This window comes from Pleurodeles waltl, chromosome 4_2, assembly GCF_031143425.1.
Source record: "Pleurodeles waltl isolate 20211129_DDA chromosome 4_2, aPleWal1.hap1.20221129, whole genome shotgun sequence".
In the NCBI taxonomy this organism is placed as follows: domain Eukaryota; kingdom Metazoa; phylum Chordata; class Amphibia; order Caudata; family Salamandridae; genus Pleurodeles; species Pleurodeles waltl.
The window spans coordinates 217,846,696-217,918,784 of record NC_090443.1 but is presented as its reverse complement, the minus strand read 5'-3'; positions in this window follow the sequence as shown (position 1 = coordinate 217,918,784).

Genomic DNA, 72,089 nt, shown 5'->3' with positions numbered 1-72,089 from the left:
CGTTGCAGGACAGATTGCTGGGGGCTGGAGCTGCACAGTACACAAATAACTTTGTGGAAGGATGCCAACAAGCCTTGGCAACTGCAAAACACATGGTACACAGGGTACTGTCTTGCATGGGGATGCAAGCTCTCACCTCCACCAAAGTTGGACAGTAGGACACCAGGACCATCAGGACCACTTCAGTCCACCACCCGTGATGCAGGATCCACACAACTCATCAAGAGAAGGTACCCACACAGCCATTTGTCATTGCAGAGAGGTGCCTGCTGGAGCAGGGGAGTGGCTCCTTCCCTCCAAGGGAGATTGTTTTGTTCTTCTGGTGCAGTCTGAAGACATGCTGCCCTCTGAGGATGCACAAGTGGGAAATGGTTGCAGTTGCTGGCAGGAGCTGAAGATACAATGTTGCAGAAGTCATCTTTGCTTCTTTGTTGCAGTTTGTAGAGTTCCTGGAGGGTCCAGAAGCAGTTTCTTCAGTGATAAGGTGAAGTAAAGGATGCAGAGAATTCCTGCTGGAGTCTTGCAATCCGAATCTGAAGAACCACCCAAAAGAGAAACCCCAAATAGCCCTAAAAGCAGGTTTGGTCAGCTAAACAGGTAGGTACCTATCAGGGGAGGGCTCTGACATCACCTGCTGGTTCTGGCCACTCAGATGCTCCCAGAGTTCCCTGCCAACTTGGAATCCAAGATGGCAAAACCCATGGACCCTCTGGAGGAGCTCTGAGTGGTCATGAGGTACTGGGTTTTTCAGAACCGGTACTGATCCGGTAACCCAGTGGTGCCAGGGTACACCCAAAGACCTCGGGTACTTTCCTGATTCAGACCACAGAAACTCAGAGTCTTCTAGGTGAAGTCAAAGATCGAATTTATTGGCTGCAACCAAGTAACAAGCGTCCTAGAAGTACAACAGCACGGTTTGTATGTTCTCAGGAGACTGTGTTTCAATACAAAGTCAGGTTTCCTTATATACAGTTTTTTAAGCTTCAGGCAAACATTCTTGACATTTTGGTTGGTCATTCACATGTTTTCACTACAAAGGAAAAAACAGTGTCATGATGAAACCTCATATTTCATGTCATCCAACCCATAATAAATTACCCGGCAAGGCCTAGTATTTTACATCAGATAAGTGTGGACCCCCAATAAAAACGGGCACCTCCCCCTCGTAAAGTAAGAAGAAGAAAAGAGCAGGTGCAGGTGTGAGCAAGATTAGGCAGGGTGTGTGAGCGATAATAAGGGTTTTATGGCATGGTGTGCCTTGATGCTATCTGATTCGGCCACTGGGAGAGGGACTGACCAAACAGGTTTGGCCTGAGGCAATGGTTCCAGCTTGCCCAGGTCAGAGAAAAGTCAATCAAGGTGTACGTGTCCTTGGAATCAAATCTGACTGTATTATAAGCCTATGTGAGGGCAACTTTTAAAAATGGCTGCCGTGTATAAAATGGGAGCCACGAGTGCAGGACGAAAATGGCGATTTCGAGGTGAAAACGCTGCTGGAATTGAGCGAAAATGCTCATGCTTAGTGTACTAGTCATTATCGGTCTTTTGATTCTAAAATCGTACTGCTGTGGCAAAGTAAATTACATGGGTCCAGAATTTTTAGAACCACAAACCCTCCTTTTGCCCTTACATAGGCAATAAACCTATTCTCATGCTAATCTGAGTCCAGGTCTATGTTTCTAAAGTCGTTGAGATGTTGCTGTAACATCATCCTAGTATTTAGCTCGTCTCTTGGTGCAGGTTTCCTTATGCATGATGTAACACAGAGGCCACATATGGCAGGACAAAATAAGGAATACCTCTATCTGCAGTAGGTGGCATAAGATCACACACCCAACAATTAGTGATGTTCACTACTAACTAGTGTTGATGCAGAAGCTGTACAAAAGAATTGCTTACGAATCGTACTGCTGTGGCAAAGTACATTACATGGGTCCAGAATTTTTAGAACCACAGTCACTCCCCTTTCCTTTGTCCAGTTTCACACCAGAGCAGGGACTGGGGGTCCCCGAACCGGTGTAGACTGGATTATGCAAGGAGGGCATCGAATGTGCCCTTTAAAGTATTTCCAGTGGCCTGGGGAGGTTACCTCTCACAGGCCTGTAGCACCCATTTCCAAAGTGAGAGGGTGTAACAACCCTTTCCCAATGGAAATCCTTTGTTCTGCCTTCCAGGGCTTGAGCTGCTCAAGCGACAGGAGGGCAGAAACGTGTCTGAGAGGTGGCAGCAGCTGGGGCTGCCAGGAAAACCTCAGAAGGCTGGAGTGGCAATACTGGGGGTCCTCTAAGGAACACCCAGAGTGCATGGAATCATACAACCAATGCTATGATTCCATCATGTTTGATGCCAAACATGCCTATGTTCGTAGTTACCATTATGTATCTGGACATTGGAAGTGACCTATGTCCAGTACAAGCGTAAAATTGCCTTCCCGCACTCCTGAAGACTGGGAAAATGGTCCTGAAGGTCATGGGGGCACCTCTGCTAGCGCAGGGTTGCACTCACATACAGGTGCTCTGCACCCTGCCCTCAGGGCTGGAGGTCCTGCTACAAGGGTGACTTATAAGTGACCTGGTGCAGTGCAAATGGCAGTGAAAGAGTGCATGCACCTTTTCACGCAGGCTGCAAAGGCAGTCCTGCAGATGCCTTTGAATGGACTCCCTATGGGTGGCAAAAGAAATGCTGCTGCCCATAGGGATCCCCTGATACCCCAATGCCCTGGGTACCTAGGTACCATATACTAGAGACTTATAAGGGGGCACCAGTATGCCAATCAGTGAACACAGTCAAGTACATTGACATCAGGCAGAAAATGGGGTAACCATGGCAAAAATAGGGTACTTTCCAACACTTGCACAGAACAGAAAGCCAAGCCACAACATTAAAGTTCCCTTGGGGTGAAGTCATCATGGATCACAAGTCTATAACTGATTCAGATCATTTAACCTCTACCGAGCATTTGTAGGAGGCTGGCCTGGTTTGTAGTGGGTACCTTGGGTACTGACACCTTATACCATGTCCAGTTATCCCTTATTAGTTAAATGTAGTAGTGTTCTAGCAGCTTAGGCTGATAGAGGTAGCTATAGCACAGCAGCTTAGGCTGAACTAGGAGACATGCAAAGCTCATGCAATACCACTTATAGTTACACAGTACTTATACACAATTAAAGACAACACTCAGTGTTACCAAAAATAAAGGTATTTATTTGGGTGACACAGTACCAAAAATATCTTAGAGACAATACTCCTTCTCGAGGTGAGTATTATACACAATATATACACTAGACACCAAAATTAGACAAGTAAATAGTCATAGAACAATGCAAACAATAGTAAATCCAATAGAATGCAATGGGAGAAAATAGGTCGAGGGGCAACACAAACAATACTCTAAGAAAGTGGAATGTGAATCACGAATTTCCCCCTAGGCAAGTGAAGTGTGTGCAAAATCACTGGGAGAGTAAGAATACAGTAAAGGTAAGTAACTCTGAACTTGGCGAGGCAGGGGCAGGAGACGAGCCCCCTAGCCCATTGATCCTCGGTGTTTTGGGGGCAGGAACAGCCCCTTTAAGACCAATTGTGTGCCCACTGCCACGGACGTGCGCTGAAGAAACTCTGAACTTGGCGAGGCAGGGGTAGGAGACGAGCCTCCTCGCCCATTGATCCTCGGTGTTTTTGGGGGCGGGAACAGCCCCTTTAAGACCAATTGCTCGCCCGCTGCTGCAGGACGCGCGCTGAAGAAACTCAGAATTGGCGAGGCAGGGGCAGGAGACGAGCCCAATCGCCCATTGATCCTCTGTGTCTTGGGGGCGGGAACATCCCGTTTAAGACCAATTGCACGCCCGCTGTCGCGGGACGGGCGCTGAAGAAACTCTGAACTTGGCGAGGCAGGGGCAGGAGACGAGCCCCTTCGCCCATTGATCCTCTGTGTTTTGGGGGCGGGAACAGCCCATTTAAGACCAATTGCGCGCCCGCTACCGCGGGACGCACGCTGAAGAAACTCTGAACTTGGTGAGGCAGGAGCAGGAGACGAGCCCCCTCGCCCATTGATCCTCGGTGTCTTGGGGGCGGGAACAGCCCCTTTAAGACCAATTGCGCGCCCGCTGCCGCAGGACGCGCGCTGAAGAAACTCAGAATTGGCGAGGCAGGGGCAGGAGACGAGCCCCCTCGCCCATTGATCCTCTGTGTCTTGGGGGCGGGAACAGCCCCTTTAAGACCAATTGCGCGCCCGCTGTCGCGGGACGCGCGCTGAAGAAACTCTGAACTTGGCGAGGCAGGGGCAGGAGACGAGCCCCCTCACCCATTGATCCTCTATGTCTTGGGGGCGGGAACAGCCCCTTCAAGACCAATTGCACGCCCGCTGTCGTGGGACACGCGCTGAAGAAACTCTGAACTTGGCGAGGCCGGGGCAGGAGACGAGCCCCCTCGTCCATTGATCCTCGGTGTTTTGGGGGCGGAAACAGCCCCTTTAAGACCATTTGCGCCCCCGCTGCCGCGGGACGCGCGCTGAAGAAACTCTGAACTTGGCGAGGCAGGAGCAGGAGACGAGACCCCTCGCCCATTGATCCTCGGTGTCTTGGGGGCGGGAACAGCCCCCATAAGACCAATTGCGCGCCCGCTGCCGTGGGACGTGCCCGGGCAAAGCCTGGGCCAATGGCAGGCCCCTCCTGCGCCCGTCAGTGACCGAAAGAGGCCGGGCTGCGCCATATCCCTTTACTTTTGCTCCTGGGTGTGCCTTTGTTTGCTGGCCGTTGGCAGCAGGGGCCGTGGAGTGTATACGTTTTCTTCCTCACGGTGCGGGGTTTAGAGCAGTTGCAGGAATGGCTTGTCAGCACGCCACCATCCTAGGGCCTACTTAAGGCCCCCAGATCTTAGTAAGAAAGATGGGTAGACGACGTGGGGCGGGGGGTTTGAAGAAAAGCCTGGATCTAACAAAACCCTAGATGGTTTCTTACAAAAGGCCGTCGGGGCCTTGGAAAAAGAAATAGAGCTGGTGCAGCGCCGCTTAGCTGTTCCACCCTCTCCAGTCAGTACCGCAGTCCATAATGACTTTGTTATACAGCCCCCCTTGCGAACAGGATCTCAGCCTATACTGACCGCCCTTTCTTCTTCCCCCACCAGAAACCCTTAGGAGCTTCAAGGTGAACTGTTAAAGGAACCCAACACAATTTCCCTGCCCATCCCGCCGATTTGGAGTCCTTCCAAGGGAGGGCACCCAACTACCGTTGTTCCCAATCCCAAAGGAAAAAAGAAGCGTAGGGAGCCTGCCATTATAAATAAACGTACTAGGATTATGAGCCCCCCATCCGGCCCAGCTCCCTAACAAGGATGTGTTTCTATCTCCCTCGCTTATTACCAACGACCGACAGGCAAATGAGCATATCAGGGCTATTATAAGAGGAGAGATTTCTAAGTTACTTCTTCCTATTGTAACCCGTCTCCAAACAATAGAGGAGAAACTAGAAGATTTCATCAAGACCCAGCAGCCAGTACCTCCCCCAATTATAGATACCCAATCCCACTTGTACCATTCTCATCTTACCCAAGAGCAGGTTAATGTTCGCAGACCATCCGCTCAAATGAGCAAGAGTCATCCTAAACCTATAAATCAAGATTTGACCAGTACTGCTAGAGCAGCAAATATTCAAATGAATATGCCTCCCAAGGCTTCAGTCCCTCTTCCAGAAAGGATTGCCCACCTGCCCAATTTAGTAACTAATACTGGTGACTCCAACTCCACCTGTGAACACTTTCCATTAGGCTCCCTGAAGAGGACCCAGGCCACTGGATTAAGAGTATTGCAACTTCCACCGGAGTCATGTCCATATGTTCTGGTTATTACCAGTGTTCCTGAACTTAAAACCAAATCGCCGGAATCTTTTACCGAGCTTAAAAACAAAGTCATACATGTGGTTTGCTTTTTCCATGACATCTTCGATACTGATGGTGAGAAGGGTAGGATGGGTGGGTTCTCTAGAAAAGATTGGTATAGAGGATTGTATTGTTATCAATTTTAATTCTCCTGATCTTGTAGTGCAGTTCGCGTCAAATGCAAACAGACCATATCCCTCAGTAGGTAAAGTCTCCCTGTGCAGATTACAAGTGTTCTACCCGCCCTCACTGCTATCCGTGAATAGGCAATCACCATTGTTCCACAGAGTATCCTCTGACATTCAGATACGGCCCAGACCCGATTCAGGTCTTAGACATCCTTCAGCGTCGCTTTCTGAGATAGATTGACTATGTGGTGGTCCTTGGGGAGTGGATTTGAGCACCTTCGAGTCTGAGTATACCAACCACCATGCCCTTAGTGTTTCTACCCCAGCATTTCCATTGATTCTGACGGACCCTGATAACGGGGGAATTCCTGAGAATAATACATATTTAGCCAATGAGGAGGGGGTTTCACTTTTGATAACCGCTTTCAGAGACCCGTGGCTTTACTGTCTGGACACCCCATCAGATATGAATATGTCCGGTACAGTATCTTGTGAAGTGAACATCACACAGGGCAATGTAGACATAGGCCACTGTACGCTAGTGGGGAACAGCAAGGTCTCCAGCGTTATTGCCCCTTGCAGGAAATATTCCCCAATAGAAGCTAGTTATACCAAACCAAATTATTTCGTCAAGGTTCTTAGTTGGAACATAGCAGGGCTGGAAACTAAACTGCAAAACCCAGAATGGGGTCAATTCATTGACGAACACTGAATCTGTCTATTCCAGGAAACATGGGCAATGGATCCTAAACATAGTTTAGGTTTTAGAAGCTATTGGGTTGTAACACGGAAGTCCCCTTCTGGGAGACCTTCAGGAGGGCTACTCATATGGTAAAGCAGTTCTCTCAGGTGCAAAGCTGAAGCAATAGACATGGGTTGCCCCAATTTACAGGCCTTATTATTGACAATCTCCGAGGAGAGATCTTTACTAATAATTAACGTCTATAATAGGAGTGAGGGCAGCCATGTGGATTATGATGCTCTGTCTTTATTGGACAGCTTTCTTAAAAATAATTTATCCCATTTTATCTTGATTGGAGGGGACTTTAATGTCACATTTGAGCCCAACCCCCTGGTCCAAGAGATATATCAAGAAGAGGATGCCTACTGGGGGATTCCTCAGCCAGTTTCTAACAAAAGACCGAGATTGAATAAAACAGCGCGCTTAGTGGCTGATATTACACTAACACACGGCCTTCGAGTCTGCAATGGTCGCTCCTGTTCTGATATAAATTTGCAGCCCACCTTTAAACGTGGAGGAGACAGGAGACAGATTTATTACATACTTCTTGATATCCGACTGTGGAGCCATATGTCTGACATGAGGGTACAAGAGCATGAAGAGAGTGATCATGATCCGTTGATTCTATTGACTACAGGCCTATTCCCTTTGCTTGAAGCACCTCATTCCAAGGCCTATGCCCAACAGCTCACCCTATCAAACAATAGACGTAATATAAAATGGGAGTCTGTCACCACATCCCCTGAACACCTTTCATCAATACACAACCTGTTAGCCAATCAAATGGAGCGTATGCTTCAACATAAGGTGAATGGCGAGGGTGATAGGCTTCTAGTAGCGCATAGCAAATTGTTTGATTCTTTAAAGTATTTCTTCACAAAAGAGATCACTAGGAACTCTAAGAAAAAGTGCTGGGCACGGTGGTTGAACAATTTATGTAGGGAAGCACAGCTCACTCTATTGAAAGCTTTAAAAGCAGGCCAAGTTGAATCTATAAGGATAGCTAGAAAAGCTTTTAAGAATGACTGCATCAAGGCTTGTAGAAGTTGGGAAGAGGCTAGATGGGTTGCTATCCTGAAGACCGCCAAATTAAATGATACTTCCAGGTTCTGGAAATTAATAGCAGATGACTGTAGAGATTCCGCCTCTGTACCTGGTACATCAATTCTTCCTGTAGCTTGGGTTGAGCATTTTGGCCAACTATATGCAGGTCCACAGGAGGTATCCTTTAGGACCCCTGATGTTCCAACAATTCAAGAAGCTACCCAGATTACATTCACCTTAGCTGAAACAAGTGCCGCAATAGACTCTTTGAATTGGGGAAAGGCTCCTGGCCCTGATAAGATCCCAGGTGATTTATATAAGACAAGACCTGATATATGGGCTCCTTATCTCAACCTAATCTGCAATGCAATCGCAGCGGAAGCCCCTGCCCCTTCTTCATGGAAAGGGGCTGAGATAGTTCCCATTTTTAAAAAAGGTAGCCCCAATAATCCTGCTAACTTTCGACCGATCAGTCTCCTGGACAATTTCCCAATAAATTATGCAAAACACCTTTTATGCCATCTCGATGAATGGATTTCGGAATCTGATGCTCTATCCAATCTACAAGCAGGGTTCAGACCTGCTGTGAGCACTATAGACCAAGCTTTTAGATTCCTGGCAATCAAATGGAAGAATGTGGACCTGGGGGAGGGGGAATTTGTATGTGGTTTTCATAGACCTTAGAGCTGCATTTTATTTGATGCCCAGGAACAAGCTATGGTCAACACTCTCCAATATGTTCTTCTGAATCTTATCACCCGACTTCATGATAACACCTATGCTCAAATTAGGTGCGGTAAGGAGGGTGAGCTGACAGATCCCGTAGCCATTAATAGAAGAGTCAGGCAGGGGTGTGTCCTGGCTCCCACTCTTTTCTTGCTCTACATAAATAACTGTGGGCCAGATGTAGCAAAAATAATAAATTGCGACTCGCATTTTGCGAGTTGATGCGAGTCGCAAAATGCGAGTCGCAAATTGGAATGTCAGAAAAAAAAACGATCCGATTTTGCGACTCGCAGCCGGACTCGCAATGCTGTGTGCGAGTCCGCAGTTTGCGAGGTCGCTGTTTGCGAGTGTGCAAAAAACGAACTCGCAATTAGCGAGTGGGTGTTGCAAATTGCGATTACCTTCAAAATTGCTTGCAGGTGCAGCAGAACACTCCAGAAAGCATACCAGAACACTCTGGAAACACTTCTTGGCACATGATGATGACATCACAGCCAGGAAGTTAACAAATACACCTGGGAGGAGGCAGGACCACACCCTTTTATAACTGCCAGTCTTCACACTGAACAAGCAGCAGCAGCCATGGAGGGAACCCCACAAAAAAGAAAAATCAAATTTTCGGAGAGGGAGCTGGAGGTGCTGACTGAGGAATGCTGTCAGCACCATGATGAGCTCTTTGGGAGAACAGCCCTCACTGTTCCTGAGGCAACCAAAAAGAAACTCTGGCAGGACATGCAAGAAAAAATTAATTCCCTGGGTGTGAGCCACAGGACAATTGAGGACATAAAGAAGAGGTGGTATGACCTCCGCTCCCGGACCAAGGAGAGGGTGGCAGAAAGGCTCCGGGAGATGAGAGGCACTGGAGGGGGACCATCATCTGTGCCACCACCCACACCCCTGGAAGAAAGGGTTGAGGAAACATTTGAGCTGTGTGGATTTGGGGACCTGGACACCTCAGAGCCCAGCACATCAACCGGTGAGTACCATGTGATAAGCCTTTACCCCTATCAATGTCATACCCCACCCACCATGTACACAGGTGCATGCACAACCAAATTAGCTCCATTTCAGGGTAGAAAAAGCCAGAATGATGCATTATGGGAAATGTAGTCAAAGAGGCAGTTCAAAGGCAAATGTTTATTAGGAATTGTGCAATAGATACTAGACACTGACAGTATGTTCCCCATGTCCCACAGGTCTCCAGCAAGACACCCCCAACACCCCAACCACCCAGGCCCAGGAGGACACCCCAGGACCTGCCAGCACCCCCACCTGCACAGTCAGCAGCATTCCTGCAGTGGTAACGCCTGCTGCAACAATCACGCCAGGAGCTGCCCCAGCAACAGGCAGGGAGGATACAGGTGTGAGCACAGGGCAGCCACCGCTGCGCAGGCGGCGCAGGGCAAGAATATCTGGATCCCGGGATACTTCCTCCAACCAGCAGTGAGGCACATCTGCTGCGGGGTCAGCGCCTGCAGAACAGGACATTGGGCAGGATTAGTGGTGTGCTGCACCGCTTTGTTAGACACAACCATGCAAGCATGCAGCACCTCAACAGACGCATGGACCAGATGTGCCAGAACACTGGGGACATTGCCCTTGCCATCAGGGAACTGGCGGCCGGACTGCTGGGCCAGGCAGAGGCTGGGCGGCGCAGAGATCACCAGATAATGCTAAGACTGGACAGGATGGCCACATCGATCGGCAGGCTAGCCATCAATACAACAGGCCTGTCGAGGAGGACAGTTGGCCTGCAAATAGAGATGGACCATTTTGCTGGGGATGTTGCCAGGGGCCTGGGACGTCTCACCCACATAGTTGAACTTATGGAGACACGGGAGATGTCGAGGGCCACCGGGGAAACACCCCAAGACAGTGAGGAGGGCTCAACAGTGAGCAGTGTCTCTGCCACTGACAGTAGGGTGCTGAGGAGTGGTAGGCACAGCACCATGGACGCAGCAGGGACCAGCCAGGCTGGCAGGAGGGGCAGGAGATCATAGATAACAGCCAGGACAGATTAATGTGGCACATGGCGTTAATGTGCCACATGACTGGTTGGCATTTTCCTGCCCATGGACAATTTCAACTTGTATATAGTTTCTTCATGACATTAATAAAACAGTTATTTTTGTTCCACTTAACAAATGGAGTTTTTGGTTAATAGGTGAGTATGGTGGGAGTTGACACGTACCGTCCAAAATATTGCGTTGCAATGTGGTCCCGTCTCAGTCTGCCTTGAATAGCTAGACTCCTATCCCCATGATGGCGATGTGGTTGTTCTTGCTCTTCATCATCAGGATCTGGGTCTGCAGGGGTGAGAGGTAGCCCACGTCGGGTGGCTATGTTGTGGAGGATGGCGCATGCGACCACAATTTTGAAAGCGGTAATGGGGGTGTATTGGAGGGCGCCTCCACTGCGGTGGAGGCATCTGAATCTTGCCTTCAGCAGTCCGAAGGTGCGCTCGATGAGGTTCCTGGTCCTCTTATGCGCACTGTTGTATTGCCTCTCTGATTCAGTTCTGGGTGTTAAAAACGGAGTCATGATCCAAGGCCTGAGAGCATATGCACTGTCACCTGTTGGGCACAAAAGTACACTGTTAGGAAGTCCAGATAGTCGTGCACAGTGACCTGTGTGTATGTCTGCAAGTGTCTGTGGCTCTACCTAGGAGGTAACCGTCTCCAAATTCCCCACGTTCCAGGCGTTGATGTATCCCACTATGCCTAAAAATGTATGAGTCATGGGTACTGCCAGGAAACTTAGCTACGATGTCCGTGATGACATAATGGGCATCACAAACAACCTGTATGTTGAGTGAGTGGGTACACTTCCTGTTGCGGAAAATGTGTTCCAGATTAGCAGGGGGGCATATTTGAATGTGTGTCCCATCTACACACCCTATGACATGAGGAAAGTGGGCAATGCGGTAAAAGTCCAGCTTGGTGCTGTTAATTTCTGCCTCATTCCTTGGTAAGTATATGAAGTGAGACATGTGCGTGACTAAGGCATCTAGGAATGCCCTGAGGAACCTTGACACTGCACTTTGGGATACCCCACCTGCCACGGCAATGACCCCCTGATAGCTCCCTGAGGCCAAGAGGTGCAGTGCGCATAGTACTTGCACATGCGTAGGGATGGCGCAGCCACGCAGAGTCTTGTGTTCTAGCTGTGGTTTCAGTAAATCTATTAATTCTAGAATGGCTGCGCTGCTAAGGCAGTATTTGTCATAGATCTCCTCTTCAGTTTGCTGAAAAAGAGTCTGCCTGGTTCTATATATCTTCTCCTGTCTGTGGCCCCTCCTCCTCCTCTGCTGGGCTGCGTAGACTCTCCTCCTCACTGCTATCAGGTATATCTCCGCCATCTTGAGTAACCCAGATGCCTTCTGGGTCCCCTTTTATACTTTGGCAATGGTTACCACCTGCTCTGAGTTAGTGGTAAATGGGACATGCAAACTGGGCTTTTTGCGACTAGTCGCAATTTGCGAGTTGCAATTGCATATGGGTTGCGACTCGCAAATTGCGACTTGCAATTTGCGGGTCGCAAAATGGGGTCGCACCGGATGCGACTCGCAAACGGGTCCCATCGCTTTTTGCGAGTCGGAAATGGGCTTTTTGCATCCCATTTCCGATTTTGCACTGTCGCAAATTGCGATTCGGCCCGTTTGCGAGTCGCAATCGTTTGCTACATCTGGTCCTGTATTCGTTATCTAGAGAACTGCACAAGCGACTCGCCCAAATTGTCTGGAAAGAAAATCCAGTGTTTGTTGTATGCGGACGATACAATTCTGTTAGCCAAATCACCCATGGGAATTCAAAACCTGGTCAATCAATTCTGTGCCTTTTGTAGGGATTATGGGCTTGACGTTAATGCCAAGAAAACGAAACTTATGATATACAGTACTTTAAGGAAATGACCACGTGCCAGAATTGAAATGAATTCAATCTCGTTGGAGAAAGTGGAAGAGTTTGATTATTTGGGCATCAGATTATCGACCACAGGAAAATGGGAGGTAGCCATCGATAAAGGGGCACTTATTATAAGTTAAAGAGGTGGGGCCCTAGCACGCAGGTCTACAAAAGCTCTGAGTCCCCCCCGATCACAATCGCGGAGATTTACAATGCCCAAATCTGTGCGGCGGCCCTGTATGGAGCAGAACTCTGGGGACTACACAGAAGATTGGACATTTTACAAACAAAAGAAAATAATTTCCTTAGACAGGTCTCCCGGTTAGGGATGGGCACTCCAATGACCCCTCTCAGGCTCAACCTAGGATTAAACAGCATCAAATCCATAGCGGCCCTGAGATCACTTTCCTATTGGATCCGTCTATGGAAAACTGCTGAACTTGAACCATTCAGGGTGGCGATAAGAGAACTCGTAGCTTCTCCCCAGGGCCCGACTAAAATCCTTTGGTTGCAGGAGATGAAATCTGCCTGGGTTAAAATAGGATTTCCCCAATATTGGGAACATCCGGAGTTGATTCCCAACAACGCAATGCAACTTGTCAGAAGATATTGGGAGAAAGCCAATGAAGATACACTGCGTCAAAACGGGATGGGCAGGCTAACAACAGAATTTCTCCAATTCAAACATGAACCCTGCCCCGAGATTTTCATGAATCTTCCTATGCCTCCATTTTCTCGTGCCCTGTATTTCCAGCTCAGATATGGTTCCCTGCCTATCAACAACTACACGGCTCATTGGTCATCAAGCAACTTTTCAACTGACAGATGCATATCCTGCCCTCACTGTAAAGAAACAATTACGCATATCCTTTTTTTCTGTCCTTTATACAAGAGTCCCAGAGGAAAGTGGGTCATCCCCCTCTGTAAAAACTTGTTATTGCAGGACAGAGCTAATGCCACCAGAATATGTAAATATGATACATCCACACTGGTAGCTTCTTCAGTCACTAAATTTCTATCAGAGGCTTGGTGTATCCGTCGTAGGCACATTTCTGCTAAGGGCCCTCAAGTTGGCTAAGCTTTTGTTTATAGAGGCGGATTCCAATAAGACGTATATCTCTTTGTTCTTCCTTTATCTTTCAAATGTGCTGTGTACCATGTTACTACTGTGAATTTCCTGAACTTTTATGTGGCATGACAGAGATCGCACCAGTTTATAGAGATGTTCTTTTATTCCGAAATCTGCTACGCCACCTGACTAATTATTCTTTTTTGCTCCCAAATTGGCTAAAAAAAAAAAAAAAAAAAATGAAGTATAGTCACATGGAAACTAATAACGGTTTATATTTGCAAGACAGCCACAAGTTCTTCTTTTATAGCTTATTATCTTATCTATTTTTTAATTATTGTATTTCTAAGTTTGACCATAGCCTCAGTCTTGAGGATTTTACTGTAACATTTTATATGTCAATTGGTTATCAGGTTTTATTAGCATTTTTTATGATTGCTATTATGAATTATGATGAGTTCAAATGATTTTAAACTACTATGTGAGACTGTAATTTTTCTCTTTTAAAATGGTCTAAATTCTTAGACCGAATGAATTTAAATAAAAATAAATAAGTAAATTACCCCACCCAAGAGCCCAGAAAAGCAGGAGTAAAGTACTGCAAGTTTCCTTAGGACACACTACACCTCGTGATTGGGATTTTCCAGCAGCCAACCAAGTCTGCAAAAAAAAACTGCTGGATTCCTGGACGTGAAGACCTGCAAAGGAAGGGGACCAAGTCCAGAAGTCAAAAGAAGTTCAAGGAAAGACAGGAGCCCCTGTCAACCCAGAAGAGGGTGCAAAAGAAGAGTCCCCGGTTAGTGGAAGATGCAGGAATGCACCCTAGGAAGATGCTAGTGGGTTTCAGCATGATGCAAAAGATGTCCCATGGTGTGAATATTGTTGCAGACGAGATTTTGTGTTGGAAGTCACCAACAAGCCTTGGCTACGACAAAAATGCATTTTGCGTCACAATGACACTGGATGGTCCCAGGAGGGGCCTGGGGGCCTCAGCCCTGTCAAAGGAGGAAGAGGGTGCTCTCAGCACTTTAGAGAGCCCTCCGGATGCCAGCCAGCACCCACAGGAGTCAAAGGATACGGGGACAAAGGAGGTGCAAGATACAGTTGATGCAGCACAACAAAGAAAGGTCCCACCCCACCAGAGAACAACTCAGCAAGCTGAGCGTCACAGGATAGAGTGCAGGGGAGCCTGTACTAGGCTGTGCATGAAGGAATTTTGCAAAGAGTGCACAGAGGCCTCAGGAGTTGAAGAAGACGCAGTACAGAGTGGTACTGTTGCTCTCAGGGAAGGCAAAGTCTTACCTCCTCCAAATTGCATCAGCAGGACCTCAGGACAGTTTATGTCAATTATGTCCACCCTCTGTGTCCTTAGGAGCATTATCGTTGCTGTGAGAAGAGTCCCAGGGTACCGGTCATCGTCTTGGAAGGTGCCTGCTTGGAGCAGGGGAGTGACTCCGTCACTCCACTGGAGGTTTCTTCGGTTCTTCTGGTGCAGTGTGAAGACAGGGAGTCCCCAGAGCGTGCACACCATGGAAACTGTTGCAGTTGCTGACTTGGTGCTGAGGTTGCTGAAGAAAAGTGTCTCTTGTAGACACTTTGTGAAGTTACAGCGCTTCTTGGAGCAGGCAGCAGTTGATCCGAGGTCAGAAAAGTCTGAGGTTGTTGCAGAGGATTCCTGAAGGAAACTTGCAAGCAGAATCTGAAGAAAACCCACAGGAGAGACCCTAAATAGCCCTGAGAGGTGGATTGGCTACCTTATCAGGTATGGACCTCCCAGGATGGGTCTCTGATGTCACCTGCTGGCACTGGCCACTCAGAGCCCTCCAGAGTTCCCCCACACCTTGCAAAGCAAGATGGCTGAAGTCTGTCTGGGACACACTAGAGGAGCTCTAGGCACCACCCCTAGGGTGGTGATGGACAGGAGAGTGTCACTCCCCTTTCCTTTGTTCAGTTTCGCACCAGAGCAGGGGAGAAGGGGTCCCTGAACCGGTGTAGACTGGTTCATGCAAGTAGGGCACCATCTGTGCCCTTCAAAGCATTCCCAGAGGCTGGGGAGGCTACCCCTCCCCAGCCTGTAACACCTATTTCCAAAGGGAAAGGGTATAACACCTTGCTCTCAGAGGAAATGCTTTGTTCTGCCTTCCTGGCACTGGGCTGCCCAGACCCCAGGAGGGCAGAACCCTGTCTGTGAGGTGGCAGCAGCTGCAGTGCAAGCCTCAGAGAGCTGGTTTGGCAGTACTGGGGGTCCATAGTGGAGCCCCCAGGATGCATGGAATTGGCTCCCCAATACCAGATTTGGAATGGGGAACAATTCCATGATCTTAGACATGTTACATGGCCATATTCGGAGTTACCATTGTGAAGCTACATTTAAGTATTGACCTATATGTAGTGCACGGGTCTAATGGTGTCCCGCACTCACAAAGTCCTGGCAAGTGGCCCTGAACTATGTGGAAGCACCTTTGCTAGTGCAAGGCTGCCCTCACATTTAGCATGTAACCTTCAGCAATTGAAGGTTAGACATATAGGTGACTTCTAAGTTACTTAAGTGCAGTGAAAATGGCTGCGAATTAGTGTGTGCACTATTTCACACAGGCTGCAGTGGCAGTCCTGTGTAAGGGTTTGTCTGAGCTCCTTATGGGTGGCAAAAGAAATGCTGCAGCTCATATGGATCTCCTGGAATCCCAGTGCCCTGGCTACCTAGGTACCATAAACTAGAGACTTATAAGGTGGGTCCAGTGTGCCAATTGAAATTGGTAAATGAAGTCACTGGCCTACAGTGACAAATTTAAAAGCAGAGAGAGCATAAGCACTGAGGTTCTGATTAGCAGAGCCTCTGTGACACATTTAGGCACTACACAGCCATACACATTAGGACATAAACTATGAGCACTGGGGTCCTGGCTAGCAGGATCCCAGTGAGACAGGCACAACACACTGACATATAGGTTTTTATCAGTGAACACTGGGGTCAGAATGGTTAATAAAGCAACCATCAAAAATTGTTTCTCCTTGCCTCTGATACCGGTCCTGTTGGACTAAGTCCAGGGGTCTACCATTTACACCAAGCTAGACTTGTGCGGTGCATATCACCTGATCCATGTAAGGGAAGGAGACAAATAGAAGACTGCCTTTCTGACAAACTTTGGTTTGTTTGAATGCACTGTGATGCCCTTTGGGCTTTGCAACACCCCAGCAGCACTCCAATGCTTTATCAATGATGTATTACCTAGGTTCCTAGATATCTGCACTGTTGTCTATATTGATGACATCTTGATATTCTCTAAGAATAAGCAGAAACACATTTAGCATGTTGGGGCCATATAATGCTATCTGTATTTAACCACTGACTCCAGCTTGATCACTGACTCCATTTTCTGCTTAGCTTTGCTTCAGATGCCGTTACATCAGTGGTGCAGGTATTTTTCCCCAAAGCTTGTTTTCTACACTGGACGTGTTTTTTCTTCTTCTCACCAGCACCAAGTTGGACTGTGTAGGAACATAACATGGGGGATGTGGGTGGTAGACATGATAAGAGAGTCTCATCCTGGGAAGGGTTTCAATGTTTTCATTGCAAAAAAGAACTGCTCCTCTGCCTCTGGAATGCGTATTGGGACAGCGCCCATTCCTTTACATGTTTTGGATGCAGACCATGTACAGCCAACATTTTAAGTCAACAACCGAAGGAAGGGAAAAGTTGATTGCTCGAATCTTCTTCTCAAATTTGTTTAAGGTATATAAAGTGTGGAAGCTTGGCGCTGAGGTAGAAGGAATTCATTTTGGTGGTGGACGCACTACACAGAGCAAAAAAAAAAAGTAGAAGGTTTCTTCTGTCTCAGCTGTCCAGAGTTCCACAGCTTTAGGTTGGCACCAGGATGATATAATTGGATTCAATCCCCATGGTGATGCATTTTTATTCTTAATTATCTAGCTTTGCTGTGCACACACACACACATATATATATATATATATATTGTATACATATTCATTGTTGATGCATTGTACTTTTTATGCCTGACATTGTTTAACTGCTGTATTTTAGCATTTGTTACATGTGTTTTACTGCATTCAAGTTAAATGCTCATGTTCATATTTGTGTGTACTTTTTTCATATCTGGGAAGGGCCTTAATAAATTCATTACTCAAACTAGGAGTGTTGCATTCCTTGGCATTGTTTTCCTCTTAGTTTGAAGCAAAGCAGAACAATTTGGCGCAGTTGATTGCAGGATACGAAGTGAAAGATTTAAAAGTGAAAATGTTTGGTAAACAGTTTCCCCGGTGCCAAACCATCCTATGTTCTTGCGAATGAATTGTCTTGTGGAACAGGGTTATGTGAGAATTGGAGTGGATATCTTGCCTTTACTGAACCAGAAATAGTATTACTTTGCTTGCAAAAAGTGCCAGTAGAACAGGGACGTGAGTTATCTATTTTAGGCAGACGGGGCTGGATCCTGTTATCTGCTTATGGAAAAATGCATGAGAAATTTGCTCATTCAGAACAAGAAAATCAGCAATTGGAGAGGCAGCTAGTTGAAGCTAAAAATAATGTAACCATGCTGTCCTGTCAGAATAAGTTACTGCAGGATAAAGTTGATACTTATAATTCTGTTGCTGAGAAAGCAGACGTTTGAGTTGCACAATATAGATATCGTAAACATAGGGGTAAAGTCAGTCAAAAGAAAGTTCATTTAGCCATTGCTAAAGCAGGACTAGATTGGGACCGTGGTGTTTGGGATGCCAATATATGGGGTTCCACCATTTTTTCCCGATTCAAGTGATGAGGTTGTTAAAAAATGTGAGGGCCAGCTTGAGGCAGATGAAAATAACTCAGGCACAACCCATACACTGATGAACGTTACAGCAGAGACCCCAAATCCCTGCCCAGAGTGCAGCTATGGATTCTCTAGAGGATTATACACAACAGGAAGTCAGTGATATAATAGAAAGATTCAGGCAGAGATCTGGGTAAACATTGCTTACATGGATGGTGGATTATTTGACACAGGAGCCTCTGGGATAATGCTAGATGTAGGAGATGTTCCTAAGTTTTGCGTACTCAGCACCAATCCCACTGTACAGGAGCAGTTCAGAGGCTATCAGAGTAATCATCAGATCACCCTACTATAGCTAGCAGTTATGGGGTGTATCCATAGGTATCCTACAAAATCAGACTGGCCACAAAATGATAAGCCTTGGTATACATGTAGAGATGCATTGCAGAGAATTAAGGAGGTGGAAAGGAAAACTGTTATTTTTCTGGGTGATGCTCACCGTGTGCTAGACTGCTCTCTCTTGAAGTGTGAAATGCGATAATTTGCTTTGCTCCTCCAGCTTACAAACATGTGATAATGACTTTCCTAATTAATCAGCGAGGGCAGGCATTTAAAGATGTGCTGGAGGCAGTTTGTGAATTAGGGGAGCTCGGAGATTGGATGAAACCTGAGAGAGCCTCAAAGTCTGAGGGTCACATAGACAATAACAAAGTATCTAGGAGAGATTTGTTTATGACGTTATTGAAGGGTGGTGGTAACAAAGAGCAGATGGAAGAGATAGATACTAAGAGTCTGTGGGAGATGTACCGTAGGTGGGGGCTGGACAAAAAGGAGGCAGCAGAAAAGTAAATCAGCAGGATAACAAACGAGTGAATCAGGGCCAGTCACAGATGCAGGAGGAAGGAACAGAGAGGAAGAAAAATGTTTCTTCAAGTGGGAAGGAGGCGGAAGATTTGGACTCTGGTTGGTTAACTGATGAATACAGGAAAGGAGCGGAATCTTCTCGCAAATATGAGAGCACATATCCAGTCCTGAGTTGGGTAAAAGTTGACAGGTTTAAGTCAGATTAGGAAATAGGCCAAGCTCTGGTACAGCGATGGGCTTGGAACGATAACAGACCCCATGTTGATTTAGAAATTCATTGGAAACATAGACATGTTTAAAAGGTTCGGGCCTTGGTGGACAGTGGAGCGGAGGCCTCTTTGATTTATGGAAATCCAAAAAAGTTTACAGGTTATCACTACACCATCACAGGGTTGAGTGAAAAGCAAACCCCTGCAGTGCAGTCTACTGTTCAAATGAAAATAGGGAGAACGTCTAATGGAGAATACACTGTTTTGATTATGCCTTAGAGTATGTACTGGGAATTGACATTTTGAAGGGGATGACTCTATACTTGGATTATGGTTGTCATCAATTTGGATCAAAGCGATACATTTCAGTCGGCAGTGGTGAGGGTGTGTGGTCTAAAGATGCCCCCATTGAAGGTGCCCTCTAGCAACCAAGGTAGTTAGTTTGAAACAATACCGAACTTCGGGAGGGTATGAGGAAATAAGTGAGACTATACAGGAGTTGATAGAAGAGGGTGTGGTGGCTCCTATCACCACTGAGTGGAACAATCCTTTGTCGCCTGTGCTCCGAGCACATTGGCGCTATATAATGATGATCGATTATCATGAATTGAACAAACACACACACCATTGTTGACTGCTGCAGTCTCCGACATCATCACTTTGATTGAAAGGATACAAAAACATAAAGGGACCTGATATGAAGCTATTGATATTCCTAATGCTTTCTCTTCCATACCATTGGCCCCTAAAAGTCAGGAGCAATTTAGCTTCACCCATGGCAGCAGACAATTCAAGATATTAAGGCTCCACAAGGGTATGTATATAGCCCCACCACCTGTCACCGGCTGGTGGTAGAACAACTGTATGAAATGTTTGTCGTTCCAGGGGTGCATTTGTCTCATTATTTTTATGATGTGATGATTCAGAGAGAGACACAAGAACAGGGGGAGACTCAGCTGGGCAGGGTTGTAGAACTATTGCAGAGCAAAGGGTGGATGATCAATTCAGTTAAGACACAAGAACCCTCTTGAAATGTGGAATCCAGTGGAATCATGGATATAGGGAGGTGTTGCTGCAGGACAAACGAAAGATATAAGAATTTGCCACTCCCCATAGTAAGCAGGAGAGTCAGTGATTCATTGGATTGGTTGGTTTTTGTAGACAGCATATCCCTCACTTGAGGCAGATTTTGGCCGCTATGTACAAAGTGACAAGAAAGAACCATGAGTTTGAATGACAACAGCAGTGTGTGTTTGAATTGGGAAAGTAGTCAATTCAACAGGCTTTAGATTTATGGATAGTACAAGAAAGTAACATTCAGTGACATCTAACCATTAAGGGGCAATGTGCAAACTGGAGCAGGTGGCAAAAACAGGGAAGGAAGAGAGTGCCCTTGAGCTTCTGTACCAAAAAGCTACCAGATGCTGGAGAGCCATATACTCCCTTTGAGAAACAGTTCCTTGGGTGTTACTGGGCTCTACTGGATACTGAGCAAATGACCCTAGGTCATAATGTGACTCTGAGACCTGAGATATGAATAATGCAGTGGGTGATAAGTTCACCTAAAACTCACCGGATAGGACATGCACAAGAAGCCAGTATAATCAAGTGGCAGTGTTACATACAGGACAGGGCTCGAGTGGGACCAGCAGGGACAGCAGCCCTGCCTGCATAGGCCCCCGTGCAAGATGATGAGAGAGTGCAGAAGGTACCAGAGATAAGAGAGTCACCAGTGAGGTTGGGTGAGCCATTTTAATCCTTTTCCCCTGAGGACAGGAAGCATGTATTGTTTACCAATGGTTTAGCCAAGTATGTGGGGGCCAAAAGACAATTTAAGACAGTGTCAAATAACCCAGTCAACACGAACTTTCTGTCTGCTACAGGAGAAGGTAAGAGTAGTCAATGTGCAGAATTGTATGCTATATATCAGGCACTGAAACAAGAATTGGCTGGGACCTGTCACATTTATACTGACTCTTGGACTACAGCCAATGGATTAGCCACCTGGCTTCCCACATGGTGTAGTGGGTCCTATTTGGTTTTATTGGGAATCAGGAGATGGTCCCTGTCACCTAGTGACTTTAAACCTACTTAACCTGTTTTGTTTTAGCACATTTTATTTAATTATTTCTTCCAAGGTAGCTGCTATGTTTATAGTTAGGAAGATGTTTTGATTTCATGTTATCAGTGCCACTCTGTCAAGGCGTCACTGTCAATGTCAAAGACAACTGATAGACGTAGGTATTCACATCATATCCCTTTCTGACTTACGTGTGTCTGTATAAATAAATCTCTGGCAAACAAGGTTTTCAGAGGGATTCCCACCAGATGCCATCAACGATATCTATGTCAGATGTCACCTTGAATCAGACATTTGGGGGCTGTTCTCATGGACATGGTACTGGCAGATTAGGTGTAACACACCGAGCTCTCTTTAGGTTAGAGATTAGGTTCATCACGCTAGGCTATTAGGGCCTATTTTCACATCTCATGTTATTGCAAAGATAGTGGTTTTTTTTATAGTAATGACTATCATTTTTACCATTCTGTTTCTTGCGTTGTTTGTTATCCTAATCAATGCAGCACATCCATTTTACAGTAGATTGCAGTCTTGTTAATAAAACCCATTGAAATGTTTACTACATCTCTGTGAAGCTATTAATTGTGTTTGACCAATGACTTTGTGTTTCACCATTGCACATATTAGTTGCTCAATGTTCACCAGTAGCACATTATGGGGGTCATTCCGACCCTGGCGGTAAATACCGCCAGGGCCGGAGTCGGCGGTAGCACCGCCAACAGGCTGGCGGTGCTCCGCCAGGCATTCTGACCGCGGCGGTACAGCCGAGGCCAGAAGCGGAAAGCCGGCGGTGTACCGCCGACTTTCCGCTGCCCATGGGAATCCGCCAGCTGCACCGCCATGGGGATTCTGACACCCCATACCGCCATCCTGTTCCTGGTGGTTTGCCCGCCAGGAACAGGATGGCGGTATGGGGTGTCGTGGGGCCCCTGGGGGCCCCACAAAGAATTTCAGTGTCTGCTTTGCAGACACTGAAATTCGCGACGGGTGCAAGTGCACCCGTCGCACCTTCCCACTCCGCCGGCTCCATTCGGAGCCGGCTTCCTCGTGGGAAGGGTGTTTCCCACTGGGCTGGCGGGCGGCCTTTTGGCGGTCGCCCGCCAGCCCAGTGGGAAACCCAGAATGACCACCGCGGTCTTTTGACCGCGGTACGGTCTTCTGGCGGTTCCCGCATGGCGGTTGGCTCCCGCCGCCCGCCTAGCTTAGAATCAGACCCTATATGTTTTGTTCAGCCTAGCTGCCTATTGGCTTTGACATGGCATTAGCCATTATTTTCTGTATTCAGTTTAGCCGCCTATTGGCTTTGACATTGCATTATTCATTACATTCTGTATTTTGCCTATTGGCTTTGACATGCTGTATTCAGTTCAGCTGCCTATTGGCTTTGACATTATATTAGACATTGCATTTTGTATTCAGCTTAGCTGCCTATTGGCTTTGAGATGATATTAGACTCTACATTCTGTATTCAGCTTAGCTGCCTATTGGCTTTGACATATTAGACATTACATTCTGTGTTCAGCTTAGCTGCCTATTGGCTTAGACATGATATTAGACATTACATTTGATATTTAGGTTAGCTGCCTATTGCCTTTAATAGCCCTCATTTGAGTGAAATCCTAACACTTTGGTATATGGTCACTGGGAAAAATTATATGCAGCTGCGCACTTGTGATTTGGCAAATTAAATAATTCAGACTTTAGGTTTCTGCGCAGTGCAAGAGGGAAACACTGATTTACATGTAAATCAAGAACAGGGGAAGAAAAGAGTGCCCCTAGCTCGGATCATACATTGGATCTGGTAGCTGCAAGACAGGGCTAGGGTGCCACAGGTAAAAGAGTCAACAGTGAAATTGAGTGCACCATTTGAATTCGTGTCCACTGAGGATAAAAAGCATGTTTGTTTGACTAATGATTCATTGACTGAAATGTTGTTTTCTGGCACAGGAGAAGGAACAGCGGTGTACAATGTGTGTCAGATTTTAAAACAAGAGCTGCTTGAGATGTGTCATTTTTACAATGATTCTTGGTTCATTGCCAATGGTTTAGCCATTTGGTTTTCCACATGGCTTGTACCTAACTGGTTCAATTCCCTTGCAGATGTTAAAGAGAAAAATTCAGAGAGAGAAGAGTTCACCCAGAATTCTGACTTAGTGGGGATGGCTAAGTGGGTTCACCAGAAATGTGAACAGCTGGGAGAAAAAGCCACTTACAGGTGGACAGAGATGAAAGAGATGCACATTCCCCTAGATTTGATAAAAACTGTGCAGCACGCACAAGAGCAATTTGTCCCACAAGCAGTCACAGAGCAGTTGGGGAGAGGAAAGTTACCAGAACAGAAATGGCAAATTGATCAGGTTTTAGGGCAAGTGATTGCTGCAGATTACCAAGGAAAAATTAAAATTATGCTGATGACTAGAAAAGAATCTGATTTATTCATACAAATTGGAGACAGAATGGCCCAACTTGGCAAAAATGCAGTGAATGGAGGTTTGGTAAAGAATGAGTCTGCCCCAGCCCTTCTGACAGTGCAAGAAAAGGGAAGCTGTGGTGCAGCAGATAAAAACCTCAGTGCTGAGGTGTGGGTTAAAGCCCCAAGTGACCCTCCAGAACCTGCAGAAAATATAACATAGGGCCCCAAAAACGTCCTGCTGATTATAAAACAGGGAAAGGAAGAGGAAGGGCACATTTCAAATGACAAATGTTATTTGCAAGAAAAGTCATACTTTTTTCTTTTGCAGATCCTACCACGTTTCGCCACTGACCCTGAGTGTGCTGTGTGGTCTCCCTTCGGGTGTGTGGGTGTGGGGTCGGGGAAGGGACCGAACCCCCAACCTGAACCTGACTGAGTAAAGTTCAAGCACCATGGATCCATTTTGCGCAAATGGCGCCTTCAGTTCAAGTTCAACTTCTTTGATTGCATTCTTCCACTGGTACTAAGCAACCTTAACAGTTAACTGTCTGTGTTTTCTCGTGTGGAACTCTGACTTTCAATTACCTTCCAGCAAACCTTTCAGGTGGACCTTGCACCTTTACATGAGTAGAACTCATGCTACATCAAATTGCTATTTTAGAGACACTATCATCTCATTCAGAGTATAAAATTTTCAGTCTTTTCTGTGTAGATGTATCTGAGGTGAAAGGTTATGAGATCTATATGTTAATCCACTTCCACTGCTTTACAGTGATTGCTTTGATCATTCAAATCTGATTTGCTGATAATGTTTTTTTTGTGCTGATGTTTTTTTTTGTTTTTGTTTGAAACAAGAGATATGTGAAACAAAAATTCATTGGTCATAGGGTGGAATGTGATGCTATTAATTGTGTTTGACCAATGACTTTGTGTTTCACCATTGCGCATATTAGTTGCTCAATGTCCACCAGTAGCACATTATGGGGGTCATTCTGACCTTGGCGGTCCATGACCGCCATGGTGGAGTGCGGCGGAAGGACCGCCAACAGGCTGCCGGTGCTTCCTAGGCGATTCTGACCGCGGCGGTAAAGCTGCGGTCAGAAAAGGGGAGCCGGCGGTTTCCCGCCGGTTTCCCGCCGGTTTCCCGCTGGCCCAGGGAACCCGCCATGGCGGCGCTGCTTGCAGCACCGCCATGGGGATTCCGACCCCCTTCCCGCCAGCCTGTTTCTGGCGGTGTCCACCGCCAGAACCAGGATGGCGGGAACGGGTGCGGTAGGGCCCCTGGGGGCCCCTGCACAGCCCATGCCACTGGCATGGACAGTGCAGGGGCCCCCTAACAGGGCCCCACAAAGATTTTCAGTGTCTGCTTAGCAGACAGTGAAAATCGCGACGGGTGCCACTGCACCCGTCGCACCCCTTCAACTCCGCCGGCTCCATTCCGAGCCGGCTTCATTGTTGAAGGGGCTGTCCCGCTGGGCCGGCCGGCGGTGTTCTGGCGGTCGCCCGCCGGCCCTGCGGGAAAGCCGGAATGGCCGGCGCGGTCTTTTGACCGCGGTGCGGTCTTTCGGCGGTAACCGCTTGGCGGGCGGCGACCGCCGTCCTCCACGGTCAGAATGACCGCTTAGATGTTTTGTTCAGCCTAGCCGCCTATTGGCTTTGACATGGCATTAGCCATTATTTTCTGTATTCAGTTTAGCCGCCTATTGGCTTTGACATTGCATTAGTCATTACATTCTGTATTTTACCTATTGGCTTTGACATGCTGTATTCAGTTCAGCTGCCTATTGGCTTTGACATGATATTAGACATTGCATTTTGTATTCAGCTTAGCTGCCTATTGGCTTTGAGATGATATTAGACTCTACATTCTGTATTCAGCTTAGCTGCCTATTGGCTTTGACATATTAGACATTACATTCTGTGTTCAGCTTAGCTGCCTATTGGCTTAGACATGATATTAGACATTACATTTGATATTTAGGTTAGCTGCCTATTGCCTTTAATAGCCCTCATTTGAGTGAAATCCTAACACTTTGGTATATGGTCACTGGGAAAAATTATATGCAGCTGCGCACTTGTGATTTGGCAAATTAAATAATTCAGACTTTAGGTTTCTGCGCAGTGCAAGAGGGAAACACTGATTTACATGTAAATCAAGAACAGGGGAAGAAAAGAGTGCCCCTAGCTCGGATCATACATTGGATCAGGTAGCTGCAAGACAGGGCTAGGGTGCCACAGGTAAAAGAGTCAACAGTGAAATTGAGTGCACCATTTGAATTCGTGTCCACTGAGGATAAAAAGCATGTTTGTTTGACTAATGATTCATTGACTGAAATGTTGTTTTCTGGCACAGGAGAAGGAACAGCGGTGTACAATGTGTGTCAGATTTTAAAACAAGAGCTGCTTGAGATGTGTCATTTTTACAATGATTCTTGGTTCATTGCCAATGGTTTAGCCATTTGGTTTTCCACATGGCTTGTACCTAACTGGTTCAATTCCCTTGCAGATGTTAAAGAGAAAAATTCAGAGAGAGAAGAGTTCACCCAGAATTCTGACTTAGTGGGGATGGCTAAGTGGGTTCACCAGAAATGTGAACAGCTGGGAGAAAAAGCCACTTACAGGTGGACAGAGATGAAAGAGATGCACATTCCCCTAGATTTGATAAAAACTGTGCAGCATGCACAAGAGCAATTTGTCCCACAAGCAGTCACAGAGCAGTTGGGGAGAGGAAAGTTACCAGAACAGAAATGGCAAATTGATCAGGTTTTAGGGCAAGTGATTGCTGCAGATTACCAAGGAAAAATTAAAATTATGCTGATGACTAGAAAAGAATCTGATTTATTCATACAAATTGGAGACAGAATGGCCCAACTTGGCAAAAATGCAGTGAATGGAGGTTTGGTAAAGAATGAGTCTGCCCCAGCCCTTCTGACAGTGCAAGAAAAGGGAAGCTGTGGTGCAGCAGATAAAAACCTCAGTGCTGAGGTGTGGGTTAAAGCCCCAAGTGACCCTCCAGAACCTGCAGAAAATATAACATAGGGCCCCAAAAACGTCCTGCTGATTATAAAACAGGGAAAGGAAGAGGAAGGGCACATTTCAAATGACAAATGTTATTTGCAAGAAAAGTCATACTTTTTTCTTTTGCAGATCCTACCACGTTTCGCCACTGACCCTGAGTGTGCTGTGTGGTCTCCCTTCGGGTGTGTGCGTGTGGGGTCGGGGAAGGGACCGAACCCCCAACCTGAACCTGACTGAGTAAAGTTCAAGCACCATGGATCCATTTTGCGCAAATGGCGCCTTCAGTTCAAGTTCAACTTCTTTGATTGCATTCTTCCACTGGTACTAAGCAACCTTAACAGTTAACTGTCTGTGTTTTCTCGTGTGGAACTCTGACTTTCAATTACCTTCCAGCAAACCTTTCAGGTGGACCTTGCACCTTTACATGAGTAGAACTCATGCTACATCAAATTGCTATTTTAGAGACACTATCATCTCATTCAGAGTATAAAATTTTCAGTCTTTTCTGTGTAGATGTATCTGAGGTGAAAGGTTATGAGATCTATATGTTAATCCACTTCCACTGCTTTACAGTGATTGCTTTGATCATTCAAATCTGATTTGCTGATAATGTTTTTTTTGTGCTGATGTTTTTTTTTGTTTTTGTTTGAAACAAGAGATATGTGAAACAAAAATTCATTGGTCATAGGGTGGAATGTGATGCTATTAATTGTGTTTGACCAATGACTTTGTGTTTCACCATTGCGCATATTAGTTGCTCAATGTCCACCAGTAGCACATTATGGGGGTCATTCTGACCTTGGCGGTCCATGACCGCCATGGTGGAGTGCGGCGGAAGGACTGCCAACAGGCTGCCGGAGCTTCCTAGGCGATTCTGACCGCGGCGGTAAAGCTTCGGTCGGAAAAGGGGAGCCGGCGGTTTCCCGCCGGTTTCCCGCTGGCCCAGGGAACCCGCCATGGCGGCGCTGCTTGCAGCACCGCCATGGGGATTCCGACCCCCTTCCCGCCAGCCTGTTTCTGGCGGTGTCCACCGCCAGAACCAGGATGGCGGGAACGGGTGCGGTGGGGCCCCTGGGGGCCCCTGCACAGCCCATGCCACTGGCATGGACAGTGCAGGGGCCCCCTAACAGGGCCCCACAAAGATTTTCAGTGTCTGCTTAGCAGACAGTGAAAATCGCGACGGGTGCCACTGCACCCGTCGCACCCCTTCAACTCCGCCGGCTCCATTCCGAGCCGGCTTCATTGTTGAAGGGGCTGTCCCCCTGGGCCGGCCGGCGGTGTTATGGCGGTCGCCCGCCGGCCCTGCGGGAAAGCCGGAATGGCCGGCGCGGTCTTTTGACCGTGGTGCGGTCTTTCGGCGGTAACCGCTTGGCGGGCGGCGACCGCCGTCCTCCACGGTCAGAATGACCGCCTAGATGTTTTGTTCAGCCTAGCCGCCTATTGGCTTTGACATGGCATTAGCCATTATTTTCTGTATTCAGTTTAGCCGCCTATTGGCTTTGACATTGCATTAGTCATTACATTCTGTATTTTACCTATTGGCTTTGACATGCTGTATTCAGTTCAGCTGCCTATTGGCTTTGACATGATATTAGACATTGCATTTTGTATTCAGCTTAGCTGCCTATTGGCTTTGACATGATATTAGACTCTACATTCTGTATTCAGCTTAGCTGCCTATTGGCTTTGACATATTAGACATTACATTCTGTGTTCAGCTTAGCTGCCTATTGGCTTTGACATGATATTAGACATTACATTTGATATTTAGGTTAGCTGCCTATTGCCTTTAATAGCCCTCATTTGAGTGAAATCCTAACACTTTGGTATATGGTCACTGGGAAAAATTATATGCAGCTGCGCGCTTGTGATTTGGCAAATGAAATAATTCAGACTTTAGGTTTCTGCGCAGTGCAAGAGGCTTTGACATGACATTAGACATTACATTTGATATTTAGGTTAGCTGCCTATTGCCTTTAACGTGGAGTTAGAAATTGCAGTTGAGAATCCAAGCTGTATTTTTCCAAGCTATGTTTTTCTGTTTTCTGCACACCAGACTAGACCTGATAAGAGAGAGTACATTTGGTGTTTTCCTTTCTGCTCAGGCTTGGGAAGAGGAGAAGTCTAGGAGATTTGGCCAGTCTCCAAAGGCTTGCGTAGTTTTCCCAAGTCTGAGAGGAGGGGGCACGCTTTTGTAAGGATGACTCGGGGCTTCAGGGATTTAGATTCGAATCTGCTTGACTTCGGACTGGAACTTGGCGCCAGTTGCCAGTCTCCCGTGTGGGTAGATAATCTCTTTCTCGCAGTTGACCGGAGTCATCAACTTGCAGACCCCAGAAAGATGAAGCTGTATATAGGTCTCACACGGTGAAGAATTTAATTTGTTTTGCTTTGCATTGAATATCTTATATATATAACCTGCTGTGCACATTGCAACTGAGAAGTACTGTGATATATTTTGTTTTCTTGCTGCGACTACTTTTGTGCTTGAAATCTAATAATTTTCTCTCAAGAACTTGTGGGTGGGGAAGAATTAACAACAATAAAGGTCTTCTTTGAATTCAGAAGTGCATTCCAGAGATGTTCTGTAAGCTCTGATACGAGATAAGTAGGAAGGCAGGACAATCTCCTTCATTACCTGTGTGTAACTGAGAATTGTTGTTCGTGTGAGAAAAGGGTAATTTCCGCTTAACCACGAACCCCCTGAGATGTCACATTCTTGAGGCTATGTGTAAAGGCTGCCACAAATCACCTTTTACTATTTGGGTTTTGGTGAGGTTCTGCTTGTGAGCTGGGAGGATTGGGCGGACAGTTGCAACTTGTTGTAGGATTGGCCTAGTCGCCTACTAACAGAAGTACTGCCATCCCTAAACAAGCAGTCTTGCCTAGCGATAGAGACCAACTACGACATGGTGCCACCAACAATAGTGTTTTGGCACTAATTTCCGGATACCCTGTGTATTAGTGTCTCACACACAATAGGTGCCAGAAGTACCATTATACAGAGACGTCCGTGGTCTTTGGGAAGATCCTCCTCAGCTGAACAGGGGCACCTAATTAGGCTGTAGGTTGTTCGAGCTCAAACTCTTAAAAGGACCTTTCTCCCCATTTGGTGTTCCATTTCTTTACCCGTTTCATAATATGGCTAATGCCATAGACATTCTGGAGAATGTCAGACATGCCTTAACATTCCACCTAATAGTGCATTGCTTGTCAGATGAGGGTGGGGATATTACATTCATTTTAGAAGCTAATGAAGCTTACCAAACAGAAACGTTTTATTCCTGGGTTATCTTTCCTGAGGAAGATAACACTACATTCACATTCCTTGCATATAGAATTGCAAACAAACCACAGCAGTACGAAGCATACTAGTATCTTGAAATACCAATTACTTATCAAGAACATCAGAATTGGTTCAATGGAGCCCTACCACACGCAATACAACACTTAAGATTAGGTCCTTTAGATAATGACGGACCAACATGGCCAATGTTTGTCACATATACACCTCACCCCGATGTACAAAACATGCAAGCAGCTGATCTGCGAAATCTTTATAATGAGCTAGTAACACTATATATACGACTTGTTCAGTTCGTAATGTGAACATTGAACACAACACCAGCACGTCCAGCACCACCAGCACCTGCTGGATATTTATGGGCCACTAGCGGGATTAACCCACAAACAGTACATTCTATCATTGGCAAAGTGCCCAGGGAACGAGAGAAAATCCAGTTCTGGATAGCCCAGAACACTAATCAGCTGGAAGCTGTGTTTCTCCATACAGGACCACAGGAAAAACATAGAACTCTTACCATGTGCTTGCCTTTTAGAATGGTTCCCTCAGTGAATGACTGAGCCACACGGGGTACAGTCTTCGCTGCAATTTATACTACCACACATGGTACCCCAACACTTTCCAATTTACCAGAAGTGTTAAAGCAAATTCAGAACAAACATGGGGCTGCTACAGCCCTAGATTTGTGGATGGAACTGATGAGTAACATTGATGCAGTCTTCTCCATAATACTAAGTAACATTAATGGGGAATCGGTAGCATTGGCTATAAGCTAGCTGCTATGAGAGATTCCATACTTGGAACAGGAGAAACAGCTACCAAAAATCATTTCCAATACTTGTACGATTATTGGATGGGAGAGTTAGGAAGCCAAGCCAAAAAAGCCTGAAATACAGAGTACCACCGCTAAGGACGGTACCAAACAAGGACAGAAGGGTTCTAAAAAGTTCTGGGATGAACAAAAGCAAATTAAAGACAGACGAAGCCAGAGAGCAGATTCTCCACATCCAGAGAACTCCAAAAGGAGATATAGGGGGTCATTACAACCCTGGCGGATGGCGGAGAACCGGCAGTAAGATTGCCAACAGGCTGGCGGTCTTCCCTTGGTGAATTATGACCATGGCGGTTACCGCCATGGTCATCCGCCGGTTCTCCGTCCCGCCTGCAAGGGCGGAGACGACCGCTGGGCTGGAGACCTGGGTCTCCAGCCCGGCGGCTGTCAGTATACCGCCGGCGGTATTTGGACCCGGCTCACCGCCGTGGATTTCCAGCGGTTTCAACCGCCATGAAATCCATGGCGGTAAGCACTATCAGTGCCAGGGAATTCCTTCCCTGGCACTGATAGGGGTCTCCCCAACCCGACTCCCTCCCCTACACCCCCCACCACCCCTGCCACCCCCCAAAGGTGGCAGGGCCCCCCTCCCCACCCCGACCCCCAACATAACATTACTCACACACACCCGACACGCATGCATGCACCACCAACACACACACGCACACACCCCGACATACATGCCTACATCCACACACACAGTCAGACACGCACACCCACATTCAAACATACACGCACACATCCATACAGCCATACCCACAGCCATACACGCACTCATTCCCATACACACAACATCCCCGCAAGCATACACGCACCCACACACCCCCTTACATACACACACGCACACCCCCATGCATGCACACAACACACGACACCCCCCCCCACCCCCCCCCCCCTAATGGACGATCGACTTACCTGTTCCGTCGATCCTCCGGAAGGGGACGGGAGCCATGGGGGCAGCTCCGCCGACACCACACCGCCAACAGAACACCACCACGGCGAATCACAGGACGTGATTCGCTGGGCGGTGTTCTGTTGGCGTGGCGGTGGAGGTGGAGCAACTTCCACTTCCCCACCGCCCGCAAGTATGGCTGTTGGCGGCTCTCCGTCGGAATAACGACGGAGAGCAACCAACAGTCATAATACGCCGAGCGGCAAACTGCCTGCACAGGCGGTCTTCCACACGGCGGTCCCTCAGCGGTCTTGCAAAAAGACCGCTGAGGTAGTAATGAACCCCATAATCTCAGAAATAGAGAAAACTTAAAAGCTTCTAACAGATATACTGATTCACGTCTCTCTTGTTCCTTTCAGGACGCACCGGATAGATGTAGCTAGAGAGTGGGCCGGTCAGAGCAACGTCCTGTCTATGTGAAACAGACGAAAGACTTACTGCGGCCTTCAGACAAAAGAGAAGACAAGTCCCCACAACATAAGCCACAGTTTAAAAAGAAAAAGGTGGCAGCACTTTTAATTTAAAATGCTAGTAAAATTAAAAACATTCCTGACGAATAAGAATTGGGCAGTGACACTGTTTGACGGCGCGGCAGAAGTAACGATATGTCACTAGAGTTTGAAAGATTATGTGGATGCGACAGCAACTAACAACTTTATTGCAGTCGAGACTGCTGACACATAACTGGCAAATACATTTTATAGAGGTGTGGGGCAAAGAAATGCTGCATCAAATTTGGGAAATGCTGGAGTAAAGTACCATTACTATGTATCATGAAGATGCCTACTCACTAGAACAATGGTTTAATTCCCTTGCCGACGAGGAAGCCAAAATCTCAGAGGCAGAAGTGGCGACACAGGATTCTGACTTGGTAAGGATGGCAAAGCAGGACGCACCAAACATGTGGACACCTGGGAAATAAGGCCACCAACAGGTGGGCAGAAATTAGAGGGATGCACATTCCCCTAGATTTGATCAAAATTGTCTATCTTCAATGTCCCCTTTATCAACAAACACAACAGACATCTGTCCTGCAAACTGTCAGATGTCAGCTGGCAAGAGGGAAGTTGCCAGGGCAGATGTGGCAGGCTGATTTCCTTGGACCACTACCGAATAGTCGCGGGTGTCAATACACCTGCACATTAGTGGACACTTATTCTGGCTACCTGATTGCCGCACCCTTGCAAACGTGCCACTCAGTCTAAAACTCTCAAAACTATGGATTTGTTAATGTTGTATTACAGAGTCCCACTCCAAATCCAGAGTGACAACAGGTCACATTTTAAATTTAAATTGGTGCAATATTATTGTTCACAACACAATATTGAGTGAATTGATCATATTCCATATTACCCTCAAGCTGCATGTGAGAGAACAGGGCTGATTGCAGAGGTCCCCTAACTTTTTGCCCCCATTCTCAACTTTTTGCTGGTGTTTTCCTGACTCTAATGGTGCCCTGAGTACTGCTAACCAGTCCCATGGCCTGTGCTCTGTGTAAAATTAGTATGCAAATTAGGTTAATTATAATTGGCTAAGTCAACCTACCTATAAGTCCCTAGTATATATAGGGCATGGAGGTTTGGGGACCCCAGCATAGGTAGTGCCCCCATAGGTGCACTGCCGAGGTGCCCAGTGTCATTTTAAAGGTAGGCCTGCCCTGCTGGCTGCTTTTAAATTAAAGTTACATGAAAATTCGACTTTGGAATTACAAGTAGTTCCAAAGTCTTAAACTACCTTATTTTTACATATGTCACCCTTAAGGTGTGCCCTATGTGCCCCTAGGGCTGGGTGCCATGTAACTATAAGCAGGGACCTTATAAAAATAGTTTTATAAGCACTGGTGAGGTAAAACAGCCACATTTGTTTTTCCCTCATTGTAGTGAATGGCCTCCGTAGGCTAGAATGGGGAGACTTTATTTTAATTTTAAAAATCCCCTTAAGTAACAGATACCAGAAGTTTGGTATAAAATTAATTATTATAATAAATCCCACAACTTCCAGTTGTGGGATTTAATATAAGTTGTTCAGGTAAAGAGTTTTCAACTTTACCTGAAAAGTTGCCAACTTCAGCCCTGCAGTGTTTTTGCTGCTGTGCTCTGATTGGCCAGCCTCTGGCAGCCTGTCCAAGCTGCGTTAATGAGGTGTGAAGTGGCCTGGCTCAGCAGAAAGAGATGTGCCTGAGGGAGGAGATCTCCCCTCAGCAGATGGTGAAGCAGGAAGGGGGAGGGCTGCCAAACTGGTCTTCAAAGGCAGAGAAGGACATTTGGAGCAACCCAGCAACACCCTCACATCCTGCAAACACAGACAATTCGGTGCCCCTTGATTAGATTAGGAGGGCAGGAGAGGGGTGTGTATAGGATTTTTAGCCACACCAGTGGGTGGGCTCAGCCAGATGTAACCTCCAAAAATCACTTTCAGCCATGATGGATTTTTGAGGAATGTTGCTCCCTGGGATTGATTTTTGCCACACTGGAAGTGGTCATCACAAGGGGAAGGACCCTGCCCCTGATTGGAGAACATGGACCCCCCTGTTTTTCACCCAGGAGCAAGGATAAAACTGGCAGACCTGCACCCACACCTCAGATCTCTATCAGATTCCAACAAGGAAGAACTACAGAAGAAGAAGGACCTCTGACCTGCACCTGGACACTGCACTCTGGAGGACTGCACCAGCTGTACACTTGGGCTTCACCACTAAAAGGACTTTAACTGTCTTCTACTGCTTCAAGAAGGGACTCCCTGTTTGCTACAGGTACAAAGGAGCTGTCCAGAGTCCCCTGCATCAAGTCCTGCAAGCAGAGCCCAGCTGACCAGCGTCCAGTGGCCATTTTAGGATTCTGACCAGGTGCATTCTGGGAATTGTAGTCCCAACTCCTAAGGAGCAACTCAGAGATTCTGGAACCTTGGATCAAGTTGTGGATACTTCAAGGACACAAAAAGGACCTCTGGAAGAAGATCGAGAAGTTTGGAGACGTTTGGAGCAACTCCATAAGTTGAAGCGGTGCATTGTTGGAGTTGTAGTCCCTGACCCTAAGAGTAACACCAAAGCCTCTGAACCCTTGGCTGGTGCTGTGGACCACTTTCCTGAATCAGACACTTCTGAAAGTAAGTGTGACAGTGTTACCTCGTGGGTGGCCTCAATTCTGGACTTTGTTCCTTTCCAGTGTGACCTTTTTTAACCCTTTGAGCGCTAGTTGCTTCTATGCGCTTGAAAGCATTCATTCTTTAAAAATGCATATCTCCGGGTCCCCTTATCCGATTTTATTCGTTTTGGTGTCATTTTAAAGATAGAAATATAATCTATTGTTATAAATTGATTTTGGATTTTTAAACTGTTTCCTGTGTTTTATTTAATTACTGTTTTGTGATATTTGAATGCTTTACACTAGTCTCCTAAGTTAAGCCTTGTCGCTCATTGCCAAGCTACCAAGGGTTGAGCTAGGTTTAATTTACTGAGACCTAACTGGACCTAAGTGGAGTTTAGTGGCCTATTGCTAAGTTTAGGTACTTACCTGCCCTTACCAATAACCCATTTTCCAACACTGCAGGACTGATTGAGAAAGTGAACGGCTTACTGAAAGCACAAGTACGAAAATTATCTGATGGAACTTTGAGAAAGTGGAGCGATGAAGCCCTCCAAATTTGAATAACATACCTGTGACAAATGCAGGGACCCCTTTAATGCAAATGTTGACCCCAGTGTTACAGATACAACCCCATGTAGCAACAAATACCATCAAGTATTGGGAAATAAAACCAGGAGCATTAGCTCCTTACAAGCCACAACAGAATCTGCAGGTCTTGATTTCCATGTTTTGAGTATAAACAGATTGAAACCAAGATACATGGCACTTCTTGAAACAGGTGTTGGAATACAGATTCCCCCAGAGCACTTGAGATTGATTGCTCCTAGACCTGGGTTGACAATGAAAGGCATTTAGGTCCTGGGGGAAGTGATAGATACAGACTACCAAGCAGAATGTAACGTTATCCTATTGAACAGTGGAGCTGCTGATTTGATAATACAACCTTGTGACAGAATTGCTCAGGTAATTACTATTCCAGTGCATGGAGTAATAGTTAAAAAGGGGACTGCCCCAGTCCTTCTTATGGTGCGTGGGGAGGGAGATTTTGGCTCAAAGGACAAAAATTCTGGTGCAAAGCTGTGTCCCCAAATCATCCTCCTGAACCAGCAGAAGTTATAGCAAAGTGCAGAGACAATATTTTATTAGTCATGAAAGTAGGACAGGAAAAGTGGGAACACATACTAGCTGATAAATGTTATTTGCGAGATTGATCATACTTTTCTCTTTTACAGATCATACTGCAAGGTGTCTTTGTGCTTCTTGTACCGCCTGGTCAGTGTTCGGGCATGTCTGTGTGGGGTCGGGAGTGATCGAAAGCCTCCAGCTCCAAAGTGATTGACCGACCGCACTAGTGGACACCTTCACTGCAAATAACTGAACACATCTGGATTCATCTGGCACATACCGTGCTTAACAGATCGGATTTCTGCATGATAAATATGAAAAGTACTGTGAATGTGATTTCAACGTTTGGTTGCCATACCGACTCCTGCCAGCATTTTGCTGCAAATCTTTAATGCCACCAACAAAGATGAAACTGTGGAAGAAAGTGATGTATTAACTCACGTAACTCCCTACAAGTATTGTAGGTTTTTCCAAGAGGTAACAGGTGAAAAATGGGATAACTTGCCACATGTGACTATTACTACACTACCACCAGTGATGTTTGCAACAACTTAACTTGTGTTTAAATGCGTCTTGAAGCAACAACGGGGTCTTCCCATGGGAACAACGAGTAATGTGTCAGCATAGAAATGATAAATCTTGTAAAAATCTGAATAATAGCATGTCTTATCAGCACATTGTGACTACTGCTAGTCACATCAAGCATGTTATACTACCGGTGGGATAGTTGTTCTCTTATGGAAATACCACCCATATGTACATTCTTACCAATATACCTGGAGGACCATGTGCTTTTACACAGTTAGGACTTATGATGTTTCCATTTTACTCTGTGTAACATCAGCGACTCACAAGAGAAGCAATTCAATCAAGTGAAGACTGTGTCTCTGAAATTCAGTTATTATCTAAGCCAGAGTATGTGTGCTTAAATATTTCTATAGTAGGAGTTCCAGGATTAGCTGTTCATAATACTTGAGTCATTAACATTAGCATGTTTAATGGTCAAGAGTATCAAATATACTTCCATTGCTTTGTCTGAATTATTTTTAGATATACGAGGCTCTAGAAAAGCTACATTGCAAAACAGGGCAGCCATTGACTACTTGCTCTTGAAGCATGATCAACACTGCTCAGAATTTGAAGACATGTGTTGCTTCAATTTGTCAGACCACTCCACCTCTATTCAGTCCCACATGGACACTTTGTATGAATTGGTGAAGGGAGTAAAGCAAGATGTAGATAAAGGGTGGTGGGGCTGGGTATGTATCTGGATGCCTGGTTTTGGGCAATCATGCACTATTCTAGGTGGAGTGCTCCAAGTGATTTCTATTATAATGATGCTATGTTGCAGTATACAATGTATATCTAACTTGTTTGAAATGTTTAGACCAAAAAGGCTTACTTTTAGACCAGTATGTTATGAGAGTCACTGGTCAAAGGGTGGAGTGTAATGTTATCTGTATTTAACCACTGACTCCATCTGGACCACCATTTTGTGCTTAGCTTAGCTTCAGATGGCGTCACAGTGGCACAAGTATTTTGTCACAAAGCTTGTTTTCTACACTGAACGTGTTGTTGCTTCTTCTCACTAGCACTGGGTTGCACTGTTCTGGAACATAACATGGGGGATGTGGACGGTAGACATGATAAGAGAGCCTCAGCCTGGGAATTATTTCAATGTTTTAGTTACAGAAAAGTACTGCTCCTCTGCCTCTGGAATGCACAGCGGGGCAGGGCCCGTTCCTTTGTGCGATTACGACGCAGACCGAGGACAGTCAACATTTGAAGTCAATCCCCAAAGAAAGCAATGGGTCGATTGCTTGAATCTTCTATATATTTATTTACTGCATACATATTCATTGTTGATGCATTGTATTATTTTTGCCTGACATTGTTTAACTGCTGTGACTATTTAAGTATTTACACATGTTTTGCCACATTCAAGGTAAATCCTCCTGTTCATATTTTCTTGTACTTTATTTTGATATCTGGGAAGTGCCTTAATAAATGTATTACTCAAACTAGGAGTACTGCATTCTTTGGCATTGCTTTCCTCTTAGTTTGAATAAAAGCAGAACAGGCCATTCTGCAAGATTTATGTGAACACTGCCTGTATGCAAAATTGGAAAAATTTACCTTTAACACTGACTCAGTAGAGTTCTTTCGATATCACTTCTCATCCAGCGCCATTACCATGGACCCCAAAAAGTAGACACTATTCTTTCATAGCCAACCCCTACATCTGTTAAGGAAGTCCAAAAGGTTCTTGGTTCCACTAATTTTTGTAGGCACCTAATCCCACAATTCTCACAAATAGTGGTCCCTATAACTACCTTATTAAAAAAGGGATAAAGATTATCTGGTCCCAAGCAGCAGAAGAGGCCTTTACAATTCTCAAAGGAAATGTTACCTCTTCTCCCATTTTACGCCACCCAGATCCTAAGCAGCCATTTATGTTGAATCTGATGCTTCTCAATTCACTCTGGGAGGTGTGTTATCGCAAAAAGATCCACTAACAGGGCATTTCCATCCTGAAGCCTTTTATTCTAAAAAACTCCTTCCAGCTGAACAAAATCATTCCATTGCTGAAAGAGAACTATTAGCTGTAGTGGCGACAACATTTGCTGAGAGCAAAGCACACTGTCACCATCGGCAACGACCATAAGAAATTGCAATTCTTTAGGTCAGTTAAGGCTTTGACACCTAGACAAATGCGGTGGCTTCTATTCTTTAGTGATTTTGATTTCATTATCATATACAGACCAGGGACCAAACAACTTCAGTCAGGTATCTTGTCATGCATAGGTTTCCCAGAGGATGCTAGTTCTTGTTACCCTCCCAGTAGAATACCTGCAGACAAAGCGCTAGCTATAACCACCATAGATACATTCATGGATAATGTGAAGAAGGCATTGCATGACCTTTCCCCTGAACAGTGGCTCAGAAAACCATATAATACGACTTAACAGGACTATTATTTATATGCAGGAAAATTGTACATTCCAATGCAAAAATTGCAATATCATGTTCTAGTTTGGAGTCATGATTCTGCTCTGGCTGGACACCGAGGTATACAAAATACTTTAGAAAACAGTTCACAAAAATATTGGTGAAAACCAGGCGCCAAGATCTTTATGACCATGTAAGTTCATGCCCAACCTGTGCCTGGAATAAATCTGCACACCTCACTCCTGTTGGTCTTTTCCAACCCTTGCCAATTCCCCCTAAACCATGACACACAGTCAGCATGGATTTTATTACAGACTTACCAGATTATAACAAACACACTACCGTTTTAGTTGTAGTAGACCGCTGGTCAAAAATGGCACATTTTGTGCCACTCAAGAAATTACTAATGGCTGTTGAGCTTAGCACTATGTTCCTACGCCGTATAGTCAATCTCCATGGCTTTCCCATGAAAATTATCTCCGATCATGGAAGTCAGTTCACAGCAAGATTCTGGAAGGCCTTTTGTTCTTCACTTGGCATAGAAATGGCCCTATCCACTGCTTACCACCCTCAAATGGATAGGTAAACGGAGACAGTTAACTAGACATTAGAATAAACACTCAAGTGGCTCCTGTCCTCACTAACAGGGACTTGGGACCAAGCCCTACCATTGGCAGAATTCATATATAATAACTCAATCCACTCAGGGTTAGTGTGCTCACAGTTTTATTTTCTCACCGGCACCCATCTCTGTAATCTCCTAGTAACCCTTCCAGACACGGCCCCTTCACAGGACTGCCAATGGAAAACGAAAAACAAGCTAGCTAAACACAAGATCCAAATGAATTTACAAACTGACAAACACAGAGACCCTGAACCCACGTACCAAATTGGAGATTTAGAATGACTCGCTAGTTGTAACATTGCCCTAGCAGGTCCCAGAAAACTAAAACTACGTTATTCAGAAAAATTCAAGATCACACAAGTCTTAGGGCCAGTTACCATGAAGCTGCAACTACCTCCTGAATATACTATACATGCAGTATTTCATGTACCTCCGTTTAAACCCTACCACCCAAACACCAGACCTAACTCACCACCGCCTCCAGTCATTCTCAATGGGCATCAGGAATAAAAGAAACATCGCATTTCATATGCTAAGCGAATCCATGGCAAATTGCGTTATCTGACTGGAAAGGATATGATCCTTCAGAGCATTCTTGGAAACCCGCTTCTTTTGTTCCTGCCCATGTTTGGTGCAACAATTTAATCTGAAACCACACCCAGCACATTGGCCTTTGGTGGGGAGAGCTGTTGTGGGAACACTAGCACATCCAAGAGGTCGATTACAGTAAGGTGCTGTTGCTTGCTACATTCGGACGTATTTGGGTGTGTTCATTACATCCTTCAATATTAAGTTTGCTATAACCAATGCTTGTTAAATGTCTAATTTATTATAAACAATGCTTGTTGATTATGCACATTATATACCACCCGCTCAACTTGTGCAAACTGTAACTTCCAAAACATGTGCTCTTCACAATGTAATCTGTATTTTTTATTTTTTTGTATTTATTTATTGTTTCAGTTGATTAAAACCATATCAATTTTGCCTAATTGTATGATAAAAACACTCTGATAAAAAAAATGAAAAAATAGGATTTTTAATACAGAGAGATTAAATGTAAATTGGAAAGTCAAAACAGAGGGAAGGAGAAAAATTGTAAGGGTCACTGAAATAAAAGAAAAAAGAAATGTCTCGCTTATAATGGGAGATAACACATATACAGGCCGGTAGCACTTCAGTTTATTACTATCCTGGAGCTTAAGAAATGTCATGAGTACTAACGAGTCTTCCAAGGTGTGTGACTGCCCGACCCACTAGAGCTAAGAACCTGAACATCGCTTTTTTGCATAACATGTTTCAAGAACTTGACAAACTTACAGTTTAGCTGGAGTCACACAGACTGAAGCAGGCTACTGTGGCTCCCCTGTAAGTCCCAATAGCTTTGTCGGTGAACATCCTCTTAAGTAGTCTCTTTTGTAAGTCTAACAAACCCAGACAGATGCAGATTGTGTGTATTAGATCTTCTTTGGCATGCACAGTGCCTACACTGCTGTGAGATAATGTTCTTCCATGTAGGAGCATGGGCCAAGGTTGGAAGGTTTCCTAATCGCATTATCATGAGATTATGTTTCATGTGCTGTGCAAACATTGTGAAGAGATAGGTAGCAAGTTCAAGTTGGACATAGTACTTCATGGTCATCCATGCATGTGTCCAAGCACTAAATTTGGCTTCCTCTTCTATGAACAAAAGCAGTTTAGTGGCCTTAGTAGCCCCTGCAGAGAATGAATTGTGTGTCGGGACTACCTCCCCCAAATCCTTGTCGTAGTTGGACAATTGATGATCAAAGGTACTTGTTGTAGCCTGAGTACTGATCATATTCTAGTGCCTGCCAGAGATCCTTGTTCAATTTGTCTGCTGAGTGACTGATTTTCTTCCAATTTTTAACCGCCTCTGCTCTTGCAGCCAAGTCTTGCTGTATGAGTCTGAATAGAAGGCGGACCTGCGCTGGTGAGGCAGATTTTGGTCATTTGAAGACTCGTCTGAATACTTTGAGCTGTGTTTTGTTTATCAGGAGCTCGTCCTGATCGTGCATTGCCACTCTTGTGTAGGTTAGTGTGGGAAGCAGTTTGGATGAGATAACTGTTAGCAGAGGACGAAGTGATGAGCAGTGTAGCCGTTTGGCCAGGAGAGAGAAAACGTAAATTAGTGCTGGGACTCTTTGCACAGTGTATCTCATCTGTTGATGGAAGGAGCCCTGGGCATCTAAAATTACTCCAAGATATTTATAATACAGCACCACCTCTAATGAAACATTGCTTAGGGCCATCCTTGTCCTAAGAGTGTTCTTGCAGCCCACACACATTATTTTTGATTTTGACACATTGATTTCTAGCTGGTTGGATTGAACATAATCTGCAAGAATGTTTAGGGATCTTTTTAGCCCGACCTTAGTGCAGCTAAGCAGTACCAGATCACCCGCATATAGTAGGTGTGTCAGTGAGAGCCTTCCCAAGCGAGGAGGGTGAATGTTTCCAGGTTCCAGCCCTGGGGTCAGGTCTGCCATAAATAAGTTGAACAGGTGTGGGGCAAGTATACAGCCTTGTTTTAGGCTGAGGGTTGTGGGTATTTTCCTAGAGAGCCTTGTGCCATCACCGATCTTTGTTTGTTCCCATGTATCTGAGTATAAAGAGATTATTGCATTAAGGAGAGGGGCCAGGAGGCCCCATTGGTTCAGCTTGCTCTATAGCAAGTGTCTATTCACTCAGTCAATGGCAGCTTTAAAATAAATGAAGCCAATATGCAGTTTCCTGTACTACTGTCTGCTCTGCTCTACTAAAAATGAAGTTATTCAAATATTAGTCATAGTTCCCACTCCTTTCCTGAGGCCTGTTTGGTTAATTGGAACAATGTTATGCTTTTCAGACCATGTTGTTATTTCGTCAAGGAGCAGGGAGGTGTAGTATTTACCTCGACATTGATAAGACCGATTAACCTATAATCGTCTGGGTTGTCTCGGTTGTGTCCCTTAAAGATTGGATTAATTACAGAGCCTTGCCAGCTATCAAGGATGCCTCCTCTTAGACTTACTTCCTGCCATAAGGAGGCAAGCAATTCTGACCAGAAGACATTTTCTTCCCTAAAGATGGTTGGTGGAAGGCAATTAGGCCTGGGACTCCATCCTGATGAGCCTTTAGGAGTGCTTCATGTGTCCTGTCAGTCGACAAGTTGAGTTTGATCGTCTCCCAATTGTCCGGCGAGATGGTGTTTCCCGTCATGGGTGTCCATGCTGGCAATTGCGAGGTATTTCCACGGGGGTGGCACTTTGCTGTGAAAATTGTCTTGAGATGACTCACCCAGGTCTTTTCTGGGATACTCAAGTTGTTGATTGAGTTCCCTCAGGAGTTTAGAATGTTGATAATGCCCCAGAATTCCCTGAAATGTTTCCCTTTTGCAGCGTATATTAATTTTAGCCAAAAAGAGTCCTTGTCTTTGGCCCTGTCTTTGTGTATTTGTCTTTTATAACTTTCTTTGAGTTCTTCAGTTGTTCCCCCCAGAGTAGCTTGTTGCCTGGTTGAGCCTTCAGTCGTCTCCCCAGGTTCCTTTGAGCTTTTTTAAGGAGTTGAGCTTATTTTGAAAGACCGGCCTGGGCGATAAGACAAATTGGGTGTAATTGGTTGCTAGAAGAATGCTGGTCCATTATTTTAACTCAGAAGTCTTCACAGGCATGTATTATATGTTTGTGGTTTTTAAGGCTCTCCAACATCTGCTGTTTTGAAGACAAAGATAAGACTCCTATTGTGACAGATGACCAGCGTAGTCTCTTCAGGTTCGTTAACTCTGTTGAGCCCATTTGTGCTGTGGCAGGGTCATGCACAGGCAGGGAGGACCTTAAGGTCAGTATTTGGTAGGAATGGTCACTGGAAGTGGTATATTTTATTTGGAATTGCCAAAGGGATCAGGGGCAATGTGACTAGGGTGTAATCTAAAATAGACCATGAATTAGGGCCGTGGACGGTGTAACTTGGCGTGGAGTCACCAATGAATCTCCTGTTTAGTACCCATAATTTGAGGTATTCTAGTGACGTCACCAACTGTACTCCCTGTTGATCATGACTAGTAAAGGTCAATGTCGCCTGTATCGGGCAGTTCCAGTAGGAGTTGTCAGCGCTTATTATTTTGTCTTACTCTTGTGCCTTAATTAAATTTGAATTGAAGTCTCCTGTTAGAATGATGTCCCAATCAGGGTGGGTCTGGCGATAGTACGTAATGATTGCTGTTAGCCTTTTTATTGCGGCTCATTTGTGAGAAGAGCTGGGGTGTACATAGGCATTGACCAACAAACAGCACCTGTGGCTTATTGTTGGAGTTCCAATTGCAATGTTTAAGCACTTATCAGTCTTTGTCTTCTTGTGGAAGCTCTTCTATATCCATTTTTAGGGTTAATGAGAAGTAAGCTGCTAGAACCCCACTTGGGCTTCCGTGCTGCTTGTGCTTGACTGTGTTTATTTGTGAAACCCGTCAGCGGAAAAACCTGTTATGACAAGGTTTCCTGGAGTGCAATTATATCCATGTTGTGTCAGGATTTAGATGGGGAGTCACAATGTGATCTGTATTGAACATGTGGATAATTGCTCATTTCCTTAACAAGCAATCAACTACAAAAAGGCACATGTGCACATTTGATTATTTAAGGAGGCTTCTGACTCCGTGGCCTTTCTTGGCTTTGTACCTATTGCTCCGCTCAACTGTTTCCAGTCAAGTCTTGTTCCTTGTCCTCCAGCCTGCCTCCATTCAAGTTCTAGTATTTCTCACTTTCCAACCTGCTCCCAGTGGAGTTCCAGCATTTCTCATCCTCCGGACAGCCTCTAGTTGAGTTCCAGTGATCCCCACCCTCCGATCGGCTTCCTGCAGAGTTTTGGCTCTTCTCTGTCTTCTACCAGCGATCCAGTATTTCCTGTAAAAGAGAGAAAATAAGAAAGATGGAAAAACCCAGTTTGGGTTTGTTAGAAATGGGGTTTTTGGTTGGCAGATAGGTTGCCCTCTGTCCAAGCAAGAACCCTCACTCTAGTCAGGGTAAGTCACACACAATCCAAAATCAGCCTGTGCTCACCCTCCGGTAGCTTGGCACGAGCAGTCAGGCTTAACTTAGAAGGCAATGTGTAAAGCATTTGTGCAATAAATCATACAACACCATAGTATAACACCACAAAAATACACCACACAGTGTTTAGAAAAATATAGAATATTTATCTGGATAATTGTAGGTCAAAACGATCAAAGTTGTAATACGAATTTGTAAAGATATCACTGAAAAGTGATATTAAGAGTCTTTAAGTCTTTAGAAAGCAATAAAGTGTCTTTCAAGCACAGAGTACCTGGTTTCTGGTGGGAAATCTCCTCAGAGGGCCACAGGAGAAGAGATGCGTGGAAAAAGGGGTGTGTGCGTCGTTTTCCGCTCAGCACACACAGACTTGCGTCGTTCTTTTCCACGCGGGGAAGTCGGGCGTCGTTTTCCGGCGCGCAGACAGTCTCTTTTTGTGGATCGCGGGGATTACCAGATGTCCCGGGTCTGTGCGTGGGTTCTCCTGCTTATTTTCCGGCTGCGCGTCGTTCTGCGGGGCTGCGCGTCGAAGTTTCGATCTCACGGTAGGCGTTGCGTCGATTTCTCCTTGGAAGTCGGGCGTCGTTTTCCTTGCGAGGCCGTGCGTCGAAATTTTGGTCTCACGGCAGGCGTCGCGTCGATTTCTCCTTGGAAGTCGGGCGGCGTTGTCCTTGCGAGGCCGTGCGTCAAAGTTTCGCACTCACGGTAGGCGTCGCGTCGATTTCTCCTTGGAAGTCGGGCGGCTTTGTCCTTGCGAGGTTGTGCGTCGAAGTCTCGATCGTCCCGAGGGCGTCGCGTTGATCAGCGTCGGTGTGCGGCGTTTTTCTCGCCGCGAAACAAGCTGTGCGTCGAAATTTTCGGCGCACGGAGCGTCCACGTGAAAGGCAGAAGTCTTTTTGGTCCTGAGACTTCAAGGAACAGGAGGCAAGCTCTATCCAAGCCCTTGGAGAGCACTTTCACAGCCAGACAAGAGTTCAGCAAGGCAGCAGGGCAACAGCAAGACAGCAGTCCTTTGGAGAAAGCAGACAGGTGAGTCCTTTGAGCAGCCAGGCAGTTCTTCTTGGCAGGATGTAGTTTCTGGTTCAGGTTTCTTCTCCAGCAAGTGTCTGATGAGGTAGGGCAGAGGCCCTGTTTTATACTAAGTTGTGCCTTTGAAGTGGAGGTGATTTCAAAGAGTCTCTAAGAAATGCACCAAGTTCCCTTTCAGCTCAATCCTGTCTGCCAGAGTCCCAGTAGGGGGTGTGGCAGTCCTTTGTGTGAGGGCAGGCCCTCCACCCTCCCAGCCCAGGAAGACCCATTCAAAATGCAGATGTATGCAAGTGAGGCTGAGTACCCTGTGTTTGGGGTGTGTCTGAGTGAATGCACAAGGAGCTGTCAACTAAACCTAGCCAGACGTGGATTGAAGGGCACAACAAGTTTTTAGTGCAAAGAAATGCTCACTTTCTAAAAGTGGCATTTCTAGAATAGTAATATTAAATCCGACTTCACCAGTCAGCAGGATTTTATATTACCATTCTGGCCATACTAAATATGACCTTCCTGCTCCTTTTAGATCAGCAGCTGCCACTTCAACAGTGTATGAGGGCAGCCCCAATGTTAGCCTATGAAGGGAGCAGGCCTCACAGTAGTGTAAAAACGAATTTAGGAGTTTTACACTACCAGGACATATAACTACACAGGTACCTGTCCTGCCTTTTACCTACACAGCACCCTGCTCTAGGGGTTACCTAGGGCACACATTAGGGATGACTTATATGTAGAAAAAGGGGAGTTCTAGGCTTGGCAAGTACTTTTAAATGCCAAGTCGAAGTGGCAGTGAAACTGCACACACAGGCCTTGCAATGGCAGGCCTGAGACAAGGTTAAGGGGCTACTGAGGTGGGTGGCACAACCAGTGCTGCAGGCCCACTAGTAGCATTTAATCTACATGCCCTAGGCACATGTAGTGCACTCTAATAGGGACTTACAGGTAAATTAAATAGTCAATCATGGATAAACCAATCAATAGTACAATTTACACAGAGAGCATATGCACTTTAGCACTGGTTAGCAGTGGTAAAGTGCTCAGAGGTCAAAAGCCAACAACAACAGGTCAGAAAAAATAGGAGGAAGGAGGCAAAAAGTTTGGGGATGTCCCTGTCAAAAAGCCAGGTCCAACAGGGTTCTTCTGAAATTGTCAAGCAAGTAACTTAATTTCAAGGTAAAGAAAGATTAATCGCTTAAATGAAACAAAACTCTGTATTTTAAATAATTTATGACAATAAGAACTAGCATGAATTAGCATTTATGTAGAAATACAAGATACCGCTAAACAGACATTCAGGAAAGATATATTTCCTGTAACAAATACTTCCTTGAGAAGTAGGAGATTGGAAATAGAGCAAGTTTATCAAAACTATTATTGGCAAGTGATTACGCCAGACCACAAAGAAGCCCTTTAGTCAATTTGATTGTTTTCGGGTTTAGACATTGCTTCAGAGACTCTGAAAGTATTGCAAAACATGGAAGACACTTGTTGAGCCTTATAGAAACGTATGCACAATGTGTTAACAATGTATAATTTCGCAATAGTTTATGCAAGTTCAATGTATTAATGAAGTAATTATTTTGCAGCCCAAAATCCTAAAAATCAAGAACCCAGTATTTTGAAAAATCAGAAGTCCTGATGCCCAACATGACACGCAGCCCAGGGTCCAGCAGTCCGATTCTGCAGTCCACGAAGCAGAAGCTGGTATTTTCTCTTTTTCCCATCCCAAATCCCCCTTCCCATTGAGGACATGTGAGAGGGTAATGTACTCATTATCACTGTCATGTTGCTCCTCACAGGGATTGGGGAATTGTCATTGCCCCATTGGAAAGCCTGGAATTCAGGTGACTGTCTCACACAGAACATAAAGCTACAAATGATACCTTCTCTCAGTTTGTCTGACCCTCAGTTCCTATGTGGTCAGTCCCTTAGAAGCAACACTGCAGCCTGCCCTGGAGGCCCTCCCACCAGGCAGGTCCTAGTTAACCATGAAAACATCATGTGTGCGCTGCACCTCCTCATCCACAGCAACATTCTCTTCCACTGTGTAGCGATTACTTAGGCCCTTCAATGAGTTGATGACACTGGTGGATTTAAATCTAAGGTGCCTCAAGTGAACTGCTGGATTGGGCTCTTCCAAGAGTCAAACTCCTAGGTAATTATAAGGTACAGCTATCAATATTTGTAAGCCTCCCAGTCACCCATTAGTTTTTTATGGGGATACTTGCCAAAGACAACAGTCTTGGTTTTACTCTAGTTAACCTGCTAGTTGTTAGCCCAATTATAGCGTCATCTGCATACTGAACACCCCAACAAGCTTTGGAGTAACTAGGCTGGCTCCTTCTAGGGCAACTCCCAGGTTGGCAGTATATAGATTGAAAATGGGGGGCAACACACAGCCCTGTTTAAACCCATTGTAGGTCAACACTCTGGCAGTAACTGTATTGAGTTTGTTTTTTCCCAAACCCATGTCCCCTGGTGTTATGAATTAATCGCCCTGAGGAGCAAAGGCGGGATTACCCAAGCGGTTAACTCCCCCCATAACCAGCCCCAATCCACCCTGTCAAAGGCGATGCTGCAATCAACAAAGCAGCAGTACGGGGGTAATGCTTCTTCCGGACTGCTTGAGAGGCTAAGTATGCCACAGCCATGATTTTATCCACTGTTGAACATTCAGGCCTAAAACCTGATTGAAAAAGTAGAAGGATTATTTTTTTTCTCGATTGCCCATGTTTCTAGTTCCTTCTAAAGGATACATGAGTAGGCTTTGGCTTTGAGATCAAGAAGAGTAACAAGCTAATAATTAGCTGGACTGGAACGGTCACCCTTTTGTGAATAGGGAAAATAATCGATCCCCTACAGGGGAACGGTATTGTTGCGGTAGTTAACATGTAGTTGAAAAGTGGTGTGAGGGTGGTTACCCAGAAGTCTTGAGCTGTTTTAAACACAGCAGGTGGAATCCCGTTGGACTCTGGGGCCCCGTTGTTCCTCATTTTATCAATACCTTCTCTTAGTACACCTTCTGTGGAAGATGAACTTTGCTGGAACCAAGAATCAGGAGCATTTGGAGAAAGGGAACAGGCTACTTCCACCTCCTGATCGGTTGTATATAACTTTTCAACATGCCTAATCCAGTCCCGTCCTCCACTCCATTCGTCCTAAAATGCCCTGAATTACCTAAGAGATTTATGTGCCTCCACAGAAAAAAGGTTCCAGATGTGAGCCAAGCAACTATAGGCTTCTTAGCCTTATCAATATTTTACAAAAGGTGTTTTTTCAGCAGGTTCTATATAAGCTACATAGGTGGATCATGGACAAAGATATTTGCTTGTTATTTCAGGCCGGGCTTATATATAGGGTGGGGGCTGTTTTAGATTATATCACAATATATTGGGATCCTGAAGGACCATTTATATGTTCCCTTCATTGACCATAGGGGTGCTTTCAACTTGGTCTCCAGAAATAAGCTTTGTGGCTGTTTCAGGTCAATGGGGACTCCTTCATATCTTGCAGGGAGCTTAATGAGGCTGCACCAGGATAATTTTGCACACAAGTTTTGTGGTGCTAGAGTGAAAGCTACACTTGGGGTGCGGCAAGGATGTGTCCTCACACCCACCCTCTTCTCCCTGTTCATTGATGATGCATTTGAGCATCTTCATGATTGTACCCATGATGCTCCTAAGCTTGATGGTGTGTCCAAACCTGGGCTGCTGTTGTCAGATGACATACTGATACTATCAAGGACCCCAGTTGAAATTCAAAACCTTTTAAACAATTTCCAGGAATTTTGTGACCAAAGAGTGTAGGAGGATGGCCTGGTTTGTAGTGGCTACCTGAGGTACTTACACTTTATTTCAGGTCCAGTTCTCACTTATTAGTGAAATGTAGGCAGTGTTCTAGCAGCTTAGGCTTTCTAGAGGTAGCTGTTGCAGAGCAGCTTAGTCTGAACTAGGAGACATGCAAAGCTCCTGTAATACCACTATAGTTACACAGTACTTATTATACACAATAAAAGACAATACTCAGTGTTACCAAAAATAAAGGTACTTTATTTTAGTGACATAAGGCCAAAACTATCTTAGAGGCAATGCTCCTTCTGGAGGTAAGTATTATACACAATATATACACTAGTAACCAAAATCAGGTAAGTAAACTGTCACAGAGTAGTGCAAACAGTAGAAAATACAATAGAATGCAATGGGCCTAGGGGGGCAATATTAACGATATACTAAAAAAATAGTGGAATGCGAATAACAAATTCCCCCCTAGGCAAGTGTAGTGTGTAGATGGGCGCTGGGAGTGTAGGAAAATGCCGAAGGTAAGTAAAGTACCCCACCACGAAGCCCAGGAAAACAGGAGTAAAGTACAGCAAGTTTCCTCAAGACACACTACAAGTTGTGAGAAGAGATTTTGCAAGAACCAAGCAAGACTGCAAGCAACAAACGATAGACTCCTGGACCTGAAGAACTGTGGAGAGAGGAGATCTAGTCCAGAAGTCGACAAAGAGTCCAGAAAGGACAGGAGCCCCTGCCAACCTAGAAGAAGATGCAAAAGTGGATTCTCCGGTCAGAAGAAAAGTACAGAAGAGCACCAAAGAAGATGGCTGTGGGTTCCTGCTTAGAGGAGGTGATGTCCCACGTCGAGTTGTTGGATTCAAGCTGTTTGCGTTGTTGGTTTCTGCCAACAAACCTTGGTTCAAGCAACTATGTGGCTTGCATTAAAATGAGCTGCCTGGACCCAGGAGGGACCTAGGGGTCTGAATCGAGACTGAGGAGACAGAGGGGGCTCTCAGCACTTCAGAGAACCCTCAGAAATCCAGGCAGCACCCACAGGAGTCCCAGAACACAGGAAAAAAGAAGATACAAAGTGCGGTCATCGCAGCACTACACAGGAAGGTCCCATGCCGCCGGAGAACAATTCAGGGAGCTGTGTGTCACAGGATGGAGTGCTGGGCACCTGGGCTACACTGTGCATGAAGGATTCTTGGGAGAAGTGCAGAGAAGCCCAAGGAGCTGCTGAAGACATAGTGCACAGGGGTACTGTTGCAGTATGGGAAGGCAAGCTCTTGCCTCCACCAAATTTGGACAGCTGTACCTTTGGGCAGTCTTGGTCACTTCGGTCCACCACCTATGTTCCAGGGAGAATGCTCCTCATTTGGAGAGGAGTCCCAGAGTACCAGTCGTCATCACAGAAGGGTGCCTGCAGAAGCAGGGAAATGACTCCATCAGTCCACAGGAGATTTCTTCAATTCTTCTGGTGCAGGGTGAAGACAGGAAGTCCTCAGAGCGTGCACACCCTGGAAACTGTTGCGGAAATTGTCTGGAGCTGAAGTTGCAGGTCACAGGAGTCATCCTTGACACTTTGTTCCAATTAAAGCAGTTCCTGGAGCAGTCTGGAGGTTGATCCGATGGTCAGAAGCTGAAGCAGAGGATGCAGAGGAGTCCTGGAGGAATCTTGCAAACTGAATCTGAGGAAATACCCAGAGGACAGATCCTAAATAGCCCTGAGAGGGGAATTGGCTACCTACCCAGGTATGCACCTATCAGTGGGGGTCCCTGATGTCACCTGCTGGCAGTGGCCACTCAGAGGTCTCCAGATGTCCCCACACCTTGGAATCAAAGATGGTTAATGCCAAGGACATTCTGGAGGAGTTCTGGGCACCACCCCTGGGGTGGTGATGGACAGAGGAGTGGTCACTCCCCTTTCCTTTGTCCAGTTTCACGCCAGAGCAGGGACTTGGGGTCCCTGAACTGGTTTAGACTAGAATATGCAAGGAGGGCACCGTTTGTGCCCTTCAAAGCATTTCCAGAGGCTCTGGGAGGCCACCCCTCCCAAGCCTGTAACACCTATTTCCAAACGGAGAGGGTGTAACACCCTCCTCAAAAGGAAATGTATTGTTCTGCCTTCCTGGGATTGAGCTGCTCAGTTCCCAGGAGGGCAGAAACCTGTCTGTGAGGTGGCAGCAGCTGGGGATGCAATGGAAACCTCAGAGAGCTGGTTTGGCAGTACTGGGGGTCCATAGAGCAGCCCCCAGAGTGCATGGGATTGGCCCACCAATACCATATTTGGATTGGGGGGACACTTCCATGATCTTATACACCTCATATGGCCATATTCTGAGTTACTATTGTGTAGCTACATATATGTATTGACATATATGTAGTGCACGGGTATAATGGTATCCCCACACTCACGAAGTCTGGGGAATTGGTCCTGGAGAACATGGGGGCACCTTTGCTAGTGCAAGGGTGCCATCCACACAGTAACATTGCACCTAGCCTTCAGTAAATGAAGGTTAGACTTATAGATGACTTATTAGTTACCTTAGTGCAGTGAAAATGGTTGCGAAATAGTGTATGCTCCATTTCACTCAGGCTACAGTGGCATTCCTGAAGAAAGGTTTGTCTGAGCTCCTTATGGGTGACAAAAGAAATGATGCAGCCCATAAGCATCTCATGTAACCCCAAATGCCATGGGCACCCAGGTACCATATACTAGAGACTTATAAGGGGGGTCCAGTGTGCCAATCAGAATTGGAATATGGAGTCACTAAAGTATAGTGACAAAGTTGGTAAGAAGAGAGAGCTAAAGCACTGGAGTTCTGGTTAGCAGTACTTCAGTGACACAGTTAAGCATACTGACAACACACATAGGCCACAAACTATGAGCACTGGGGTCCTGGCTAGCAGGATCCCAGTGAGACAGGCAAAACACACTGACAAACAGGCAGAAATTGTGGGTAATATGCCAATAAATGTTATACTTTCCTACAAACAGGGCTTATGATCAATGTCAGGAAGACCACGTTTATGACCATTAGGCCCCATAGACAATTTAGGAAGAATATATAATTGGGGGATACAATACTAAACGACATCAAATCTTTGGACTACTTGGGCATATGAATTAGCAGTTCTTTATAGTTGTCTGCTCACATCATGAAAGTTTAGGCAACTATTGTCCACAAAGCAGCTGATATTGGGAGAATGCATAGGTCATCCAATCAGAAGGCAGTTTCTACTGCAGTAGAAGTTTATAAAGTTGCAGTTCAGTAAGCTTCCCTTTACAGGGCTGAGGTGTGGGGGATAGCACCTTCTGACACCTTATCTGTTAGTGAAAATCATTTTATACTCTCTCTTCTTTCCCTGTTGCAAGCTACACCACTTTTACCTTAAAATTTTGATCTAGCTCTAACCCAGATTGGAGACCTAGTAATATTAAGATCTCTGCGGTTCTTGTTCAGAATTTGGCCAGCCCAGGAATTGAGCTCCTATGGCAAAGGTCTCTGTGAATTGATTATGTTGGACAAGAACGTTATCCCATATTATACACTGGCTTTAAAGTCTTGGGATGGGTGAGCTGTGGATTAGCCCTTCCTCTACAAGTACTTCTGTGACGTCTCTCTTGAAAAAGACCTTTTGGGGGTATATTAATTCTAGGTATCAGTGTAATGTGGACAGTAGTATCCTTATTGGCAGGGTTTTGTACTTTAAAATTAATCCACAGTTCGAACCCTACCTCGATGAGATTACGCCACACTGGGCCAAGACACTTTTTATCAAATTCAGACAAGTAACCCTAGCACTTAATAGCTACACCCATGAGCGGAATAAGGAGAGCATTGCCATCAATAATAAAACAACGTGTCCCGTAAGCCCTCATCATCTGGAAAACATTGAACATGTTCCATTTAGTTCCCCGTTGTATTCTCGTCCCAGAACAAAATCGTTAAAACACTATTGTCGGAGCCTGGGTTTTCAACATTATCTACCAGCATTCCGTATTATGAGGACCGACACTAGTCATGTAATGGTATTCTGCTTGAGCAGATACTTATATGCTGTGTGTCCGATCAAGAAATGTTTGGGCTTCCCGCTTTAATTTAAGATTTTATTTATATAAGATCCCGGTAACACACAGGCGGTTACATTATTTGTCATAGGATCACGTGTATATTCTTGTCTGTTCTTGGATCGTTTTTTATACAGTGGTGTTATGCAATTGATAGAAAGTTTTACTATTTTATTAAGCCCTCTTTTGGCTGTAGGCACATGTGTTACTTGTTTTTGGTAAGAATGTGTGTAGTTTTAATCTTATGTGTTTTACTGAAATTTATGTTTTTGACAATCTTATGTATTTGTATGACTGTTGTGTTTTATTTGTGTTTGCTTATGGTATATGACCCAAATCAAGCATTTTACTTACCAGTGGCTGCCCTCAGGAACTAAGCACAAGACCGGTGGCAATTCTAAACGAAAGCAAGAGGAATTGATGGTTTGTGGCTCTTGTCCTTTGTGATGGAGCATTGTCATCTGAGAGATAGCTTAGTGCCTAATGCCTGCCCTAAAGGTAGACTGAGAGATAGCTCAACAATGTGAAGCCTGAACATTGAATGTATGCCTAACCGGTGCCATACTACCTTTGCCTTAAGCAAATACCTCTGTGATCAGTTTCTTAGAGCGCATTATAAGACTGGTGTAGGAGTTACTTTAACGTATGCTTTTAGGTTTTTTTTTCTTCAGCTCCAGGATGGTGTTTATATAAAGGCAGTACACTAGCACTCTTGTTTAGGCATTGCATAGCTGTACCCGCCTCTTCAGACAAGTGTAGTTTGTCAGCAAAATGCGTGTGAACGCTTATTCTGCTGTTATACTAAACTTGAGTCTGTATAAAATAGCACAACTCCGATTTTGTTTATGTTAGATTACTAATGCAAAAGCATTGCACAGCGAAAATACTACTTTGTGCAGTACTTGTTCCAGTTACAATGACAAACTGGTTACCATGTTGTCTGCCTATAGTAACTCTTATCCATGCAAAGTTGGTCCTTTTTTACCAAGGCCAGGCTTATTGCTGTAATTTATACAGGCATTTAATAACCACTAGTATAGGGACTATGGCATATGTATTAGCATCTTTCTAACACTGTCATGTAAAGACACCTTCTCATGAACAATTTCAAGCTCTTTCTTTTAGCAGATGTTATTTTTAAATGTTCTTTATCAGTATTCCAATAACAAGCAATTGAAAAATATAATGCGCCATATCTGAAATTGATATTTCTACGATGTAATGCGATCTAGTAACCTCTGGGATCTAGATTACGATTCAAAAATTCGAAATAAAATAATTAGATTTTCAGTTGATGGCTGCAATTTCAAGTTAATTCCCAGCAAAAGGAGGTAAAAATGTTACTCTAAGACTGTTGATTTAGTAGCCAGTGGAGGAAAAATTTATATATAGTTGATTGCCTGGGGCACAATTTATCATCTAATTTGTATGACACTTACCAATGTATGATAGACCTGCCAAAGCTTTTCCTTTAGCCCCTGCTAGCGTCAGCATTAGGTATCTTTGGAGCTCAGGTTATTACAAGATAGTGTAAAATTAAGGCAAATATTCATACTTTTTGATGCAAAACTGCGCAAATGCAGTTTTGTGTCAAAAAGTACAGCGCCGGCTTGCGTCATTCCAGAGCGCCAGCAGGGAGCCAAATTTATGGAATTCCGCAAGTCGGCGCTCAGGGTGGGCTAGTGTCAGAAAAAATTATGTTAGCCGGATGAAGGGTGGCGGTACGGGGAAGGGGTTTTACCTGAAAAAATGACGCTAGGCTAGTTAGAGGCACAAAAAGTGACTCTAACGAGCCTAGCATCATTTCTTTATGCAAAACTATCCATACCACATGACCCCTGTCTTAGAAAAGACAGGAGTCATGCGCACCACCCCAAATGCCAGCACAGGGGATCTGGGTCCCCTGAGCATGGCTATTGCACCCAGTGCCATTCAGGGCGACCTATGTCTGGCACCCAAAGGCACTTAATTTTTTTTTTTCATACTTACCTACACTTACCCTACTCACCTGGGATGGGGTCCCCCATCCTCTGGTGTTCCTCTGGTGTGGATGTTCCTGGGGCTTGGGGTGGGCACCTGTGGGCCCATTCCATGGTCTTTGACCATGGAAATGGGTCCACAGGTCCCCTAACGCCTGGTCTGACTAAGGCACTAAATAATGGTGTAAAGCAAGCTTTGCACCATTATTGAGCCCCTCCTCCCACCCGTGCATCCTTTTAGCACGGGTGGATAAATATGGGGCTATGGGGTTAGCACAATTATTTAGATGAGAACGTCTACCTTGAATCTCAGATATTCAAGGTAGGTGCATGCATCCAGAAAATGGTGCTAACTCCAATATTTAGACGCTAGACGTGTCTAGCATCAAAATATAAATATGGAGTTAAGTTTGAGCTGAATTTGAGTAAATAAATGACGCACATTCGGCTCAAACATGGTATAAATGTGCCCCTAAGTGTATAAAGAGAGGACTATTGACTCAGCCTCCTGTAGAGCAATGCCTTAACACCAGCTCAGCATTTAATTAAGCAGCAGTTGAGTTAGTCTGCCTAACTCGTGCTTCCACTGTGATGTATTACACTTCATCGTTGGTAAACTGAAATGGAGGTCCTTTGCTGGTGGTCAAAGATTTTTACATCAAGTGGATTAATGTGTAGCACCTCTTTCTCATGCCCTTTTACTATTACCCTGCCTCAGTGACGTAACGCAAAATAATGTGGCCCTCTTGAAGAATGTGATGAGAGACTGCCAGAGTCTTCCATTCCTCCCAGATACTCATTAGCTATGAGCTGACTGGGGGCCCTCAACAGTTTGGGGCAACATGAAGTGTTGCCCCCCCCTGCACTACAAGGACTGCAGGGCTTGTATTCTGCCCATTCCATGCTTGAAACAGAACACAGGTCATCCAAGCAACACCTGGTGTGCTCTGGAAAAGCCAGACAAGGGGATGGTAATCTTCTACAGCTGCTGTGACCCTGTCCACAGCTTCCATTGAGCTTTGCCTGTACTGGGACCCTCTCTCTTGGTTAGCCATGTGGGCCTGGCCCCACCCCTCACTACTGTGGATGCCAGATTGGTGGGTTGGTTCCCTTCTCGCTGTGCCTCTGATTGACCCATGCCTGCAGCCGGTCTGGAGCACTCCACCTGCTCTGTGCCCCTCTCCTTCAGCATGCACCAGTACATACTTAGGGACTCATTTACTTAAAACTGAGGCAGCGCGGTGCTGTGCCAAACTGGCAGTGCTGTGCTGCATCACTTCGGGAATGCAGGGATGCGATGTATTTGAAACAATATGGTGCACCCCTGTGTTTTCCCTAGCGCTGGCTCTACAATTAGCTGCCTAGCACCAATGCAGGCACTCTTGCACCATAGTGCAATGGTGCCTGCATTGCAGGGAATGATTGTTTATGTGCAGGAAGGTGTTCGTTCCTGCACATAAACAATCATTTACAGCTTTTTGCTCTTCCTATCTGTGCTGCAGAATGCAGCATACACAGTAAAAGCAAAAACAAGGAGAAATGCAGCACACATTGGACTAGTAAATCCTCATTATTTAACGTCTGTTTATGTGGAGGAAGGTGCACCTTCCCGCAACCATCATTAACAGCCTTCTGCTTTTTCTATGTGTGTTGCAGAATACAGCACACATAGGAAAAACAAAAATGAGGAGAAATACAAGTATTTCTTCTCATAGCACCATGCTAATGCCACCCCTGTGATGGTGCTTGTTTTTGGAGCTGCCTCAGGTTTACGAATCCCCGTAAATCTGGGGTAGCATCAAAATGCAATGGATGTTCCACCACAACACCCCTGAGAAGTCGCACACTTGAGTCTATGCATAAAGGCTGGCAAATATCAACTTTTTACTGTTTGGGTATATGGTGAGGTATTTCTTGTGAGCCTGAAGGGTTGGACCGACAGTTGTGACTTGTTGTATGATTGGCCTAGTAACCTACAAACAAATGTGCTGTCATCCCTAAACCAGTAAGTCTCACCTAGGAGCGAAAGTCCAACTATGACAAAGCCACACAAAGTGTCTTAATGATGCATTGTAAATGCACAGCACCACCGCAGCGTCACTAAAAGTGACACTCCAGTGGTGCTGGGGTCTCATAAATGAGGCCCTTAAGGTTTCAATCCATCAATCAGAATACTGTCAGCAGGGTATCTCCTTTCTTGATGGCCCTCATTTTCTCTGGGTCACTGTTTGTATCCATAGAGGTCTTCAGCTACTAGCTTGAATTTCAGGGACTAACACGCTAGTCTTAAATGTAGGCTTTAATACATTAGCTGAAACACGTTTGGTTTTAGGGTACACATTTATGAGAGAAGAAAGTGTGTGGTGAAGCCTTCTGATTACATTATGATTGCATAAACTAATACTAGTGCAAGGATATTTTTAAAACCATCCATTTGAAGAGCTGAGAAAATTCTAAAAAATACTCTGAGCACTTGTTGAACATAACTAACGAACATAAATGCAACAAAGTTTGTTTTAATCCTTCCACCCTTCCCCCCAGGGGTGAAACTGAAAGTTTTGAAGAAGGGGGAAAAGATCTGTTTTTTTAATGTCCAGAAAGTCAAATTTAACGGTCATATGTACAAATCCATTTCCCATAGAGACCAAATGGGTAAAGTCCTTTGATGCATCCGCCCAGTGCCGTAACAAACTTGAGAAGTCCCCCCTGCAAAGTACCTTGAGGGAGCCTCCTCCCCTTGGAAGCAGTCAGAGGCCTGCCGCTGTGCACGGTGTACTGTGCTGAGGGGGCTCTCTGAAGCTGGCGCTCCCCTGAAGCTGCCCCTCTTCACAGCAGAGACTGCATGAGCCTTTGTTAAACCACTGCATCTGGCCCTAGACCCCTACTACGAGAAGAGGATCAATTGCATTTTTACAGTTGTTTACCCTATATTCATTGTGGACCACAAGCTTGATTTTGTAACACTGTCTTCCAAACATTTGGAATGCTTGCTTTATTCTAAATGCATTTATCGCATGGCATTGGTCCTTCCTATTTGCTGTGAGTAGAATTAGTCTGTGTCTGACTTTTCCCTTAGTCTTCGAGGCAGGAAATACATTTGAAATTTTACCCATGGCACATCACATGATTGCCTGCAAATTAATGTTCAGTTAACTGTGTAGGGCCATTGTCGAAATCTATTAATTAAACACACTGCGGTATAAAACGTGTAATACACTTAGGGGCTCATTTACAAGCCCCTTGCGCCACCATGAAGTCACTTTTTTTTTATTCTGCAGTGGCGCATGCAGTCCCCTACACTGTGCCACATTTAGAAACTGGAGCAATGGGGCCAATGTGCCAGTTTGTAACGCCTTGCGCCACATTATACCTGCACCAGGTATAATGTATGCAAGGTAGGCGTTGTTCCCCCATTAAAAGCCACTCAGGACTGGCACAGTGAAATCTACAAGATGTCACTGTGCCATTCTGCGCCTTCGCAGTGTCAGTTTTTTAACACCTGCCCAGAGAAGACATTAAAGTGATGCTGGGCTCTTTAAAATTGGACTCACCTCACTTTGCTGGAGTAGCGTCATCTTTTTTGATCCTAGTCCAGCAATGCATCAGTTTAGCGACTCAGATGCGTCCGAATGTCTGATGCATCTGTGGAAACATGCGCCATGGATTGCTGTATCATAAATACAGGGCTACCATGGCGTCATTAGGGGGTCCAGGGCTGGCGCAAGAAAACTGGTGCATCGATTCTGATGCGCCAGTTTCTTTCAAATGAAGCCCTTGGTTCCTTGCTCCGGGTATTTTAATATGTCCATTCCTCACATAGATTAAGAACATTGAGCTAGATGCTGAATGGTCCCTTTGTCTTAAAGTGTTTTTGAAACTCTGTGGGACTAAGGCCCTGATTTAAGAAAAGTTACGCTGCACCCAGTGCTGCGCCACATTTCTTGCTCCACTTAGGCTGGTGCACTGCGCCACTTTCTAAATTTGGCGCTGTGATTTTGGCCTCATTGGGCCACATTAGCATTACAAAATGACACTAATGTGGCACAAAGAGGCTCCAGGGGCTCTTAAATCAGCACTTAAGACTGTAAAGGTTAGAAATGGGGTCTGACATGGTACATACCGTTAGACAATATGGAAAGGTCACACAAGGAGGTGTGTATATGCATATAGTATTTGTCAGCGTGTGCTGCTGTGCATTTGTTTTTGTGTCCTCATTTTGTGTATATTTAGAGTGGAAACACGAGGAAAGTTACATGTAATCATGTAGACAGTGCTTTTGAGTGTTGTGTGAGTGTGTTTTTGTGAGTTTGTGTCTGTGTGTGTGTGTGTGTGTGTGTGTCTGTATGCATGTGTGTGTGTGTATGAAGGAGAACTCTGTGTGTTTGTGTCTGGTCGTGAGTGTGGATGTTGTGGCAATCACCTTACACACAGATACACTTACAGACAGATAGTGTAGCATTAACTGAACTTGGCACTCACAATACAATTTTGGTGTATGCTGTGGGGTCTGCTTCCATGAACCTTATAGTCCCATGCTTCCCTTGACACTCTGTGAAGCACCTCAGGGGTGGGTGTGAGTGGCACACAAGTGGATCAATGGGGTTCCCTGTACACTGCTATTTCTACGGATTGAATTGGTTGTTCCAGACCAGCGTGGAGCCACTGACATTACTTGATAGGCCCATTGAAATATGTGCTGTGTGGGGCTACTGATGCTGCTTACTAGACCCGCTAATGCACACACTCTGAGTATACATTTTCCAAATGACAGCATGTAACCACATATACAGTTGGGTCACCCTGGGCTTTTCACTTACAATTTTGTTTGTATCTCAGTAAAGTTGGATCATCTGAAGTGAACCATGACCGCAATTCCCAGAATCTTTTGAACTGTTAAAGGACAATCCAAACCTAGAGCACCACATCCATGGTGACATTCTATCGTCTGGTAGTCTTATCTGAGTGGCCACTGACGTTTAACAGTAGGCCCATGTTTGACCTGTCAGCCTTAGGGTGGTCTTCCCCCCAACTTTTTGCCTTCCTCCTCCGTTTCTTTTATGCCATTTTTGCTGACCTTAGGACTCTGTGCACTTTACTACTGAAAACCAGTGCTAAAGTGCATGTGCCAACTCCTTAAAACATGGTTATATAGGCTTATTCCCAACTGGCACAATTCGTTTACTTCTAAGTCCCAAGTAAACCTCAAAGGGAAACCTCTAGGCCTGGTAGTAGAGCTCTATTCCCCGGCAGAGTTTGTAGAATTTGGGCCCTTCATGATATGCGGAGCAGTGCAGAGTTCCCAAATTCCGCAATCCAGTGTAGAGCGTGGGCGAGATTTGGTTTTGGGGCTCTCTTGGGAGCACCAGGATACTTTTGGGCCACTAACGAGTGCGTGTGAGACTTTGGCCCTCATTATGATCATGGCGGTGTGGGCTGCCATGCCGGCGGTGGCGGGAAATCCCACCATCTGGCATGGCGGCCCACACTGCCACATAATGATGACAGGGAAGGCCATCATAGGTGGCCCTCCTTCACCGCCAGGCTGCCTCCGACAGGCAGCCTGACGGTGGATGGCATAATTATCTGACAGGGCAGCGCTGCTGCTCCTCGGATAATGATCCCATTTCCACCAGCCTTTCCCTGGTGGGTTTCCCTGTCAGGGAAAGGCTGGCGGAAGTGGTGCACGATTTATGTGCAGTGATCTGCACGACGGGTGCAGCTGCACCCGCCGCACAGAAGCATTGACGGCCGCTCCATGTGGAGTAGCCGGCAATGTCCTGGCCAGGAATTCTGCTGGGCCAGTGGGCAGAAACAATGACAGGGTTCCAGGGGGGCTGGCAGTCACTAGAAAGACAGCCAGCATGAATACGGCGGTGTAAACCGCCGTGTTCATAATGAGGGCCTTTGTGTTCAATTGCATTGCTTCGGTCATGCACATGAGATTTAGGGGGTCATTCTGACCCTGGCAGTCCATGACCGCCATGGCGGAGGGTGGCGGAAGCACCGCCAACAGGCTGGCGGTGCTTCCTGGGCGATTCTGACCATGGCGGTAAAGCCGCGGTCAGAAAAGGGGAGCCGGCGGTTTCCCGCTGGCCCAGGGTATCCGCCATGGCGGCGCTGCTTGCAGCACCGCCGTGGGGATTCCGACCGCCTTCCCGCCAGCCTGTTTCTGGCGGTGTCCACCGCCAGAACCAGGATGGCGGGAACGGGTGCCGTGGGGCCCCTGGGGGCCCATGCCCCTGGCATGGGCAGTGCAGGGGCCTCCTAACAGGGCCCCACAAAGATTTTCACTGTCTGCTTTGCAGACAGTGAAAATCGCGACGGGTGCCACTGCACCCGTCGCACCCCTGCAACACCGCCGGCTCCATTCCGAGCCGGCTTCATTGTTGAAGAGGCTTTTCCGCTGGGCCGGCCGGCCGGCGGTCTTCTGGCGGTCGCCCGCCGGCCCAGCGGGAAAGCCAGAATGGCCGCCGCGGTCTTTTGACCGCGGAGTGGTCTTTCGGCGGGAACCGCTTGGCGGGCGGCGACTGCCGACCGTTGCGGTCAGAATGACCGCCTTAGTGTTTACCCACGCTGCTTACAGCCGCGATGACGACCAAAACAGTCCTGCATAGGAGCACAAATGCACCTGGAGTAGATTTTCTATTTGAGATGTATCTAAATCTAGTCAAAAAGACGTTTGGGGTGGATTTTCTTCTCCAATGGATCTTTCAAGTTGTTTTTGAGAGTGAGAAGGCTTTTTTTCCAAACAGGAAGGAAGTGCCCCAGAGACTCCAACGTCCTGTTTCTGTCAAGCAGGCTTCTCCCAGTGCTTTGTCTATCTCCTGGTCACTTTTCACTTGGATTTCGAGGTGGAAGGATCACTCTCTTTGTCTCCTAGATATACCTTGGTATTCAAGGAATTTGTTTTTTTGAAATCACACAAGTAAGTTAAAAAAATATTGAATAAGAATGTTGTTTGTTTGCTTGGATATACAGCAGTATTTCTTTGTACTTTAAATTGATTTCAAAATTTAATAGAGGTGTGTGGCCTAGAGCTAAAGTATAGGCCTAGGTATTATTATTTTACATTTCATTTATTTGTCATCTTTGGTAGTAGAAAATTGTTGCACAGCTCAGTACCTTTTCTGTATATTTATAACATTTGCAACATTATTGTACTATGTGGCCTAGATTTCCAAAGGGCCATCTAGTCAGTAGGCCCAGTACTTGTAGCCATCATTGCATGAAATACATGTTTCAGTGATATATGTTTTAAAAACTTAATTTGGGGCACGGACGGCATTGGAATAAATGAAAAATATGGCTATTGTTTGCATTTCATTTTTTTTGCAAAAAGTGTTTATGTTGTGGGGCAATATTTGATGGCATAGGAAGATGTGTACTGTTGTTGTAAATTTGTATAGCTCAGTTAATTTTAGTATTTTGCATTGCTGAGTAAATGTAAATGTTTTCTTCAGGGTTACCACCATGCCTCCTTACGGCCAATATATGTGAGTGTGTGTGTTTGAGTGTGTTTGTTTTTGTCATTGTCCACCATTTGTCTTTGGTCTCCATGCCGTGTGGCCAGGAGCCATTTTGTTTAGTCTATCTACATAGACTTGCATGTGCTCTTCTTCTTGTTCACAATTGTTGTAGGAAGTTGGCTCTGTATGTGCTATTTCAAAGTAAGGAATAGCATGCACAGAGTCCAAGGGTTCCCCTTAGAGGTAAAATAGTGGTAAAAATAGATAATACTAATGCTCTATTTTGTGGTAGTGTGGTCGAGCAGTAGGCTTATCCAAGGAGTAGTGTTAAGCATTTGTTGTACATACACATAGACAATAAATGAGGTACACACACTCAGAGACAAATCCAGCCAATATGTTTTGTATAGAAAAATATCTTTTCTTAGTTTATTTTAAGAACCACAGGTTCAAATTCTACATGTAATATCTCATTCGAAAGGTATTGCAGGTAAGTACTTTAGGAACTTTAAATCATAAAAATTGCATGTATACTTTTCAAGTTATTGACAAATAGCTGTTTTAAAAGTGGACACAGTGCAATTTTCACAGTTTCTAGGGGAGGTAAGTTTTTGTTAGGTTTACCAGGTAAGTAAGACACTTACAGGGTTCAGTTCTTGGTCCAAGGTAGCCCACCGTTGGGGGTTCAGAGCAACCCCAAAGTCACAACACCAGCAGCTCAGGGCCGGTCAGGTGCAGAGTTCAAAGTGGTGCCCAAAACGCATAGGCTAGAATGGAGAGAAGGGGGTGCCCCGGTTCCGGTCTGCTTGCAGGTAAGTACCCGCGTCTTCGGAGGGCAGACCAGGGGGGTTTTGTAGGGCACCGGGGGGGACACAAGCCCACACAGAAATTTCACCCTCAGCGGCGCGGGGGCGGCCGGGTGCAGTGTAGAAACAAGCGTTGGGTTCGCAATGTTAGTCTATGAGAGATCTCGGGATCTCTTCAGCGCTGCAGGCAGGCAAGGGGGGGATTCCTCGAGGAAACCTCCACTTGGGCAAGGGAGAGGGACTCCTGGGGGTCACTTCTCCAGTGAAAGTCCGGTCCTTCAGGTCCTGGGGGCTGCGGGTGCAGGGTCTCTCCCAGGCGTCGGGACTTTAGGTTCAAAGAGTCGCGGTCAGGGGAAGCCTCGGGATTCCCTCTGCAGGCGGCGCTGTGGGGGCTCAGGGGGGACAGGTTTTGGTACTCACAGTATCAGAGTAGTCCTGGGGTCCCTCCTGAGGTGTTGGATCGCCACCAGCCGAGTCGGGGTCGCCGGGTGCAGTGTTGCAAGTCTCACGCTTCTTGCGGGGAGCTTGCAGGGTTCTTTAAAGCTGCTGGAAACAAAGTTGCAGCTTTTCTTGGAGCAGGTCCGCTGTCCTCGGGAGTTTCTTGTCTTTTCGAAGCAGGGGCAGTCCTCAGAGGATGTCGAGGTCGCTGGTCCCTTTGGAAGGCGTCGCTGGAGCAGGATCTTTGGAAGGCAGGAGACAGGCCGGTGAGTTTCTGGAGCCAAGGCAGTTGTCGTCTTCTGGTCTTCCTCTGCAGGGGTTTTTCAGCTAGGCAGTCCTTCTTCTTGTAGTTGCAGGAATCTAATTTTCTAGGGTTCAGGGTAGCCCTTAAATACTAAATTTAAGGGCGTGTTTAGGTCTGGGGGGTTAGTAGCCAATGGCTACTAGCCCTGAGGGTGGGTACACCCTCTTTGTGCCTCCTCCCAAGGGGAGGGGGTCACAATCCTAACCCTATTGGGGGAATCCTCCATCTGCAAGATGGAGGATTTCTAAAAGTTAGAGTCACTTCAGCTCAGGACACCTTAGAGGCTGTCCTGACTGGCCAGTGACTCCTCCTTGTTTTTCTCATTATTTTCTCCGGCCTTGCCGCCAAAAAGTGGGGTCTGGCCGGAGGGGGTGGGCAACTCCACTAGCTGGAGTGTCCTGCTGGGTTGGCACAAAGGAGGTGAGCCTTTGAGGCTCACCGCCAGGTGTGACAATTCCTGCCTGGGGGAGGTGTTAGCATCTCCACCCAGTGCAGGCTTTGTTACTGGCCTCAGAGTGACAAAGGCACTCTCCCCATGGGGCCAGCAACATGTCTCGGTTTGTGGCAGGCTGCTAAAACTAGTCAGCCTACACAGATAGTCGGTTAAGTTTCACGGGGCACCTCTAAGGTGCCCTCTGGGGTGTATTTTACAATAAAATGTACACTGGCATCAGTGTGCATTTATTGTGCTGAGAAGTTTGATACCAAACTTCCCAGTTTTCAGTGTAGCCATTATGGTGCTGTGGAGTTCGTGTTTGACAGACTCCCAGACCATATACTCTTATGGCTACCCTGCACTTACAATGTCTAAGGTTTTGTTTAGACACTGTAGGGGTACCATGCTCATGCACTGGTACCCTCACCTATGGTATAGTGCACCCTGCCTTAGGGCTGTAAGGCCTGCTAGAGGGGTGTCTTACCTATACTGCATAGGCAGTGAGAGGCTGGCATGGCACCCTGAGGGGAGTGCCATGTCGACTTACTCGTTTTGTCCTCACTAGCACACACAAGCTGGCAAGCAGTGTGTCTGTGCTGAGTGAGAGGTCTCCAGGGTGGCATAAGACATGCTGCAGCCCTTAGAGACCTTCCTTGGCATCAGGGCCCTTGGTACTAGGAGTACCAGTTACAAGGGACTTATCTGGATGCCAGGGTCTGCCAATTGTGGATACAAAAGTACAGGTTAGGGAAAGAACACTGGTGCTGGGGCCTGGTTAGCAGGCCTCAGCACACTTTCAATTGTAAACATAGCATCAGCAAAGGCAAAAAGTCAGGGGGCAACCATGCCAAGGAGGCATTTCCTTACACAACCCCCCCCCAAACGAAAGAGGATGAGACTAACCTTTCCCAAGAGAGTCTTCATTTTCTAAGTGGAAGAACCTGGAAAGGCCATCTGCATTGGCATGGGCAGTCCCAGGTCTGTGTTCCACTATAAAGTCCATTCCCTGTAGGGAGATGGACCACCTCAACAGTTTAGGATTTTCACCTTTCATTTGCATCAGCCATTTGAGAGGTCTGTGGTCAGTTTGAACTAGGAAGTGAGTCCCAAAGAGGTATGGTCTCAGCTTCTTCAGGGACCAAACCACAGCAAAGGCCTCCCTCTCAATGGCACTCCAACGCTGCTCCCTGGGGAGTAACCTCCTGCTAATGAAAGCAACAGGCTGGTCAAGGCCATCATCATTTGTTTGGGACAAAACTGCCCCTATCCCATGTTCAGAGGCATCAGTCTGCACAATGAACTGCTTAGAATAATCTGGAGCTTTTAGAACTGGTGCTGAGCACATTGCTTGTTTCAGGGTGTCAAAGGCCTGTTGGCATTCCACAGTCCAGTTCACTTTCTTGGGCATTTTCTTGGAGGTGAGTTCAGTGAGGGCTGTCACAATGGATCCATATCCCTTCACAAACCTCCTGTAATACCCAGTCAAGCCAAGGAATGCCCTGACTTGAGTCTGGGTTTTTGGAGCTACCCAGTCCAGAATAGTCTGGATCTTGGGTTGGAGTGGCTGAACTTGGCCTCCACCTACAAGGTGGCCCAAGTAAACCACAGTTCCCTGCCCTATCTGGCATTTGGATGCCTTGATAGAGAGGCCTGCAGATTGCAGAGCCTTCAAAACCTTCCTCAGGTGGACCAGGTGATCCTGCCAGGTGGAGCTAAAGACAGCAATATCATCAAGATAAGCTGTGCTAAAGGACTCCAAGCCAGCAAGGACTTGATTCACCAACCTTTGGAAGGTGGCAGGGGCATTCTTTAAACCAAAGGGCATAACAGTAAACTGATAATGCCCATCAGGTGTGGAGAATGCTGTCTTTTCTTTGGCTCCAGGTGCCATTTTTATTTGCCAGTACCCTGCTGTCAAGTCAAAGGTACTTCGAAATTTGGCAGCACCTAATTTATCAATGAGCTCATCAGCTCTTGGAATTGGATGGGCATCTGTCTTGGTGACAGAATTGAGCCCTCTGTAGTCCACACAAAACCTCATCTCTTTCTTTCCATCTTTGGTGTGAGGTTTGGGGACTAAGACCACTGGGCTAGCCCAGGGGCTGTCAGAGCGCTCAATTACTCCCAATTCCAGCATCTTGTGGACTTCCACCTTGATGCTTTCCTTAACATGGTCAGACTGTCTAAAGATTTTGTTCTTGACAGGCATGCTGTCTCCTGTGTCCACATCATGGGTACACAGGTGTGTCTGACCAGGGGTTAAGGAGAAGAGTTCAGGAAACTGTTGTAGGACTCTCCTACAATCAGCTTGCTGTTGGCCAGAGAGGGTGTCTGAGTAGATCACTCCATCTACTGTGCCATCTTTTGGGTCTGATGACAGAAGATCAGGGAGAGGTTCACTCTCTGCCTCCTGATCCTCATCTGTTACCATCAACAGATTCACATCAGCCCTGTCATGGAAGAGCTTAAGGCGGTTCACATGGATCACCCTCTTGGGGCTCCTGCTTGTGCCCAGGTCCACCAGGTAGGTGACCTGACTCTTCCTTTCTAGTACTGGGTAAGGGCCACTCCATTTGTCCTGGAGTGCCCTGGGAGCCACAGGCTCCAGAACCCAGACTTTCTGCCCTGGTTGGAACTCAACCAGTGCAGCCTTTTGGTCATACCAAAACTTCTGGAGCTGTTGGCTGGCCTCAAGGTTTTTGGTTGCCTTTTCCATGTACTCTGCCATTCTAGAGCGAAGGCCAAGTACATAGTCCACTATGTCCTGTTTAGGCTCATGGAGAGGTCTCTCCCAGCCTTCTTTAACAAGGGCAAGTGGTCCCCTTACAGGATGACCAAACAGAAGTTCAAAGGGTGAGAATCCTACTCCCTTCTGTGGCACCTCTCTGTAAGCGAAAAGCAGACATGGCAAGAGGACATCCCATCTCCTTTTGAGTTTTTCTGGGAGCCCCATGATCATGCCTTTTAATGTCTTGTTGAATCTCTCAACCAAGCCATTAGTTTGTGGATGGTATGGTGTAGTGAATTTATAAGTCACTCCACACTCATTCCACATGTGCTTTAGGTATGCTGACATGAAGTTGGTACCTCTGTCAGACACCACCTCCTTAGGGAAACCCACTCTGGTAAAGATACCAATGAGGGCCTTGGCTACTGCAGGGGCAGTAGTCGACCTAAGGGGAATAGCTTCAGGATACCTGGTAGCATGATCCACTACTACCAGGATATACATATTTCCTGAGGCTGTGGGAGGTTCTAGTGGACCAACTATGTCCACACCCACTCTTTCAAAGGGCACCCCCACCACTGGAAGTGGAATGAGGGGGGCCTTTGGATGCCCACCTGTCTTACCACTGGCTTGACAGGTGGGGCAGGAGAGGCAAAACTCCTTAACCATGTTGGACATATTGGGCCAGTAGAAGTGGTTGACTAACCTCTCCCACGTCTTGGTTTGTCCCAAATGTCCAGCAAGGGGAATGTCATGGGCCAATGTTAGGATGAACTTCCTGAACAGCTGAGGCACTACCACTCTCCTAGTGGCACCAGGTTTGGGGTCTCTGGCCTCAGTGTACAGGAGTCCATCTTCCCAATAGACCCTATGCGTTCCATTTTTCTTGCCTTTGGACTCTTCAGCAGCTTGCTGCCTAAGGCCTTCAAGAGAGGGACAGGTTTCTTGTCCCTTACACAGCTCCTCCCTTGAGGGTCCCCCTGGGCCTAAGAGCTCAACCTGATAAGGTTCAAGCTCCAAAGGCTCAGTTCCCTCAGAGGGCAGAACTTCTTCCTGAGAAGAGAGGTTCCCTTTCTTTTGCTGTGTTGCAGTTGGTTTCCCAGCTGACTTTCCTGTTCTCTTGGTAGGCTGGGCCATTCTTCCAGACTCCAGCTCTACTTGTTCACCCTGTGCCTTGCATTGTGCTCTTGTTTTCACACACACCAGTTCAGGGATACCCAGCATTGCTGCATGGGTTTTTAGTTCTACCTCAGCCCATGCTGAGGACTCCAGGTCATTTCCAAGCAGACAGTCCACTGGGATATTTGAGGAGACCACCACCTGTTTCAGGCCATTGACCCCTCCCCATTCTAAAGTAACCATTGCCATGGGATGTACTTTTCTCTGATTGTCAGCGTTGGTGACTGTGTAAGTTTTTCCAGTCAGGTATTGGCCAGGGGAAACCAGTTTCTCTGTCACCATGGTGACACTGGCACCTGTATCCCTCAGGCCCTCTATTCTAGTCCCATTAATTAAGAGTTGCTGTCTGTATTTTTGCATGTTAGGCGGCCAGACAGCTAGTGTGGCTAAATCCACCCCACCCTCAGAAACTAGAGTAGCTTCAGTGTGGACCCTGATTTGCTCTGGGCACACTGTTGATCCCACTTGGAGACTAGCCATACCAGTGTTACCTGGATGGGAGTTTGGAGTGGAACCTTTCTTGGGACAGGCCTTGTCTCCAGTTTGGTGTCCATGCTGTTTACAGCTATGACACCAGGCCTTTTTGGGATCAAAGTTTTTACCCTTGTACCCATTGTTTTGTGAAGAGGCTCTGGGCCCACCCTCCTGTGCAGGTTTTTGGGGGCCTGTAGAAGACTCTTTACTATTTTTAGTTTTGGTTGTCTCATCACCCTTCCCCTGGGGAGTCTTTGTGACCCCTTTCTTTTGGTCACCCCCTGTTGAAGTCTTGGACACCCTTGTCTTGACCCAATGGTCCGCCTTCTTTCCCAATTCTTGGGGAGAAATTGGTCCTAGGTCTACCAGATGCTGATGCAGTTTATCATTGAAACAATTACTTAACAGGTGTTCTTTCACAAATAAATTGTACAGCCCATCATAATTACTTACACCACTGCCTTGAATCCAACCATCTAGTGTTTTCACTGAGTAGTCTACAAAGTCAACCCAGGTCTGGCTCGAGGATTTTTGAGCCCCCCTGAATCTAATCCTATACTCCTCAGTGGAGAATCCAAAGCCCTCAATCAGGGTACCCTTCATGAGGTCATAAGATTCTGCATCTTGTCCAGAGAGTGTGAGGAGTCTATCCCTACACTTTCCTGTGAACATTTCCCAAAGGAGAGCACCCCAGTGAGATCTGTTCACTTTTCTGGTTACACAAGCCCTCTCAAAAGCTGTGAACCATTTGGTGATGTCATCACCATCTTCATATTTAGTTACAATCCCTTTAGGGATTTTCAACATGTCAGGAGAATCTCTGACCCTATTTATGTTGCTGCCACCATTGATGGGTCCTAGGCCCATCTCTTGTCTTTCCCTCTCTATGGCTAGGATCTGTCTTTCCAAAGCCAATCTTTTGGCCATCCTGGCTAACTGGATGTCCTCTTCACTGGGGCTATCCTCAGTGATTTCAGAGGTGTTGGTCTCTCCTGTGAGGGAACCAGCATCTCTGACTATTATTTTAGGAGTCAGGGTTTGAGGGACCCTGTCCTCCCTAGATAGGACTGGTAGGGGGGAATTTTCCTCCAAGTCACTATCCTCTTCCTCTGAGTTGCCACCCTCAGAGGGGTTGGCCTTTTCAAACTCCGCCAAAAGCTCCTGGAGCTGTATTTTGGTAGGTTTGGGGCCCATTGTTATTTTCTTTATTTTACAGAGTGACCTTAGCTCCCTCATCTTAAGATGGAGGTAAGGTGTGGTGTCGAGTTCCACCACAGTCACATCTGTGCTAGACATTTTGCTTCTAAAAGTTGGAATACTTTTTAAGAATCTACAACTGGTTCTAGAATCTAATTCAAACTTTTACAAACTTTTAAACTCTAAAAGAAATGCTAAACAGGATCTAACACAAGGCCCTAGCAGGTCTTTTAAGAATTTAGAAAACTTTTCAAATTGCAAAAATCAATTTCTAATGACAATTTTGGAATTTGTCGTGTGATCAGGTATTGGCTGAGTAGTCCAGCAAATGCAAAGTCTTGTACCCCACCGCTGATCCACCAATGTAGGAAGTTGGCTCTGTATGTGCTATTTCAAAGTAAGGAATAGCATGCACAGAGTCCAATGGTTCCCCTTAGAGGTAAAATAGTGGTAAAAATAGATAATACTAATGCTCTATTTTGTGGTAGTGTGGTCGATCAGTAGGCTTATCCAAGGAGTAGTGTTAAGCATTTGTTGTACATACACATAGACAATAAATGAGGTACACACACTCAGAGACAAATCCAGCCAATAGGTTTTGTATAGAAAAATATCTTTTCTTAGTTTATTTTAAGAACCACAGGTTCAAATTCTACATGTAATATCTCATTCGAAAGGTATTGCAGGTAAGTACTTTAGGAACTTTAAATCATAAAAATTGCATGTATACTTTTCAAGTTATTGACAAATAGCTGTTTTAAAAGTGGACACAGTGCAATTTTCACAGTTCCTAGGGGAGGTAAGTTTTTGTTAGGTTTACCAGGTAAGTAAGACACTTACAGGGTTCAGTTCTTGGTCCAAGGTAGCCCACCGTTGGGGGTTCAGAGCAACCCCAAAGTCACCACACCAGCAGCTCAGGGCCGGTCAGGTGCAGAGTTCAAAGTGGTGCCCAAAACGCATAGGCTAGAATGGAGAGAAGGGGGTGCCCCGGTTCCGGTCTGCTTGCAGGTAAGTACCCGCGTCTTCGGAGGGCAGACCAGGGGGGTTTTGTAGGGCACCGGGGGGGACACAAGCCCACACAGAAATTTCACCCTCAGCGGCGCGGGGGCGGCCGGGTGCAGTGTAGAAACAAGCGTCGGGTTCGCAATGTTAGTCTATGAGAGATCTCGGGATCTCTTCAGCGCTGCAGGCAGGCAAGGGGGGGATTCCTCGGGGAAACCTCCACTTGGGCAAGGGAGAGGGACTCCTGGGGGTCACTTCTCCAGTGAAAGTCCGGTCCTTCAGGTCCTGGGGGCTGCGGGTGCAGGGTCTCTCCCAGGCGTCGGGACTTTAGGTTCAAAGAGTCGCGGTCAGGGGAAGCCTCGGGATTCCCTCTGCAGGCGGCGCTGTGGGGGCTCAGGGGGGACAGGTTTTGGTACTCACAGTATCAGAGTAGTCCTGGGGTCCCTC